At 33.7% G+C, this 70,192-nt stretch overlaps 7 protein-coding genes, 2 non-coding genes and 1 pseudogene across 24 annotated transcripts in view; 6 read left to right on the forward strand and 4 right to left on the reverse strand.

The window, feature by feature from the left end:
• The first annotated feature begins 2,914 nt into the window (after positions 1-2,914).
• Positions 2,915-10,134, forward strand: LOC8286027 (auxin response factor 4). 3 transcript variants are annotated; one of them, XR_001535734.3, is made up of 12 exons: positions 2,916-3,874; positions 4,003-4,059; positions 4,306-4,491; positions 4,597-4,681; positions 4,760-4,850; positions 5,175-5,339; positions 7,247-7,366; positions 7,456-7,531; positions 8,019-8,181; positions 8,262-8,987; positions 9,092-9,282; positions 9,737-9,875. XR_001535734.3 is itself a non-coding variant. In XM_015723667.3 (12 exons), the coding sequence occupies exons 1-12, from the start codon at positions 3,554-3,556 to the stop codon at positions 9,906-9,908; spliced, it is 2,373 nt and encodes a 790-aa protein (XP_015579153.2). In that variant the 5' UTR covers positions 2,921-3,553; the 3' UTR covers positions 9,909-10,134. The 3 variants fall into 3 exon arrangements, 2 of the variants coding, with proteins under 2 accessions (XP_015579154.2, XP_015579153.2); XM_015723667.3 differs by having other exon boundaries at positions 2,921-3,874; positions 8,262-9,007; positions 9,737-10,134; XM_015723668.3 differs by lacking the exon at positions 9,737-9,875 and having other exon boundaries at positions 2,915-3,874; positions 9,073-9,214.
• Positions 10,135-10,749: 615 nt separating this feature from the next.
• Positions 10,750-15,808, reverse strand: LOC8286026 (isovaleryl-CoA dehydrogenase, mitochondrial). The gene is made up of 15 exons (XM_002526322.4): positions 15,572-15,808; positions 15,403-15,486; positions 15,270-15,327; positions 14,987-15,111; positions 14,835-14,879; positions 14,452-14,500; positions 14,231-14,340; positions 13,149-13,225; positions 12,753-12,803; positions 12,595-12,659; positions 12,089-12,243; positions 11,962-12,002; positions 11,833-11,887; positions 11,618-11,674; positions 10,750-11,196 (listed from the first exon to the last, which is right to left on the reverse strand). Exons 1-15 carry the CDS (start codon positions 15,677-15,679, stop codon positions 11,056-11,058), a joined length of 1,221 nt encoding a protein of 406 aa, XP_002526368.2. The 5' UTR covers positions 15,680-15,808; the 3' UTR covers positions 10,750-11,055.
• Positions 15,809-19,681: 3,873 nt separating this feature from the next.
• LOC8286037 (transmembrane protein 209) lies at positions 19,682-23,754 on the forward strand. Of its 2 annotated transcripts, XM_002526321.4 has the most exons (7): positions 19,682-20,020; positions 20,787-20,842; positions 20,949-21,856; positions 22,007-22,202; positions 22,302-22,487; positions 22,611-22,981; positions 23,260-23,754. In XM_002526321.4, the coding sequence occupies exons 1-7, from the start codon at positions 19,818-19,820 to the stop codon at positions 23,395-23,397; spliced, it is 2,058 nt and encodes a 685-aa protein (XP_002526367.1). In that variant the 5' UTR covers positions 19,682-19,817; the 3' UTR covers positions 23,398-23,754. The 2 variants fall into 2 exon arrangements, with proteins under 2 accessions (XP_002526367.1, XP_048234250.1); XM_048378293.1 differs by lacking the exon at positions 19,682-20,020 and having other exon boundaries at positions 20,814-20,862.
• A 528-nt stretch (positions 23,755-24,282) lies between these two features.
• TRNAK-CUU lies at positions 24,283-24,355 on the forward strand. Its single transcript has one exon. It is a non-coding gene; the product is annotated as a tRNA-Lys (tRNA).
• Positions 24,356-25,229: 874 nt separating this feature from the next.
• Positions 25,230-25,302, reverse strand: TRNAK-CUU. Its single transcript has one exon. It is a non-coding gene; the product is annotated as a tRNA-Lys (tRNA).
• A 78-nt stretch (positions 25,303-25,380) lies between these two features.
• On the forward strand, positions 25,381-28,598 carry LOC8286024 (general transcription factor IIH subunit 2). Its single transcript, XM_015723677.3, has 5 exons — positions 25,381-25,547; positions 25,845-26,162; positions 26,637-27,098; positions 27,488-27,860; positions 28,150-28,598. The coding sequence occupies exons 2-5, from the start codon at positions 25,881-25,883 to the stop codon at positions 28,272-28,274; spliced, it is 1,242 nt and encodes a 413-aa protein (XP_015579163.1). The 5' UTR covers positions 25,381-25,547; positions 25,845-25,880; the 3' UTR covers positions 28,275-28,598.
• A 2,253-nt stretch (positions 28,599-30,851) lies between these two features.
• Positions 30,852-40,236, reverse strand: LOC8286023 (E3 SUMO-protein ligase SIZ1). 6 transcript variants are annotated; one of them, XR_007217104.1, is made up of 18 exons: positions 39,917-40,233; positions 39,626-39,770; positions 39,288-39,368; positions 38,922-38,964; positions 37,722-37,794; positions 37,433-37,595; positions 36,759-36,889; positions 35,792-35,857; positions 35,355-35,442; positions 35,201-35,276; positions 34,876-34,949; positions 34,613-34,720; positions 34,287-34,445; positions 33,667-33,771; positions 33,504-33,584; positions 32,199-33,423; positions 31,650-32,003; positions 30,852-31,570 (listed from the first exon to the last, which is right to left on the reverse strand). XR_007217104.1 is itself a non-coding variant. In XM_048378484.1 (17 exons), exons 2-17 carry the CDS (start codon positions 39,647-39,649, stop codon positions 31,864-31,866), a joined length of 2,637 nt encoding a protein of 878 aa, XP_048234441.1. In that variant the 5' UTR covers positions 39,650-39,690; positions 39,917-40,234; the 3' UTR covers positions 30,852-31,863. The 6 variants fall into 6 exon arrangements, 4 of the variants coding, with proteins under 4 accessions (XP_048234441.1, XP_048234440.1, XP_002526365.1 ...); XR_007217105.1 differs by having other exon boundaries at positions 30,852-31,011; positions 31,093-32,003; XM_048378484.1 differs by having other exon boundaries at positions 30,852-32,003; positions 39,626-39,690; positions 39,917-40,234.
• Positions 40,237-50,891: 10,655 nt separating this feature from the next.
• Positions 50,892-54,335, forward strand: LOC8286022 (proteasome subunit beta type-4). Its single transcript, XM_048377750.1, is given in 5 exon segments — positions 50,892-51,195; positions 51,384-51,460; positions 52,476-52,609; positions 52,788-52,946; positions 53,051-54,335. Coding segments are annotated over 5 exon segments (714 nt in total). The 5' UTR covers positions 50,892-51,124; the 3' UTR covers positions 53,324-54,335.
• A 4,785-nt stretch (positions 54,336-59,120) lies between these two features.
• LOC8286020 lies at positions 59,121-60,125 on the forward strand (annotated as a pseudogene).
• A 401-nt stretch (positions 60,126-60,526) lies between these two features.
• LOC8286019 (tRNA ligase 1-like) overlaps positions 60,527-70,192 on the reverse strand; it is a 22,861-nt gene continuing 13,195 nt past the window's right edge. For 6 of the 8 annotated variants that reach the window (XM_048377745.1, XM_048377747.1, XM_048377743.1 and 3 more), the window contains 18 exons: positions 69,723-69,787; positions 69,420-69,584; positions 69,047-69,207; positions 68,884-68,915; positions 68,408-68,583; positions 67,137-67,216; positions 66,175-66,240; positions 65,784-66,073; positions 65,287-65,394; positions 64,438-64,535; positions 63,916-63,976; positions 63,000-63,076; positions 62,829-62,900; positions 62,676-62,752; positions 62,414-62,494; positions 61,731-61,833; positions 61,341-61,499; positions 60,527-61,042 (listed from right to left, as the gene is read on the reverse strand). In XM_048377745.1, coding sequence (XP_048233702.1) covers positions 60,650-61,042; positions 61,341-61,499; positions 61,731-61,833; positions 62,414-62,494; positions 62,676-62,752; positions 62,829-62,900; positions 63,000-63,076; positions 63,916-63,976; positions 64,438-64,535; positions 65,287-65,394; positions 65,784-66,073; positions 66,175-66,240; positions 67,137-67,216; positions 68,408-68,583; positions 68,884-68,915; positions 69,047-69,207; positions 69,420-69,584; positions 69,723-69,787 — 2,264 coding nt within the window. In that variant the 3' untranslated portion in view covers positions 60,527-60,649. Of the gene's footprint in view, positions 61,043-61,340; positions 61,500-61,670; positions 61,834-62,413; positions 62,495-62,675; positions 62,753-62,828; positions 62,901-62,999; positions 63,077-63,915; positions 63,977-64,437; positions 64,536-65,286; positions 65,395-65,783; positions 66,074-66,174; positions 66,241-67,136; positions 67,217-68,407; positions 68,584-68,883; positions 68,916-69,046; positions 69,208-69,419; positions 69,585-69,722; positions 69,788-70,192 lie in introns of those variants that run through there. The other 2 variants (XR_007216944.1, XM_048377749.1) reach the window with 2 other exon arrangements.

Genomic DNA, 70,192 nt, shown 5'->3' on the forward strand with positions numbered 1-70,192 from the left:
GCTAGCCATTTACACACTAATAACTATCGTTATCGTTGTTATACCTGTATACCCATTAGATTATTATACAACCATCACTGAGATTATAACAAATTTAAAATTTTTATCTTTAATAAATTAAACTAGCTTCTTATGTTTATTTCTTCTCTTTCTTCCTCTAATACAACCAAATTCAACTCTAATTTTCTTTTTATAAATGCATGAACATCAAAAAGAAAAGAATAAAAATAAGAATTAGGAGACATTGTATAGGAAAATGCGAAAGAAAAGAATGAGAAAAGAGAGATGACTTGGATATGATTTTGAAAACAAATTAGACTTCAATTAATTAATACCATATTCCTGATTTCTAAATGCCAAAAGTCTTAAATATTTAATATTTAAATGAAAATGGGGCATGCTAGTATGGTATTGATAGTGGATATTGAGTGTGGTAGTAATTGGTATAGAAAAATATAAGACGATTTTTTTATAAATGTGGTTGAACTTTTTAAATTAATTTAAACATAAAATAAATATATAATTCATTATAATAAAATTATGATCTTTTTTTCATCTATTTAGAAAAAAAGTATTTACTTTAGCGCAAATAATAAATTGAGAAAAGAAAAAAAGAAATTTATTCCATTCATACACTAAAATCTATAATCGCCACATTGTATTCCAATTATGTTGTTCTATTTTAATAAAATCAACTAGATGTTTCTTATTTCTTTTTCTTTCTCTCTTCAATAAAATAAAATCGAACTTTGAATTTCTACAACTATATTCAAAAGAGGAAAAAATATATAAATACAAATCCAATCATGATATTAGATAATTTTTTTTTGTAAATTCTAGTTATATTTTGACAAATATTATTTATATATTTATCGCTTCTTGAATTGAAATTGTCTGATCGTTATTTATAAAAATATAAAAAATATATAGATTAAAATTTTAAAATTGACGGGAGAAATATGAGAGATCTATAAAAAAAGAGAAAAAAGCTAAACAAATGAAATAAAAAGGAATTAAAAAAGAGAACGGATTTGAATGTAAACTTGTTGAAAAAGAATTTCAGATGTTAATAATTAGTAGCATATTCTTGATTGTTGGATGTCAAATATTCTAGGTATATAATTTTTGAATGAAAAAGTGGTGCATGTGTTGTTGGTTTTGGTGGTGGGACTAAGCATGATGATGATTAATATAGAAAATATGAGACAATTTTTTTTTATTTTTTTTAAAATATAAAAAGATAATATTTATTCATTACAACAAAAAAAAAGTTAATTTGTTATTCATTCAATTGAGAAAGAGTATTTAATTAAGCTCAAATTACAAGTTGCAGGCTCATTTTGTTGAAGAAAACATCATTTTTTTACCTTTTTTTGATATTGCAACAAATTTAAGGATCAAAATGACCCTTCTTTTCATTTTTCAATTTCTCATGGAAAATCATGGATATAATCTAATACTTTATTAAGTGGGGTTTAGCCAAAAAAGTTGGACAGTTTTTCTGTTAGTTTGTTTGGTGATGGTAGTTTTCTTAATCATATTTTAGAATTTTATTTGTTTGGCTGAAATATCTAAGTTTGTAATAATTGAATATTGGGTTATTTTTGAGGTCTAAATAATTTATATTTTATTTTTTAATTTCTTAAAATTGACATATCAAAAAGTCTTTTCTTCTCTACTGAATCATTAATTTGTACTTTTATGCATCATAATAAACACAACTTAAGAAAAAGAATTAATCTTTTTTAGATCTAACATCAATAATTTATCCTTTTTTTCTTTCCCTGAATTGGGTATTATTTTTGTAGCAAATATAATAAAACTGTTATCTTTTTTGTTCTATAATTTATTAACTTCTAAAGAATATATAAAAATTAGTACTGAGAGAACATGGGAAAACAATATTAACAATAGTAAAATTCTTCTATTGGTGTCCACTTATAAAGTTATTTCATAATAATATTTGGTTAAGCTCACTGATTTCACATATTTATTATTATTATTAATTATTATTTTTGTGTTAGGTGAAATGCTATTTTCTCCAATATCAAACGAGAAAGACATGGTTGAAGTGCACGCGCCATGGGAAAGGAGTGGAGGGGGGGAACATGGTTCTGTGGGAAAAATGAAAAAAGAACAAAGGGTTGATGAGACTTGAGAGTATAAAGGAGTGGACTGCTGGGTCTCTGAGTCACTGAGTCCTAACAACTAACAACACGCCCATGATAGTTGCTGCCAAAGTTCTCAGGCCCCAACTTTTTACATTGACAGCTCCTTTCTCTCTCTAATTTCTTGGGTTTTAATCTTTATTAATGATCCTGTCTTTTGCTTTCGGATATCTCTAAAATTCAACTGAACAAACAAATTCAGAAAAGGAACTAAAATATTACCCTATAAAAATTGGTCCAGTCTTTTGGACCATTTTAGACCATATAATAATAATAAGAATAATTATATTTTAGATAAAGTTAATGGGTTTTTAGATATTTTCTAGAGGCTATGATAGATATGCTTTAATGGGTTGTTTTTATCTTATTGTTTTTGTTGATACCCAAGCTCACAAAAAAAGGTTTTTAAAGATAAAAATAGATGAATTTTTGTGTTGTTTGTTTGCATTGAATGAAAACTCCCCTTTTGTCTTGGTTGGATTAGGACCAAAGTGTACATTGGTTAACTTTTGTTGGTAATTCTTTAATTAACCGGTGGATCATTAGTATGTTTTCATATTTAGTATGTAATATAATTTATCTAATAATTAAATTATAGTGTCTGAATTAGTACTCCAATGTCACATATTTCAGAATTTAAGTTCATAAACAAAGTTAATTACCTTTAATAGGTTTAATTAAGAAAAAAGAGGGAAAAAGAGATAAAGCTAAGGCAAATGAAAGAGAGCTATTGAGAAGAGAGAGTGAAGAGGGTGGGGGAGAGTGTGGGTTATGTACTGTCTTAGCTTGTCCCCTCCACCCAACACACACTATCTCTCTCTCTTCTTAACAGCCCAAGTCCAAAAGCCACCACCACATTGGCTTTTTTTTTTTTTTTTCCTTCCTTTTTTATAGGTTGCCTTTTGTTTTTCTGTGCTTCCTATGCAATTGTCTATGTCTGCTACTTCTGCTCCCTCTTCTCAGTACCTGCAAATGGGGGAAGAATCATACTTTGAATTTCTTGTTATTATTTGATACCCTTTTCTTTTCTTTTTTATTTTTAAGCTTTGAGTTGGGTATCCTTTCTAAAAACATGACCTTCTTGTTGTTTTCTATTCATATTCTTGCACTACTCTCTTGTATTAAGCTTTATTATAGGTACCCTCCAAACTAAAATATGAGTTTCTTGCCATGATTTGACCTCGTTCTCAAATTTTCTATGGTTTTCCCTTAGCTCTTTTGGTACCCTTTTCTTTTCCCACTTGATTACTCTCCTACTACTGCTGCCCCTACTTTTCTTTTTCAATTTTCTTGATCTTTTTGGAGGGGTTGGTTAGTGGTTATGTTGCTGTACTTGTAATCTTAAGCCTATAGTACTAAGGATAACAACATTTTGTTAGGTGTTCATGGAAATTGATCTGAACCATGCAGTGACTGAGGTGGAGAAGAATAACAATGCATTTTATACTAACAATGGGGATTCTAGTTCCTCTTCATGTTCTTCTAATTCATCTCAGTCTCCTGTTACTTCTTCAATTTACTTGGAGCTTTGGCATGCTTGTGCTGGTCCTCTCACCTCACTTCCCAAGAAAGGGAATGTGGTTGTTTACTTCCCTCAAGGCCACCTGGAACAAGTTGCTCCTTCTTCTCCTTTCTCTCCTATGGAAATGCCTACCTTCGATCTCCAACCACAAATCTTTTGCAAAGTTGTAAATGTACAACTCCTTGTAAGTAGTAAAGATGGGTTTTTTCCGCTATAATTCTCCTTGCAAGATCATAACTTCCATCTCGTTTTCTAACTTATTCTAATTTGCTTCTTCTTTTTGACTTTTCTAACTTTACTCTTTTTAAACAGGCTAATAAGGAGAATGATGAGGTCTACACTCAACTTGCTTTGCTTCCTCAACCAGAGGTATCATCTTAATTGATATCATTTCTCATTTCCTTCTTCATCTTGGTCTATTTTGCAATTATAATTTGTATTGCACAAGGAAATTCGCATTCTTTTTTAGGAGTTAGCACTTTGTACTCGTAGTTCTCAATGAGTTTATTTCTTTTATTAATTCATTTCCTCTTTAAACTATAGTCGTTCTCTTAACAGGTAGCTCAAAGTTCCAATTTTGAAATTTATGATGTCATTTTTTTGAGAATTCTGTAGTTGGTAGGCCCAAATTTAGAGGTAAAGGAGCTCGAAGAGTTAGGTGTCGATGAAGAGGGTGGAGGTGGATTACCAGCAAAATCAACCCCTCATATGTTTTGCAAAACACTCACAGCTTCTGATACTAGTACCCATGGAGGGTTCTCTGTTCCCCGTAGAGCTGCTGAAGACTGTTTCCCTCCTCTGGTATGATTTTTAATGACTTCAGTTGCTTTACTGTTACTTATATACTAATTTGGTAATTCTTGTTAAGAGTTTGTTGTGAATGTGGTGATATTTCTTTGTTTGTAGGATTACAAACAGCAGAGGCCCTCTCAAGAGCTTGTGGCCAAAGACCTGCATGGAGTAGAGTGGAGGTTTCGGCATATTTATAGAGGTGTCAATCTTAACTGAATGGAGGATTGGATTTTAATTGAAAGAAATAGTGATGGTGTTAATACTTACTGCTTTTTAGGTCAACCAAGAAGGCATCTGCTTACTACTGGGTGGAGTATTTTTGTGAGTCAAAAGAATCTTGTTTCAGGGGACGCAGTGCTATTTCTGAGGTATGCTTAGAGCATATGCTTCTAAAGAACATGCTCTTCCACTTGTTTGAAGTTAAGGCAAAATCCATCTTTTAATTTAGTAATTAACCTATTAGGAAAAGAATCATTATAAGGAAATGGATTATTCGCTCAGGAAAGCTAGAAACTTGATAAATGCAAGCACTGCTGGTAGGAAGCAAAGAGATTTGAGTTGGTATGAAAATGAAAAATAGGAAATATTCCCAGTGTTATGCAAGCAGATCATTTGATGTACAAATGTCAATCAACTGTTCGCACCCTGTGGTTGGTTAAAACTCATAATCTGTTTTCTACTGGTCTTTGTAGGGGTGAAGATGGAGAGCTGAGATTGGGAATTAGAAGAGCTGTTCGGCCCAGAAATGGTCTTCCTGATTCAGTTATTGGCAAGCAAAATTCGTATCCCAGTGTTCTTTCTGTGGTGGCTAATGCAATATCCACCAAGAGCATGTTTAATGTTTTGTACAGTCCAAGGTATATAACTACTGTCAGAAATCGGATCTGATATTATGATTAATTTCTAGTCTTATGTTACTGTTAATGCTATTAAATCAGATAATATAAGTAGTTCAGTGGGATTTAACAACTAAGCAAAATGTGTTGTAGATAGGAAGCTGGTAATGGTATCGGTATAGCTAATTGAAGCTAGTTCCAAATTGGTGGGGTAAAAAGGCTTGTGCCATGAAAATGACTATGGTACCATCCCCGCCTGAAACTTCTATGTTAGAAATGGCTCCTTGCTATGGACACTATTTCTTGATTTGGGCTTCTTGAGATGCCTTCAGTTTTCTTTTAGCGTAGTTTAGCAAATAATATTTTTATTATATCTTATTGTTATAGACTACAATATGTTGGTTCAGGCTTACTAAATACCAATTTTTATCTCATACCTAGATGAATATGTGGTCCTATTTTAAACTGAGTTTTCTAGTCTAGGCAATAAGGGCCTCTGTGTATATGTTCTGAAATAAACTTATTGCTTGATAAAATCTTAGGAGAATGACCTGATTTACATACTATTGTTTCTTATTGGAGAGTTATCATGCTCTGTTGAACTACTAATGAAGTTTTGGTTACTTATTTCATGGTTTTTGACTGCTAAGTAAAGTATCAATCTTCGGTTACTCATTTCATGGTTTTTGGAGCTTGTTAGCAGGCCAAGATGGTCTGTGAAATGAGAGATCCTAAAATTGGCCCTAAATATAAAGTAGTTGAGAGATGAAAGAAACTAGGGAACCATGCTGGATTTGTTAAGTGCAGTAGAGTTGAATATATGTTGAAAGTCGTATTAAAAAATGTAAGGTGGGCTTTGAAGATTATACTGGGCCTAACAAAATGATTTAAATGAGGGTAGAGGTTATTTCACTCTAAGTGGTGAAATAGTGACTTTAAGCCACAACTGCCTATGAGACTGGAATCAGAAAAATTGTTCCTGTAAATATCACTTCTGCTGTAAATAGTGTCCCTGAACAGACATGTGAAGTTTCTGCTTTAAGAATTATGTTATTGTACAATAACATTTCTAGCTGGTTCAAATATCAGCCAGTAATAACAGTATAACCCTAAATTAAGTGAATAGAAATTACCTGAATGGTCACTATTGAGCATGAAAAACTTACGTCAAATGCAATATTTTGGGATAAAAAATAGATTCATTATAAAACAAGCATAGGTGTTGGACAGATAGGACACAGCTGATCTAAGCATGGCCTCTCTGAGACCATTAAGAATGTAACGATAGTAAATTCTATTAGAAGAATGTTGGGATCTACTACCTAATTAACAATTAGCAGTAGTATAGCTGTTCTTCAGTCTCATAAACACTAAGCTGCATAGTAGTTATGTGTTCTGATATTTGTTAAGCTTCCTTCTATTGTTCTCATATCGCTTGTGCCCATTAGAGTGCTATCGCTTATACAAGCAGCCAAAACTTGGCTAATTGTTGACACAACTTCTGCTGGGTCATTGAATACACTAGTTTTAGAAACAGTTGCAAAGGAAATGCCGATGGAAGTCTAATGTATGAATACTGACAAAAATGTAACACATGGATTCGAGTGCAGAATCGCTCATATATGTATATATAGTATGTATTACAATTTTGAAGTAGACAAAATAATTATGTCTTACTCTTTTTAACAATTTTAGGTTCTTGGCTAGTCGGTAGGATCTATAGTGCATTTCAGACTCAAACTGAGAATTTCTGAAAAAGTTCAAATAATATTTTTGTATGCGGCATAATCTAACAGCTGTAACGTTCATGGATCTTCCAAATGAATATATTTTCTTTCTGTTTGGTTATTGTAAATCTAATGCCTTTTTAAAAAAATCTGGCATTTACCTGGTGGAATTTAACATTTTCTGGAACTGCTGAAATGCAGGGCTAGTCATGCAGACTTTGTTGTACCTTACAAAAAGTACATGAAGAGCATCATGAATCCAGTGTGCATTGGGACAAGATTCAAGATGAGATTTGAAATGGATGACTCACCAGAGAGAAGGTCTTTTATGATCTAACATGGCAAAACACATTCATGTTCTTGGAAAGATTATATTCTGAGAAAACAATGGTGTTTGTACCTTGTTGCAGGTGCAGTGGTGTTGTCACGGGAATAAGTGACTTGAATCCTTATAGATGGCCTAACTCCAAGTGGAGATGCTTAATGGTACATTTCTTAATCTTGCTTTTACCTATCATGGAAGGTTACTCTTTTTGGATGATTATGTTTGTGCATACCTTGAACATGACTCCTTGCGAGTTTCTTGTAAATTAATTTATAACAACCTCTTGCAAACTGTAAGATGATCACACCACTTTGAACTCTAGTAATTACTAGTTCTTTTTATAGAGCGACATGGGACTTAATTTGACAGAACATTCTGCAAACATAGCATTGTTTTCATGGAATCAACTGTTAGATAATCATCAATGACAAACTTCTGCATTGTTTACTATAAAAGTTGTGAAACTGTGCAAGGTGCTAATATCTTAGCTCATCAAATGACATCTTTGATATGGGGATAGAACTATTACAAAACTTCACATATTTCTGCGCTTTTGCAGTGTAATCAGAGAGGGTGTCAAACTTGTACTTTTTTAGTGATCTTCATGCGACTTAGTTAATGTAGACATTCTTGACATGACATTAACAGGTGAGGTGGGATGAAGATATTGGCAATGATCATCAAGAACGAGTTTCTCCGTGGGAGATTGATCCTTCTGTTTCACTACCACCTTTGAGCATTCAGTCTTCACCAAGGCTGAAGAAACTGCGGACTAGTCTGCAGGCAACCCTACCTGATAACCCCATAACTGGTGCAAATCTTTCATTGAGAGCTACTTTTGTCTGTCTTAAAAAAATGACGAGGTCTAAATCCTCATTATTCTTTTTGCAGGAGGGGGTGGGTTTTTAGACTTTGAGGAGTCAGGAAGATCCTCTAAGGTCTTGCAAGGTCAAGAAAATGTAGGTTTTGTGTCACCCTTGTATGGTTGTGACACAATGAACCGCCCACCGGATTTTGAGATGCGATCCCCAGTGCATCAAAATCTTGTGTCAACTGGAAGAGAAAAGGCTAATATTGGCGAGATAACGAGGACTCGCCCCACTACATATACAGGCTTTGCGGAAACTGATAGGTTTCCGAAGGTCTTGCAAGGTCAAGAAATATGTCCACTGAGATCACTGACTAGTAAAGGTGATTTTAACCTGGGTGCTTGGGTTAAACGCAATGTTGGATGTGGTTCTTTCAACATGTATCAAGCACCCAGACGCAACTTCTACCCACTAGGGCCAGAAAGCCTTCAAAACGTGTATTTTCCTTATGGTGATGTATACAAAACTGGCCAAGATGCTAGAATGCGCTCTTATGCGACTAACTTCCCAAGAGAAAATTTCCAATTTGGTGCACCTTCTATCCAGGCTGGTGTTAGTAGAGATGAAGTTGGAAAGCCAAATCAACTGAGTGATCTTAAGACTCAGGAACCTGGTTCTGCTTCACCTGCTTTAGGGGTAAATCTAAGAAGCCAAAAGGACAACTCTTTTGGTGGGACTTCTAGTGGATGTAAGCTGTTTGGATTCTCTCTGACTGCAGAATCACCAAATCCAAACTCGCAAAACTCTGGTAAGCGGAGTTGTACAAAGGTAAGCTACATAAGAAGCATAGCTAGAGGTTGATTTGCTTTTTTGACTTTGTACCTTATTTGTAGTTGCATGAATCTATTGAAGGTTCACAAGCAAGGCAGCTTGGTTGGAAGAGCTATTGATCTATCAAGACTGAATGGCTACAGTGACCTGTTAAGTGAACTTGAGAGATTATTTAGCATGGAAGGTCTTCTGCAAGATCCTAACAAAGGATGGCGCATCTTGTATACTGACAGTGAGAATGATGTAATGGTTGTTGGTGATGACCCGTGGCAGTAAGTGTCCCTATAATGAAACCAACCTTCTTATATCTGCTATCCAGTTCTTTCATAATGATGCATGTGTAATATGCCTCATTTATTTTATATCAAAAGAAAATGTGCATCTGGCAAAAAAAGTGTGCATGTGGCATCTTTCTTGGATGCTCACACATTGGACCCCTAATTTTGTCACAACCTACTCTAGAGAAGTTTTGTTAGAAAAAAATACTTAGATACACAAAACTAAATGGCCAGTGCAGGGTTCACCATCTGAACAAATAGTGAAGCTTTTAGATCATCAGCAACTGTATTTTGCATGTATTTTATAAAATTGCATTTGTCGAAAAGTCAATAAAGAATGCATGATTCTTAGATACACAATAGCTCAATTAGTGATCTTTAAGAATAATCAATAGACCCTGTGAATTTTTTGCTAAATGACCCTCACTGTGATTCTTTCTAATGACAGTGAGTTCTGTAACGTGGTATCCAAGATCCACATATATACCCAAGAAGAAGTGGAGAAGATGACCATTGGAGTGATTGGTGATGATACTCAAAGCTGCTTGGATCAAGCACATGTTGTAATGGAAGCATCAAAGTCTTCATCAGTGGGCCAGCCAGACTCTTCTCCACAGTAATAATAGTTTGAATTTACGTATTTGGTTTCAATATTGTGCTTGCTGTATGCAACTACTTGTCAAAACATAAACCTAGTTGTGTATCTTTTTCAGTTGAGTTCTAAGTTTAATGATTGTCTTGTCTTTATCAGTAGAACATACTACGCACAGGTGCGTATTGTGGCCTTGAGAGAATGGTAACTGAAGTTTGTTGAACTGTTTAAAGTCAGTGCTTTCATGTTGTCAACTGTATGTATCAATATAACTGGTAGTGTTATTATAATAGATTAGACTCAAACCATGATAGACGGGTTTAGGAGCATTGCATTGGATCAGAAGAATGTATTTTGTTTTCCGAAAACCAGAAACATAGTCGAATGATGCTAAATATTATTTGACAATTGTGCCATTTTCGCTCTGTCAAAACCAAGATATGAATGTGTACATATTTGTGAAGTCCATTAGAAGTAAAACTCAGGGCTGAGTTTATGCAGCTGCCGGTAGCTTCCCTCACTTTTTTTTCTCAACAGCAAGTAGCCATTCCGATCCCACAATTCCACCCATATTCAACCAAGCGACTTGCATTTGAGCTCTTTATTTGCAGTTCCAGGTTTTAGCCAGGCTATAGTATCTCAATGTGCTTTTTCTGTTCCTAATCTCTATAATAAAGTTGGTTATGCAAGATTTGGTGCTACGTAGACAACTGCAGTTAGGTGCTGCGATCTATCTATTATTGTGTGGATTTAACCACGTTGGATGACAGAAGGCATTGATAAAAATTCAACAACCAAATTCTGCAAGTTTTACATGTAATAGCATAATTATAGAATCAATAGTACTGATACTTGCAAAGCGCAACAGATTTGATAGAAAAGAAAAGGTCTCTTCTAATGCATAAAGGACTGTCATCCTATAAAACGTTCAATGAGTTCAAGCTATTCTACTTCTACATCTTTATGAGGCTTGGAGTTTGAAAAACTTCATGGTACATGAAACATAAAACAAGAACTTTCTTCCTTTAATAATAAAATGGTGAAGGATTGTGTATATCTGTATGATCTTTCCTTGAGCTGCAACAGAATTTTACATTTCAGAATGAATAAAAAGAGTTATTTACTTGACTGCTGTGGCATGCCCCGGACAGCAGATGAGCATAACCTCTTTCTCACTACTTAAAAAGTTCGCGACCGATTATCATCCTTCTGATCTCACTAGTCCCTGCCCCAATTTCATATAGTTTGGCATCTCGAAGAAGACGACCAGTTGGGTACTCATTTACATACCCATTGCCGCCTAAACATTGTATAGCCTGCAAAGTTGAGTATGGATATATTAATAATCTGACAACATACAGCTTGTAAATTATTAACACATTGCTGAATCTATCATCTAGTGCTTTTGCTGCTACATCCAGGTTAAGATATGAAGCAAAGAAGCAGGATTAGTCAATTCACAGAAAAAACATTTCAGGAATATACCACAAGGACAATAATAAAGCAGCTTTGGTTATATAACAAGATCCTGGACAGAAGAGGATATGAAGAGAACTTGAATAGCTATGCATGAAAATATCAGTTGTTTGATACGGCTAGAAAATTTATTTCCATATTTCCCTAGTCATTTCTTGACAGCAAAAAGAAGGAGCGAGAGGGAAGAGAAGAGTAAGAATGAAAACAAATTCCTGTGATATATAAACAGAACAAGAAAGAAGCAGTTTGATGCTCTTTCACCTGCAAAGCAACTTGGGTTGCCCTTTCAGCTGCACAGAGTATGACTCCAGCACAATCCTGAACAAATATATACACCCAAAATAATTATATATGGTTAATACTAGCGTTTTATACAGATAAACAGAAAGGCAATAAACAATCCGGCATCAATGCAATCAGGTCGGCAGAAAAGAAGACAAAATCTGGCTGTACAAGTGATTAAGGAGCACCATCACCTTTGGGTCAACTTTCCCTCTGTCACAGTCTCTTGCAACAGAATATACATATGACCTGGAAAAAGAAGAATAAACAGCTTCCTTAACAAAACACAAAGAATAGAGCATTTTGTTAATAGAGCCTTATACCTTGAAGATTGTATAGAAGTGTACATGTCAGCTACCTTCCCCTGTAATTTCAGAAATATTAGTGTTGTAAGGTCTAGAATGCCAGACAAACATCAACTAGTACCTTGTGTCAATGATGGTATAGAACCTGTATAAACTGAAATTCCCCAATTGGACGGCCAAACTGTTCTCTTTGACGAATATAAGGAAGAACAACATCAAGACATGCCTGCATGATACCCAGAGGTCCAGCAGACAAAACAAGCCTCTCCAAATCAAGCCCTGACATCATGACATAGACTCCTGCAAAGACAATTTCTAATACTTAGCAACAAAATAGAGGAGGTACAACCGACAAATACAGTATTATGCAAGCACAATAGGTAGAGATTCCTGAATAGTAATAGCAGCTTTTCCAAGCATATAAATGAACTCAAAAAATCCTCTTCATTGGGAGCGTTATGGGACTACCACGAAAGGTTGGAAGTGCTTAAAAAAAAAAATTAATCATTTTAAAATTACTCAAGAGAGTGAATACTATAAACGGCTGCAACTTCAGTAGTTGCATAGGATATAAATGAGATATTTAGATGAAGCATCTTACATACATCTACTGAAAGAATATAAGCTTAAAGAAAGAAAAAAAAAAAAAACCTTTTCTTTCCTGCCCAAGGACATTTTCGTCTGGAACAAAGCAATTCTCAAAGACAAGCTCGCATCTGTTCAGACCATCGTTCGTGTTAGAAAGAGGCAAAAGGATGGGTTAATGGACTACATATATGGAACTTTGCTCAAGAGGGTTGTCAGCATACGTATCACTTCCCCGCATACCAAGTTTGTCTAGTTTCTGGGCAGTACTAAATCTGCATTCACCAGAAAGAAAGAACGTTCAGGCCAAGACAAATTCTACTTTGTATTTCTTCAACAAGCAAAGTATTTCTGCCTTCATACACAAAATCAAAATTCCCAACATGTTCCACATAATCACAGTTCAGGTACACTAATGCTTAAAGAAAAAATTGAAATCAAATTTTAAAGGTAGCCTTGAAGTTGGGAAATCCACTGTCAAGGCCCAAAAAGATCACCAACTTTGTCTGGACAGCTATAACCTAATGATGAAAAATTCCATCACTAGAACTATTTTTTATCTTTTAAAAATAGATCTATGGCCTGCCTCATTCATCAGAAAATGAAAATTGATAAAGTACCCAGGCATTCCTTTCTCAATGATAAATGCTGTGATTCCTTTTGAGCCAGCCTTGACATCAGTTTTTGCATAAATTACCTGTAAGCAACACTACATGTCACTTTCACCCAGAAAAGAAAAAAAGAGACGAGAAATAACTACATAATATGAAACATGATACAGATAAGCACAGCCAAATTAATAGCGGCATGAGCTAGTACCATTATGTCCGAGAATATAACTCAGAACAGGCATAGCAATACTATCTAGGAAAGATAGTGATGCAAAACGTGTTAAACTACAAGTACAAAATTCTTCAATCTAATTTGACAGGATTAGCATTAAGAAAATTCACAAGCTCCTTACTAGAGTTGTATTTGTCCCACATCACTAAGTTTCTGGGCTGCTATGGTGTATATATGTGGATTGGGCACCCTCTTCCTTTGAGTTAGCTTTTAGAAATGAGTTCTACCCAAGCCCATTTAACACAGTGTCAGAGCAAGACTTTCGTCTGTGACGATTGGTTTGGGCCTAGCCCATTTGCAAGTCGTGTTAGAAGTTATTGGGCTATTATGGTGTATATATGTAGATTGGGCACCTATGGTGTATATATATGGATTGGGCACCCTCTTCCTTTGAGCTAGCTTTTAGGAATGAGTTATATTCAAGCCCATTTAACATTCATATTGCAATTTAAAAAAGGCCTCAGACAACGTATCCACTTCCACACTGTTATCTTATTCGTTTAACTGCCTAGTTGCATAATAAGATTTGTGAACCCCTTTCCATATTTGTAGGACCGGCTATTAACATCATTAAAAATAGTAAGAAACTTTCCTAGCTTGCATCCAATATGGGATTAACTTTGACAGGTCTTACATGCACCTCATAAATTTTTTCGCTTTTTAGAATACTGCTTATCAATATAAATAACAATATTAGTTAATGTAATCATTATTCAATGAACTAATTCTTGAAATAGAGCTAGAATGACAAACAAATTGAAACATAGTTCATATTACAATGAAAGGGAAGTTCATTAAGCAGTTCCAAGCATGAAATAAAAGAGTATTATAGTAAAAAAATGCATTTTAGATAAATTACCAATGTTTGAGCAACTGGACCATTTGTGCACCACATTTTATTCCCATTTAGAATATACCCTCCATCCACACAGTCAGCTTTGCATTTCATGCTAACAACATCAGAGCCAGCTGAAGGAAGAAAATAACATATCAGCTAGTTAAAAGAAGAAAATCTACATGGGATCTCATAACTCCACCATCAGTATAATATATAGATGCACAAAAAGATCATCAGGGTACCATTGGGTTCACTCATTGCCAAGGCTCCCACATGCTCTCCACTGATAAGCTTTGCAACAACAGATAACTGGTTAGTTAAAATGAAGTCTTGGAACACAGATTTACAGAAAGTATAATTATCACCAGCAAACAGACAGGAAGAAAAATATAGATCATTTGCCCATCTTCTTGGACTGAGTATAGCAGGACATGGGAAGAGAGAATGGCAATTTGATATCATTGATTAACTTGATTTTGACAATAAATAGCTATAATAGCTTATTTTCAATGTACTCACACTGAAAAGCTGAAATTTTCCAAAATAGTGTCATTGGTTACAAGGGCATAGTAGAAATAGTAGTACAAATGATTAGGAAAATCTGAAAAAGGAAAGGAAATAAAACCTTTGGCAAGTACTTCTGTTTCTGAGCAGGACTTCCATTCCTCACCTAAAACAATAAAAAAATAAAAACACTATTACAACCACATTTGGAACTCATACAAGACAAGACTCAACACAAACAGAACAAAATTTTAAAAATTGAGCCTTGTATACCAACTGATTGATGCACAGATTAGAATGTGCACCATAAGAAAGTGCAACAGAGCCTGAAGCACGACTAATTTCTTCCATGGCTATGCAATGATACAAGTAACCAAGACCTAGTCCTCCATATTCCTCTGCATAAAAATATCCCCAACTATTTAATCAAATTGCATAGTTCCATTTAACAGTACTTTCAAAGCCTTCGTTGACAAGATTATTAATAAACCAAAAACACCCTACAAGCTATAAAAAAAGATAAATATATATATAAAAAATAAACGTAAGCACAAACCTGGTGCAGTAATTCCATGAAGATTAAAATCTCCCATAAGCTTCCATAAGTTAACTTCCTATAGCAAAATCCAAAACAATTCATAATTCATAATTAAAAAATTTAATTAATTAATTAATTAACCAGTAATTACCTTGGGGAAATTATTAGTTTGGTCAATCTTGGAAGCATGTGGAGCTATATTCTCTTGTGCGAACTGAGAAACACTCTCTTTAAACTACAATCCATTAAAATCCATCAGCTAAGAAATAATTTAAAAAAATTATACTAATTAAATTAATGAAAGCAGGAATTAGAGGGACCTGAAGCTGAGTATCGTCGAAGAGAAGAGATGTAGAGAAAGAAGCACGTCGCGTCTGCTGCTTTAAAGTCGATGAACATAGAGACCTCAGTCCGAATACCTTTTGCATCGTCGTTTTGATATTTTTGCAGAGAAGAAGAAGAAGAAGGGAGTGAAAATGAAGATGGAGCAATGATCTTATAATTGATTTTGGCGTGTAAGCAGAGAAGAGCTCAAAGGAAAGCCTGTCCGTTGGTTGATATGTGTCCAGATTTTTACTCGTGATGGGTGCCAAATTAATGCGACCAAAATTTAAAAAATAATAATAATAAATAAAAAAGAAGTATCCTAATCTGCTGATTCAGGAATACTAATCCGCATGTGGTTGGCCATGATCACTTTTGTCTATGTCGTCATGGATAAGGTTGATCGTTGTTTTATTTTAATTATAAAAACAAAACTAGAGCCTAAGCATTTTAATCGATTCAATTTTAGTTTTAATTATATCTAGTTGAAAATTTATGTGGAATTTGTTTTATCAATAAATAAATTTTGGTGTTGAATAATTAGAAATCAGTATTGTATTTGTAGTATTTATGTGAATTCTATCCAATCAAGCAGGATAATATTTTGATAATAGGTTAATTCTTTTATAATTTAACAAATTAAGGTATCAATTTTTTTCAATAAACTAGTTGTTAAACCCGTAGATTGCGAACATTTTGATGTTTTTAGCATGTGATAAATATAAAAAATACAATTTGATTTTAATATTTAACAATTTAGTTTTATAATTTTTTTCCAGATAAATTAATATATGTGATTGAGAATTATAATAAAAAAAATTATTTTACATTAAAAAATATCAAGTGGCAAGGATTTAGTTATATTTACTCCAATCAGCTATCATTATTATATTTTTTATGTTCGTTTGATAATATAGGTTTAGAGTTCAATAACTCAAAATGTTATTGTTTGATTGTTAAATTGATTTTATCAAATCAAATTTTTTAAATTATGATTTATCAATCAAATAATAAAATTATAAGTTGTTAAGTTCTAAACTCATATTATCAAATACAAATTACATGATAATAATGACTGGTCGAAGTAAAAATAGTTGAATCCTTATAAATTAATATTTATTATCGCTGAAATATATATATTTTTAGTAATATATATTTTTTTTATCGAAAAAATCATTATATTAAAAATTGTAAAATAGTAAAATTAGGTGTTATCTTTTTATACTTATCTCTATCCTATTTTATATGCCTTTAAATAACCCAATTTTAAAACCTCATACATTAATATAAATAAATTCTACATATATTTTCATGCTCGAAAATGTAACAGTATCAATTTACTTTCTTGAGTTTATTTCTACAATTAAATTGTACTTTTTATACTTCTTAGATAGACACAATATTTTTCTCATATTTTATATTGTAAGTTAATAAAATTATTAATTTTTTATGAATAAATACTTTTAAATATTTTAATATTTATCTAAATATTTTATTATCACACAAATATTATTTTTACTTCTTACCTTATACAGTGACGCTCTTCGGGTTAAAAAAAATGCAATCTAGCGACTTTAACACCTTTAAGAAGGTACAAACTAAGATGGCAGATGTGGACGAATTTGCACCCAGCCATCTTGTTGACACTGGGGATTGGGAACGAGCTTCATGCTCCGATAATCACACTTTGATTTACCTACCGTATCGTTGAACTTTTCCGAGTTCACCGTCTTTGAGTGTGGGTTCAATTGGATGAATCCGTCAAGTCAAGGTCAAGGTCAAGGTCAAGGTAAGTAGTAAAAATCAATTTCCACCCCCTTCCCTTGAACAGGCTTTCCGCGGTACCAAGCTCACTTCATTTAGTTTTTTTTTATAATTTAAAAGATTATTATTGTTACAGTTATAGATTAAGGAAAAAAAATTACTTTTTATTAATTAGTATTTATAAAAAGTAACACATGTTATTCTTTAGCAGTCTTATGTGACAAGTTATAGTTAAACCATTATTTTTATTTCAGTTTTATATTTATTCTTTTATTTATTTATTTATTTTATCTTCATATAATGTTTCATGATATATATATATATATAAGAATCCACAGCCGATTGTGTCCTTAAACCTCAGTTCCAAAAAATCATATCTTCTACCAAAACATTCACTGAAGAGGCGGAGACCCTTTTGAAAGAAGCTATTCAGGAATAGAAGGAACGTTTTCTACTTCAGGAACAAGTCTAAAAAAATAAATCACTACAGGTATAAGTATAAAGAAATTAATCACTTAATATCTGTGAAATATTTTTTGATGATTTTAATTTTAATATTTTAGCATTATAACTTATTTTGTTAGGACTAATATTTATTTCCGAGGTTATAATTTTTTTTCCTTTTCTTTTGAAATTTTTTCTATTTGATTTAAGATTAGGTTCATGGTTAAGGGTAAAGATGTCCGAGTAAAGGTTATTTTAGAATGTACTAGTTGTTTCCCTGGATGCCGACGGCGTCCTTGGGGTGATCTAGTAGTTCCTACTGGGTGGAGACGATGGGGTCGGTCTATGGATTTTCTTTCCTTTTGAAGAACACATTTTTACTATGTTACTAATACTTGTACTTGCTCTGCTATTCTGCTCAAGTCTGACTGAGGAAGAGCAATTCAATAAGAGATCTCGGATCTAATGGGTGGAATACCACAAAGAGAAAGTGTTCATAAAAGAAAACTATATATATATATATATATATATTTGATATATTTTTAAATTTAAGTTTTCTTTATTTATGAATTTGAGTTATATTAATGAATTTTGTGTCTTTTATAGTTTAATATTTTTTCATTTCAAGCTTTACTCATTTATTCTATTTATATTTTTTATTTTATTTTTTAATGATTTTTTTTTAATTTCATTACAAAAAGTTTTTTGAATATTATATACTTTTATAATATTTTATGATTCTATCACAAATAGTTTTAAAGAATAAAATAAAATTTTTATTTTAATCATAAGGTATTGAAACCTTAAGTGCATTAACCTTTTTTCTCTATACTTTAATATTTTATTTTTAGTTAGTAATTAATTTAGAATTTAAATATAATTTTCTTGTTTATTTTTAAATTTTATAGATTCTAATATTATTTATATTAAATTTCAATATTGAGGTCAAGAATTTTTAAGTTAGATAAATAAAATCAAACTAGTAAAATTAACTAGAATCAGCTTAGAACTAGAAAACTGGTCCAAAATCGATTTCTCTTCAGCTCGAATCGAAACTATCGATTTCAATTCTAATTTATAAAAAATAACTTATTTTTATTTTTTAAAAATTAATTGAAATCGGTTGGAACAAAAATTGTAAATTGGAACCGAGCGACTCCATTTTCATAATATATAATTTTGTATATAATTATTATATTTATATTCGACATACAAATTAACATCAATAGAAATTATCTAACATATATGCTCTATCAATTATTTAGGTTATGTTAGAAATTATAATAATTTAACAAAAAAATGACTAATATAATCATTATATAATATATAATAAATCTAGCCATAAAATATAAATATAAAATTAATTTATAAATATTATATAATATAATTTATTAATAAAATATCTATTTAAGTACTGCAAAAAACACTGGTTAAATCAATTCTAACACATCTGAAAGACGGTTTTCTAAAATTTTTAAATCTCAAAAACCTATTTAAGAAAAAGAATCAATTAAAAGGCAAGATTTTTAAAATTTTTAAAACCCTCAAACTTCTTAAAATCTCAACCTATTAAATTGATGGATTAATAAAAAAATTTATATTACTATTTAAAAATTTTATTTAACTTGTTTCAAAATAAAATAAAATATTTTATTTTACCTCTTAAAATCTCTGTTTACTTTATATATCATTATGTTAGCTCACATTTCATTTTGCCAAACTGAGCACAAGAGATGACATATTTTTTTTCCTTAATACGTCATATGTGGAAAAATCCAGAAAATATTTTTGTCAATAGCACATCCCATGGACGAAACGGATTTCATGTATGATTTGGATTAATCCAATGGTTCTAAGTTGATTATAAAAAGGAGAAAGAAAAAACAAGTTTAAAATTTAGGTAAAAACAGAAGAGTAATAAAATTTCAGCTCCTGTAAAAAGTTAACGTTTGACAGCAGCAGCTGTTAGCGTTTAAAATTTGAGCTCCAAAACACCCCACCGCCTGGACAAATCCAACAAAACAAGTACTGAGAATGGAAGATGGTGGTGGTGGAGTCGGCGTTAGAGACAAGGGTTCAACTCCGGTGACTAAACCATCAAAGTTCGAAGTGTATAAAAACCCAGCTTTATCAGCTGCCCTAACCGCTAACAGTATCCAGCCCTCAAAATCTACTTTTCTTTTTATATTTTCGCTCTCTTCCGCCTCTGCTTTCGTTCTGCTCTCTGTCTTCTCGAGGTAAATTATAGCCTATTTTACAATGCTGGTCTTTTGTTTGTTTTGTGAGTATTATTAGGGTTTTAAAGGGGTTTTAACATTGGTTATGTTTTACTTTTCTTTTTTGAAAAAAAAAAGTTTTCTTAACCTTTAATTGATATGTTTCCTTAAGGAGATAATTAGGATTTCAGGTAAAGCTCGAAACTTCATTATGAATCTTTTTTAAAAAAGAATTTACGAGTGTTCGGAAAGTCTAAAAATGCAAGAATTTAATCCATTATATTCTAGTTTTAGAGTTTAAAAGGCTTGCTAATAAGGATTTGAAATAACCCCCAATCAATGTTAATTTAAATTTTTGTATTCAGAATTTAATATTTCAAATCCAAAATTTCAAGTTTAAATGCATGAATCCGGATGCAAGGTTAGTGAGCTCTAGTGTCCGGAAAGCCTATAGTTGCTAGAACTGAGTTCTTTCAGCTTAAAAAAGAGAAGGTATTTTGACAGAACTGAAGTGATCTTTTTGCACGAGTTCAACTCGACTAAAATCTTGCATATGACTTATTCCAGAGAAGGCATATCAGAAAATTGGGTACAATTTTGAAGGTAAAGGGAAAGGAAATGAGTTAGCTTCTTAGTCAAACTTAGTTCCGCAATATCTCCAACTCCTTTATCTTGAAATATTCTCAAAAGGGTTTAAGTTTATGCTTTGCGTGTTAAGGTCTGTTTTAGACTTTTAGCTAGAATCTAATTTGATCTGACTGACATCCATTTGGTTCGAATGATGAAGGGAAAATGGACTAATTGAAGCAATGGGATTCACGAATTTGCCTCAGGAAGCAGCATGTAAGTTCTCTTGTGCAATGGTACTTCTCTAATGACCTGACTATTTTGTTCACCGTTGTGGTCTGTCTATAATGATAGTTAGCTAACTTTTACTGTGGTGTATCAGATATATTTTCCAAGGCTGTACAAACTTTGGTGGGTTTAGTTTTTGTTGGATCTTTAATTGCCCTCTTCAAAGCTATTTCTATGCACAGGGGAAAAGATGCATTTGGTGTTTCAACAAAATCTCTCTCTAAAGAAACAATGGATAAATCACTCTTAACAAGCCGCCAACTGGGGCTTTTGGGAATAAAACCAAAAGTTGAATCGGTTGTAACTGAATCTCCAAAGAAGCCTCCCAAGTCCAAACCTATAGTGTCTTCTTCAGATGTCCTTGTTCCAGTCCATCAATCAATTAGCAGCTCCACAAGAAAGTCCCGAGTTGGCTCTGATAAAGCAATTGCTGGCAGTGGAAATAAGATGACCTCTTTTAGCAACCCATCCAAATCACAATGCTCTCCATCTTCTTTGTACCTTGTACCTGGGGCTAGTTCGCCTTTAACTTCCACTCATTCTTCTCCTGGAATTGATTCAGCAGTCTCAACTCCTTGGTCAAGTAAGCGAGCCTCCTCTAAAGAGATACAAACAGAAGAACAGCTTGAGCGCTTCTTAGCAGAAGTAGATGAGAAAATTACCGAATCAGCAGGGAGGCTTGCAACACCACCACCCAGCCTTAGGGGTTTCAGCGGAGCTAGTCCTAATACTGTGGCAAGTCCAGCTAATGCATCTGGAACTAAAAGGAGCACACCTTTGAGGCCTGTGAGGATGTCTCCTGGTTCCCAGAAATTTACCACTCCCCCTAAGAAAGGAGAGGGCGATCTTCCTCCCCCAATGTCCATGGAAGAGTCTATTGAAGCTTTTAAGTATTTGGGCATCTATCCTCAAATTGAGCAATGGCGTGACCATCTCAGGCAATGGTTTTCATCAGTTCTACTCAATCCTCTGCTTAACAAGATTGGAACCAGCCACATTCAGGTGTGCTATCATTGTCATACCTCTACCTTTTGGTTATTTTAGTTATTCTTTGATTCATTAAACTTCAGTATTTGCATTATGGCTGAAATATTTATATGCAGCTGTCAGTACCTATCCGTGTTTAGTTTTCTTAATTGTTGTCATATCTAGGTAATGCAAACAGCTGCTAAACTTGGTATTTCAATTACAATCAGTCAAGTGGGGAGTGATTCATCAGCTAGTGGAACTCCTACTACTGTTTCTTCAGTTGATAGGAAAGAATGGCAACCAGCTTTTGCACTTGATGAAGATGGAATTCTCCATCAAATACGCGCTACTCTTATCCAGGCTCTTGATGCTTCCAAGCGTAAATTGCTCCACCATTACCCCCTTATTTTCGTCTTTTTTTCTGCTTCGAGTTAATTGTATAGATCATTGACAAATTCACCAATCTTATCACATGTAGCCAAGTTGCCTTTGGCCAATCTGCAACAATTTCCACAACAAAATCCTATGATCCCTGTCATGCAGGAGTGTTTGGATGCTATCACTGAACACCAAAGGCTTCATGCACTGATGAAAGGAGAATGGGCCAGAGGTTTGCTACCACATAGCAATGTTCCAGAGGATTATATGGTACAGAGGATTCAAGGTATTTTGAATCTTAAACTTTACACTTCATGTGTATTACCTATTTTATCTCCATAATGTCAACTATTTGTTCCATTCAACTTGTACTTGCATCTTATCCTATCTGCTTGTGGAATCTTCATAGAGCTTGCTGAAGGAACCTGCTTGAAGAATTATGAGTATGTAGGAGGTGGAGAGGTCTATGACAAGAAGAAGTGGAGTCTCGAGCTCCCTACAGATTCGCACTTGCTGTTATATTTATTCTGTGCTTTCCTCGAGCACCCAAAATGGATGCTTCATGTGGATCCTGCATCTTATGCCGGAGAGCAGTCTAGTAAGAACCCTTTATTCTTGGGGGTTCTGCCTCCAAAAGAAAGGTTTCCTGAAAAGTACATTTCTGTCATATCCGGTGTTCCTGCCACTCTTCATCCAGGAGCTTGTATACTGGTTGTAGGAAAGCAAAGCCCTCCTCACTTTGCCTTGTACTGGGATAAGAAACTGCAATTCTCTCTTCAGGTCAGTGGAGTTAAATATAGTGATTAACCAAATTTTAGAATTTTCTTTTTTATAATTTATCTATCAATTTTATGTCAGATTCCATTCAAAATTTAATAACTGAATCGCTGCGTTATCACATCCATTTGTAATGTAGTTTTCTGCATTTCTTATGTTTATGGTTTCGTCATCTTGACGATATCAGTGAGTGACGATCCTGAATATCTCAGTGATATTGACTGGGACTCCTATTTGTGGTGCTTCAAAGGTTAATATGAGATATTTCTCTTTGTTTTCAGGGAAGAACACCACTATGGGATTCCATCTTGCTTTTGTGCCATAGGATCAAGGTAGGATATGGAGGCATAGTTCGGAATTTGCATCTGGGTTCATCAGCCTTAAACATCCTCCCAGTTCTCGAGTTAGAAAATGAGTGACTATTCATTACACACGCTGCAGACCTGCTTATGATGGAAAATGGCACTCATCTCAATGTAAGGAACAACTTGCGGAAATGGTTGAAACTTTGCTCAAGTTGAAAGGGCTAAGTATAATTTTTGGCGGTGAACGTTTCTTTTCATCCATTGGTAATTGACCTGGATCACTGAGGGCTTCTGGTGATGATGCATGTCATGATGGTTGTGTTAAAGTTTTCTAGAGATGAATTGAGAAGTGACCAAAAGAAATTTAGGCAAAATTCTTCCATCATTGTACTAATGCACAACTCTTTAATTTAGATTCGAACTATATCAGTTCTGTAGATTATTAAGCTCAATTGTTGTGTTCTGAAGCAATGGTGTTGCAACACTGGTTTTGAAATATTGGCATCTCATGCATGGGAGGAACTGAGAAGATGAATAAATGGTTACGGAGTGTTTATTCTGTTTTAAAAGTACCCAGTAGGCTGCTAGTGCTAAACCCACAGAGACTTGAACAAAGCCACAAAGAAGAGACTGATATAACAGCCTATTAGTATTATTAGTCTGAAAATACCCTGTGTTGTGAAGAAACTAGTTGAAATTTTAGGCTCTTTTTAATACACGTTCTTTTTTAAAATAAAAAGTAATAATTCATTAATAACTCAAATCATTAGCAAGAGAAGGCTCTAGAAAACGGGAAGCCACTTGCCAAACGGTACAGCTAGCATTATCAACTGAAGCTTTAGCAATAGAGTGAGCAATGGCATTGGCTTGCCGGTAATAAAAAAGAACAGAAAAATCATGTCCTCTAAGAAAATCCTTGCAGAGTAAATTATTAACTCTTATCAAATGGTGATTGATCTCATCTATAGATATATAATATCTATTTCCAATTGGACAACAGCCCGTCTAGCTCAGTTGGTAGAGCGCAAGGCTCTTAACCTTGTGGTCGTGGGTTCGAGCCCCACGGTGGGCGCTTGTTATTTTTATATTTCTTTTCATAGACCTATTTTTTTGAACATTATTCTCTTATTAAAATCTGAACTCAAGAGTAATTTATTGCTATTTTCTTTTTCAATGTTAATCTTTTATTAAAATCCGAACTGAGATTCCTTTTTTTCAATAATTTGAAAGTTTTAGTAGATTGAATGGTTTGAAGGTCCTTATTTAATAGAGATGATAAGATTTAATACCAATACATTTCAATTGAATTTTTTTATTTCATCTATATTAATAGAAAAAAAACATAATTAAAACCTTTTAATTTTGTTCAGTTGTGATTTCTATTTTATATATATATATATATATATATATATATTTATATATGTATTTTTATTATAATTTTATATCACATACATATATACAAAATTTATATATAACTCGGCTATTAGTTTTAGTAAACTTAGTCATTTAAATACTGCAATTGATAGACTTGGATTTGATTGAAACTTTTATTTTATGTTGATAGAGTAAAAATGTAATTTAGATGTTTACTCTAACATGTTGTGATTAATATATATATATATATATATATATATATATATATATATATATATATATATATTTATATATGTATTTTTATTATAATTTTATATCACATACATATATACAAAATTTATATATAACTCGGCTATTAGTTTTAGTAAACTTAGTCATTTAAATCGCAATTGATAGACTTGGATTTGATTGAAACTTTTATTTTATGTTGATAGAGTAAAAATGTAATTTAGACGTTTACTCTAACATGTTGTGATTAATATATATATATATATATATGCACATTAAATTTTACATAAAAGTAAAAAAAGTGATAAAATGTAAAGAGAGTATGATAAAAGATAAATAGAAAACGCCCACCGTGGGGCTCGAACCCACGACCACAAGGTTAAGAGCCTTGCGCTCTACCAACTGAGCTAGACGGGCTTCTTGCCTTGTCCATTCGTTTTATATACTCCTAGGCGTCATTCCTCCACTACAAAAACCTAAACGAACTAGCTAAAACCTCCACATCTCCTCCACCGGAGAGTCCTGTCACCACTTGGAAGTCACCTAAACTTGCTCCCTCTCGGTGGCGAGTCTCTTCTCACCAACTTTCTAGGAAATCTTCTCTCATTCTTCATGAGCTTCACCAATTAGTCCATATTAATCCAATTGCATTGCTCATACAGGTAACTTTTCTCATATAGATAAAAAATATATATAACAGAAAAAGATTGGGTTTCGCGTAGGTGTTTGATGATCTTTTCGAAGTTTCTATCCCCAATGGCTAGTATATTTCAAATTCATTCTTCATTCTACGACTGAAATCTTATGGTAATTTGTATTTAAGTCTGATTAAATCAGATATTACTTTAATCGAGTGAAGAACAAATAAAATAAAATTTCGGCAATGTGTTGCTGGCAGCTTGAATATCTTCTTATTAAATATAGATATCTTAAATTTAGGGTATTTATTTGGTTATCAGGCAGTAGCAATTCTGTGGCAAGTAAAGGGAAAAAGAATGAGCCACAGTGAAAGAAGAAGAATGAATGGAGAAGGTGAAGAAGAAGACGGTGATGAGGATGATATAGATGGCGATGGACTTGATGCTTGGGAAAGAACTTACACTGATGAAAGATCTTGGGAAGCTTTACAAGAAGATGAATCTGGGCTTCTTCGCCCTATCGATAATAAAGCTATTTATCATGCTCAGTATCGCCGTCGAATTCGTTCCCTTTCAACTTCTGCTCGTATCCAAAAGGGCCTCATTCGCTTTCTTTACATTGTTGTTGATCTCTCTAGGGTATTGTTTTTATTTCTATTTCTCAATACAATAATTTTTCATTTCAATTATTGCATGTATTGGCGGCATTGTTTTATGTTATTGAGATATTACTTCAACAGAAAGAGCAAGTATAGGTGTAACAGGTTTAGTAAACTATACCTTTCATGTCTATGTTGTTGAAATTCTGGATTTTACCTGTTTTTTCTGTAAGCTCATTCAGCAAAATGTATGTAATTGGTACTCTCAAACAAATATTTATAATGTATAAGTACTTCTGCTTATTTGTAACTTGAATAATGCTGAAGCCTAAAATTCATGTCCAACATATAAGATTAGAAGCTTGGTTTTGAGCTATGAGACTGGAACTACCCTACGATTTTGTGGAACTGATTAGATCAGAAATCTAGACTTTAAAGGTTTCTCGCAAGTCGCAACTTTTGTGTTTTTCCATATGCTCCATCTCTTCATTTTCTCATTGTTATTATTTTGTAGGCAGCTGGAGAGATGGATATCAAACCAAGCCGAATGGTTGTGATTGCAAGACATGTCGAGGCTTTTATAAGGGAGTTTTTCGACCAGAATCCACTTAGTCAGATTGGTTTGGTGACTATAAAAGATGGGGTTGCCCATCCTTTAACAGAGCTTGGTGGGAGTCCAGAATCCCATATTAAGGCTTTGACGGGCAAGTTAGAATGCGCAGGTGATTCCTCATTACAGAATGCTCTTGATCTTGTTCGTGGGTATCTTGATCAAATCCCAGCATATGGTCATCGTGAAGTTCTGATTTTGTATTCGGCTCTCAGTACCTGTGATCCAGGAGATATAATGGAGACTATCCAGAACTGTAAGAAATCTAAAATAAGGTGCTCAGTGATCGGCCTTTCTGCAGAAATGTTTATATGCAAACATCTCTGTCAAGAAACTGGAGGGTTGTACTCTGTTGCAATGGATGAGGTGAGTTCTAGTGGATCTTTGGATCACATGGAATCGAACAAACTTTTGCATTTTTCTAGGAATTTGAGGTGAAATCCATCGTTTGGATGTTTCTAGCACTGGTTAAAGGGAAGATGCAGCGTACATGCTGTATAAATGTCCAAAATGAATTGAGTTGCAGATGCTTAAGAAAAGTGAATGGCATGAAAACACAAATGCATCTAAACGTATCTTGTAATTTTTATATGTATTTTACCATCATACACAAGTTTCTTTCTATAGTTCTAATTATTAATTTTACTTAGCTTTCTTCTGTACTATTTTCCATCTGAATTTTACCTTCACTAGTATAGCTTATACTCATATGAATTGAAACGGTATGGCATAATTGATGTAATTCTCTGACGCAGACTCACCTTAAAGAGTTACTGCTGGAGCATGCACCACCACCTCCTGCAATAGCAGAATTTGCAATTGCTAACTTGATCAAGATGGGCTTCCCACAAAGGTCTGCGGAGGGTTCTATCTCAATTTGTTCTTGTCATAAAGAAGCTAAAGTCGGTGAGGGATATATTTGCCCCAGATGCAAAGCACGCGTATGCGACCTCCCTACTGAATGCCGTATTTGTGGGTTGACACTTGTTTCGTCTCCCCATTTGGCGAGGTCATATCATCATCTCTTTCCCATTGCCCCATTTGATGAGGTGTCTCAGCGCCAAAGTGAATTGCAGCACAGACCTCAGAAAACTTGTTTTGGCTGCCAACAGAGCCTCCTAAATCCTGGTAAGATTGATACGTGTATGCATACATGTACATACCAAGCTAATGTTGCTCTGCTGTTGTAAAAATGTAAACAGTTGTTATGGATATGACAACTGTATGCCTTTATATATGAATGCTAAAATAAAAAGAATTAGGTGAGCCACATAATTTTATCATGTGAGATACTCCCATCACTTGTAAGTTCAGACTGGAAGAACATTACATGTGAACTCGATTCAAACCATGTTACTCATCCTCTGTTACTTGGAGGCATGCTCTTTTTGCTGAGTTTTTGCTGGTTTTGTCACAGGCAATAAACCTGCCTTTTCTGTTGCTTGCCCTAAATGCAAGCAGCACTTCTGTCTTGACTGCGACATTTATATTCATGAGAGCTTGCATAACTGCCCAGGCTGTGAGAGTTTCAGGCACTCATAGGCAGACACCTGTGATGAAAAGAGACGACTATTGCAACAGGTTATATTATTCTCCCTGTTGCTATGTGGCTGCCGTGGGCTCCCGGTACTGTAACTCGAAGCACAAGTCCGATCAAGTTCACGGTACTGCAACTTGAAGCACAAGTCCGATCAAGTCCACACATTCATATTTGCATTGCACCCCATTTTAAGATTACCAACTGATTGCTGTTATGGTTCCTTTGATTATAAGATCATGAGCTGATTGCTGTTATTGTTCCTGTAATTTGGATTCAGACAAGTAAATAGATTCCCCATAGAAGAAACAGGGTCATCTTCAATTTCATATTTATGGCCTTTTTTGCCCTTTGCGTTCAGTTTCCCTAAATTGCTAGTTACAGGATATATGAGAACTGAAAGCATCCAAATGTGACTTCTTTGTTTGTGCTGGTATTTGGATGTTACTTTTCCTTTGATGGAACTGTAGCTCTCCCAAAAGCAAGGATCAAACGTGGAAATTGCAATGATATGGAAGGAAGTTAGACCTATCATCCAACATGGGCTACATGACATGTTTTTTCAGTCCAACGCCATGACAGTGGAGATGTGAAAGTTATGTTCTAAGGCAATGATTGTTTGGAGGGACTCTGATAAGAGATTTTATGGAATCTATGTTCTCTGTTAGAATGCATCAATTCGTTGGAAAAGAAAAGGATAATTTTATGAATTTTATAAAATCTCTTATTCGTCAGAAAATCTCTACAATAAGGATTCTGAAAAATCTAGATAAGTAGATTTTTCCAGAGTCCTTTATTTGAATAAATGAGGGATCCTTTTATTTTTTTTACTTTATAAACAATATTAATACTAATTGATATTGAGGTTTATTCAGAAATCAAGTCTGTTTATGGTTGACACTAATAATATTAAATTATTATAAATAATAATATTTAAACTATTATAATAATGCAATAAATGTAAATAATAAAATATAATCTCATTTATTTAATTTTTTATAATTAATTTAACTTAATTGAGTGGGAACGAATTGATTCCTATAGATGGAAGAATTTCATTCCTACTTCACAGATTTTTGACTAACCAAACACAAATGCTCATTTGGATTTTCATTCCTACAATATTTTTTCATCAACCAAACCATTCTCAAATTATTTGCATTTGTTTTCAATTTTTTATGGGTGTGCTTCAATCAATTGATGTACTGTTATTATTGTTGAGATTAATTCATGTCCTTGTGAAGAAAACAGGAGAAGTGCTTATTTCAGAGGAAGAGAAGTGAAATAGCATTTCTTGAAGATGATGTATCCTTTGGTAGGTATAAAATGTACAAAGATTACATGTGATTGCCATTACATATTAGCAATAAAAGGCCACATCATATCATCCCATTTAAAACATGTTAAGCTCCATAAAAGCGATTTCTAAGAATAGCATATTGGCTCTCGTAAATTTAATATATTTAATAATTCTTAATAAATTTTTACAAAATCAATTTCGTTTATTATTATTTAATAATTTTTAATCTACCAAGTTCATTAATTATAAATGAATGGACTGTAATGTTAAATAAAATATCCTAAATGGCTAAGGGCAAGAATCATACACCTTTATTTGTCCTAAGAAAACACCACGAAATAAAAACTGTTAATAACGCCAAAAGTCACATATCTCTATTTCCGTTAATTTCTCAAAACGAAACACCACGTACCAAAAACTGTTAAAAACTCCAAAACTAGGGTTCAAAAAGAAAAAGCTTACCTTCGTACCATCGAGGGAATTGGCGTACTGTTTACAATCTCTATCACAGTTATCCTGACGATATTCAGAAGTATATTGAGCTTGGATGGAACTGAACAAGATTTGGCGAACGAATACAAAGGTAAAAAAGGCTTTATTTGACTGAAACACTAAGACACCTTTTTCTTTGGTAAATTTCCCTGGGATCTAGTCTGAGTCGCTCAACTATACGAGGGAGAAATTAACACAATCACTCTTTAGATTAAAGAGTAATTTTAGGTTGAAATCAATTCCAATGGAAAAACCATATTTCCAATTAAATCATGAGCCCAAAGTATGTTTTCCCTTCCACCTCAAAAAGGGGAGATTTTGTCATTGCATGTGGCCAAAGACAAGGGTGCTTTACTGCTTGCATAATGTAAAATACGCTGATCTTTAAATTAAGGTTCAAAAACCTCAGAAAAGATCTCTATGCCAATAGAAATCTGTAAGGCACAGTTCACAGGTGGAAGGCATTTCTCAGACACAAACCAATTACCAAAACTACATATATATGGCTTTTCCCTCGATAGCATCTTAATGGCAGTTGCCAACAGGAACATGAAAACTGCCGCCTCAGTCTTGGGCCCCAATACTGATACCTGAAGAGTTGTATTAACATTCCAGGTCCAATAAACTGCAAACAAAATCATACTTGCGCACTGAGCAATTTGTAAAAATTGCAAAGAGTGGTTATGGATATGGAAAATTAATCCCAGAAGATATTGAGTTCATATATGATTTTTCTTTGCCCTCTAGAAGCATGCGGTAAGAAAGCAAGCCATACAAAACACCAGGACAATTTACAATCCAAAACTATAAATAATTCACCTAAATCCTGTAAAATATCAACATCGTAATAAGTAGAGTGGTTAAACATCTTAAGATTCCATCCAGAATATGTGTATACATGACTATCCACCCAGTTCATGCCTGATTCAATCAAGCACTGGTTTGCTAAACTGCAATTACGCCCACAAGAGTTAAGACCGAGAAGGAAACAAAGGGGAAACACGGGAGGAACGAGGAGTTGAGGGTCATACCGATCATCCCGGACAGCAAGCAATAGAAGCAAATTTAGAGCTCGTCAAAGTGCTGTATGTCATCTTTCTAACTGGATTTCATGGTGACACAGGATCACCTAGCAGCAAGTGCCCTGCCACCTGCATGCCAATGGCTTCTAGAACAAACATTATATATACAACATTTGAGCCCTGGTAATTGAACAGGACCAAAGTACACTACTAAGTTGCAGAGTCGCACAATTAAGATTTTCTTATTCTTTCTATAAATATAACTGAATCTGAGGGACATTTACAAGCTATTTGCTCTCATCATTAAACAGAGACCAAAAAGATGGATACTTGTGTTACTAACTCGGGGCTTCCCCACTACATCCGACGATTTGAGCCAAATCTATGGATTAATCCAATTTTCAGATTCAAATGCCTATCTACTATACAATTTACCAGCACTGGACATCATGATCTTTGCTGAAAATTGAGAGTGCTTGTAATAACCCTGATAGAACAAAGAACATCAGAAACAAAGGTTATTCCGCACAAAATTGAGAAGGGAGATTACGAGGCCTACAGCTCACCAATGGCGGAATCTTCATGTGCCAACACTACTTCAAGATGATTATTTCCTGATGGCATTTTCCCACTGTAAATGCCTTGTGCCTCATCAGAGACTTCATTGTCCTAGAGACAAAATGATGATTTTCTTCATCATACCCTCATTGGGGAAATGTCTCCCAAAAAGAATTTCATAAGAAAAGCAACAGTTATCTTTGAAAACAAGGCTCCACTTCTCTACTCCGAGTCCGAGTCAATCGAGAGATACAACCGTGGTCTTATAGAACGTTTTTGACGAGGAAATTGGAAAGGGCTATCAGATCTTTGCCGACTTGCCTTCTCAGATCTACCATCATTCATACCAAGAAGCAGAGAAGCTGCAGACGTAGGAATGTCAGGGATAATGATAGGTATATGATAAGATAGTATAAGGAAGTATCGTGCATAATCAATGTGATAAAATAATAGTATCTACTAAAATATTAATTACATACTACTATCTGAATATCCATAACTGACAACAGTGACATACTATTGAAGTACTATAAAGTTTCATGACAAAGGTAACAAACCGGTGTCAGCCAGAGAGTCCATGGCACCATCTCTCGGAGGCATCTGCTGTCTTGAATTCACTCCATTTGCAGAAACAGAATCACCATGACTGCCAGTGGCACCACCACCACCAAGTCTAAGAGATATCCAATCCTCTGTACGGACACCATTCGACACATCAGCCTGATCCCTAAGATCAGACTGCCCAGATGCATCTGAAGGTCTAGTTGGAAGAAAGATTTGAAGAGAGGGATCTTCACCACCAAACGCTAAGGGGTTATTGACCAAGCCATCATTTGTATCAGTATCAGACCTACCAACAGAAGAATCTGCAACTAAACTAGAAGGTCCCATGACAGTCTCTGGAGCTAATGTATAACCATTAATTGTCATGGGACAGCTGATAGGACCATGCTGTATATCTACTAAGGCATCTGGAACATCTGAGTTAAATAACTGGAACCCAGGGCCAGCTTGGCTTCCAGGTGGCAACGGCCACAGGGGTATCCCGAATTCATCGTCATTAGGATTGAGAAAGCCCAAACCATTTCCAACTGTAGGATCTTCAGGATAGGGATTTGAAATTCCATTAGGGGGCATTGAAAAACCAGCCCCTCCATCATCAGTTTGACTATTCTTGTAAACAGTTCCAGTTGTCATCAATATATCATTATCATCATCTGAATCGCTAAGAACAATAACTTCTGGATCCTCTACTGGTGCAGAAAAGTTCCGATCAGGAAATCCATATGTTGAATCTACATTCAGAGGCAAAGAATCAAGTTCTATCCCATTGTTTGTGAAGTCAAAATTCCCACCACCATCCTGGTTTACACTAGGATCTTCACCATCGCGACCACTGCCAGTGGCACTACTGCTCATAGGGATAACTTTCTGCTCGATGATTTCAAATCTTTCCGGCAATCTATTACCAGAAGAGGAGGTGTTCACATCCTCAGGTTTGCTAACTTCCCAAAAGCCATTGCGGTTCTTCCTGATTCCAAGTTTTAAACCAGTACCATTATAACCTTCTGAATTACCTTCCTGTTTGATCTGCTTTTCCATTTCCACTTTAGATTTATGTTCACCACTGATAGGTACACACAGAGAACCATCAGGGTTGTGCCACTGTGCAAGTTCACCAACATCCCTACGTTCAGCTTCACTTTTAGTTTTTGCACGCCAAGAACCATCAGGCTTCACCTCTATTTCAGTTATATCTTCACCACAATGCTGCATCTGCACCTCCAGAAAAAATAAACAATATTATGACATACAGCACCACATCAAATAATAATGAGATAACAAAGATCCAGACACAATACCTTAGATGTAACACGATTAAAATATGGATCAATTATTACATTTTCCAACGAGTAGTTCTTGAGACAAACAGGGCACTGCCACTGCATAAGATCAAAATATGATTCAGAAACAAAAACAGCTATAAACCAAACCCAAAGATGTACGATAGCATCAGTAGCTTGCCTTCCTAGAACGCTGGTTCATCTCCAGAAAAACTTCAAGATCGAAACACCCCATATGAGCACAAGGTTTGAATCTTCCAGCAACCTTCATTCTCGAACCACTCATCTGTGCATGCATCAATAGTGGAAATCAATAACTTCAAAAGAAAAATGTTTTGATATCAATTGATTGAAGAACAAAGGCTAACAGCCAATCCTCCCAAACAGAAATAAGGGAAATTATAAGAGGACAATTTCCATGTTTAACAGAATTCTCGCCCTTGTGGAACAGTCAAAATTAAGAAAAAACGGACATTGCTCTGGGAAGAAATACTCAATCGCTGCCACCACATAAAGATTAGTGTAAATCAAAATCCAGAAGCCTCAAATGAATGAAACCTCATGCCTTGGGATAATTCGGAAAGCATACCCAATGAATCTCAACCATTAAAATCAATCATCTAGTCACATTGAATATTGTAAGGGGCATTCTTATGATTCAATGCAAACAAACACATTGCAGCAATATGAATGGACTTGAGTTGTAATGATTGTATGATATAAGCTCTGCAAGAGAACATAGACCAAAGCTGGGTGCAGAGACATGCATCATAGATTCAACATAGGGATAGAATAACTTACAGGACAACGAAGATTAACAGCAAAAGAATCTGCAACTACTTCCAAGTCACTGTCACTGTCAGCATTGTCTGCTGCTCCACCACCAACACAACGACATACCCGAGCCAGTGCATCTTCAAAGCGTTCACCATCAGACTCCTTGGGTATCATGTTGAGTATCTATAAAATATAACAGAATATAAAGAGCACTTAAGAATGAACCCTAGCCCAGAAAAAGCAAATACAACTATTGTAGTTCATTTTATTCAATAGGAAAGATCAGACCAAATACAACTACAGAAATGTTTGTGTGTGTTGGTAGGGAAGAAGGGCCGAATTATAATTACCTGTTGAACAGTTCGTCGCTTTACAATTCGAACTCCTAAACAGAAGATACGGGCATCACATCCATTTAATGATATCTTATTAATCCCATCTTTTGTACATGGTGTAATCTGATAAACAAAAGCAAGTAAACAAACAGAAGTTCCATAATTAAATGAATACATTTATTTTAATTTCAGAAATTAATACAATGATGGAAGCGTGTAAAGAAAATCAAAATCAACAGATAAGTCATAATGATGCATCTAAAGGGGCAAACACTTACAATTGGACCGTCGTCACGGCCATTAATCCCCAATAATTGTGAACCAGGCCTATTGATGGCACGAACAGGAACACCTGCATGTCACACATAAAGCATAATATTTAAAATTTATATGCCGCATTTGCATAAAGAATTCAAACGGCATCACATGCATAATAATAAAGCTGCCATGCAACTACAACATGGACATTCTGACAACTCTCTCTCTCTCTAGAGAGGGAGAGAGAGAGTACATAATGCTTTTCAACTCTCAGCAGCTATAAGTTTAAGTAGAAGAGAAAAATAGAAATTAATATCAGTGGAACAAAAGATCTGCCAACCATACCATTGACCTGTAAATCTGCATATTGTGGCCATTGCATCCTAAATGGAACCTTATCATTCAGAAGCATACACCAAGCCTGCAAATGAACAACATCAAAAGCAAACAGTCATTAAACAGAATGTCATATAATCTAAAAATATCTAAACTAACTGACCTGAACATCATATTCTTGTTTGGCCAATAAGTCCTTGTCTGCCCTAGTAAGATGAAATGTTTTCTCCGCGCTTTGCACTGGGGTTGAGCTGAAAATCCAGAAAAAAAAAAAAAAGGAAAAATCAAATTGAAGTGACAACAATAAAATCCTCCAAATGCAGCACACATGCACGACTACTCGTTTCCCTACATAACTAAGAAAATTTTATCATACCATAACTAGATATTAAATGAGCATCTATGCATGGACACAAGCATATATTAACTGAAAAAAAAAAAAAAAAAACAGCCCAAACTTTAAAGAAATGAATTTTACATGGCAAGTAAATCAACTTCAATTCATTTATTTAATATTTATTTAAGATAAGGAGGAGATATAAAACACATAGGTTTCACAGCTTCAAAGATTCTTAAGAAAACACATTATGATGCACTCACCCATCAGCTTGAATATTAGTAGTCAACTTCACAGGATAAAGAGGATGTGCAACAGAAACCCAGAAACTGTACATGAATACACGCATTAGAACACTTATTTTAAGCTTAATGACAAAGCTCAATATGCATATGTTTGCTTAGAAAAAAAACATTTCTTGCAAGAGAAGATTTACAAAAGGTGCAAATTCGCGTCAATAGAGAAGTTGAAATAAAAGCCACATAACATGTCAGTTGGCAAATTATTATATGAATAATAAATCAAAAGCTAATAAAATGACTATCTTGTGTACTGTACAAAGAATAATATCAGACAGAATAATCCTCTTCGAATTCAAAACCTTGAGCAATTTAGCTTTCACCCCCATACAGAGAGAGAGAGAGAGAGAGAGAGAGAGTGAGAGTGAGAGTGAGAGTGAGATAATGTCTCTTGCTGTCATTCAATGCCAACTAACTTAATTTATAGCACCATCTTCATTTATCCCACCAATACATATTCATATCAATGCAACCAGTCAACACATCTATCATCCACGTACACTAAACTTAACAAGCAACATAGGACTTCCTTCTCATGTCATAATGACAACATAATAGTTTTCCCTTCACCTAAACACAACAGCCACGAAATTATAGTTGTCTCCTAATTATCAAATGTTGCACCCTTCTGAAATAGCAATTTTCTCTAGCAATTAAACCTAAAAAGCAATAGGATGCCTACAACAACATTCCCTAAGCGGAAATAAAAACATTAATCAAGTAGATTTAGAAAACCACATGAAGAACATAATAGTGTCAAGAGAGAGACTCATGTCATCAAAGGAATGTGTGGGTGAAAAATTACTGTGATAGGCTACTCAAGAAGAAACTATAGTTGTACAAAAAAGAGAGAGGGAGAGATAGAGGAAGGACAAGGAGCTAATCAATCCATAGAGACAATAAAGATTAGAGAAAGATAGATGATACTTACGGGTCAGCCCGGCAGAGCCGACAGATCTCACAATAAAACAAGTCAGGAACTTGTGGAATAGCCTCCATGGGTTTTTCAGGAATTATAACACAACCTATATGCTGCCACACCCGACATCTAGGATCCTCACACTGCCAATTGAAAAAAGTATGACCACAAAGCATGAGCAATAGGACAATAAACTGAAGTTGAATAATTTTTGAGAAAAAAAATCATGTAGACAAGCTGAATATGACTTCCAGATTAACATAAATTGGTACATTGAGTGTAGCATTTCATGTCATGGTCTATGCACCTGATGGACACTATGCTGGCTTAGGGATGCAAGTACATCCACATTCTATGGAAACTGTACACATGTATAATAAAATTGTGTATTCGTATGTGCAATGAGCCAATTATTCAAGACATGCACAAACATAAACAACCTGACCATTGTACCAAATTCCTATTTGTGTAAAACTACTGTAAGGGCCATGTTGTTTTAAGGTAAACTATGAAGCCCAGCATAACAAAGAACGTTTCATTGCATTCAATCTTAAACAACCTAAACCCATGTTCCCGATGCTTCATAAAGGTCAGATCATCAATTCAAATCAATCAAATTCTTATGGAATCTGCAATTCAAAAAGAAAAAAGAAAAATCATTTTACAGAATAAATATGTATAGCAACCTTAATCATCGATTCTGTCTCCAATGAGCTTCCACATGGGCAGCGAACTTTTGTATCGAAGTGAAAGGAATCATCAATTTCTCCTTTAATGACCGGCTTACTGCTCTCCAAAACACCTTCCCCCTTAGATGCCAGATCAGTGGCCCCAGAAACCTGCATTTTCCTGGAAAGCAGAAATATTAGACACTAAGCACAAAGGTTATAGCAAAATAGTTCCAATAGCATTTTAGCATAATTCACCCAAGACCAAAATCAATATCTATAAGAGCCTCCAGAAATAACGTTGCACCTGTAAATGTCATCAACTAGTTTTGCCACCTCTTCCTTTCCAACAACACTCTTCTTTGCTGATGTCTTTGGTACTGAATATGAAACAGCAAATAAATTTGATGTTTGATAACACAAAATTAATGGTAACAAAACTAGAAAAAACAAATTTATCAACAAATCTACATTCCTCACCCAATTATAAAAGAAAATGAAAATTACCAGACTACCAAAAAAAGCTGACTTAAACCCTTAGACAAACAGCATAAACAGTCAAAGCTCGGACTTGGGTTTTTAAGTTTTCCCCGGAAGGCTCAATAGGGGTTAACTGGAAAGCTAAGCCTGAAGAGCACGTTCAAATAAAAAGTGACATGATATAGTTCTATCATGCTGTATCTGAAATAACGATGGCTTCATAAATATCTACAGATTCTTGAAAATAAATCAATTAATCAAAGTTTACATCTAGAAAAAGTGAGAAGCTATGGTACTATAATCACAAACGTGCCAGGTCTTTTTGCCCAGAGCGTATTATCCTTATCAGGAACTGGATCTGGAATAGCCATGATGCGAAAAGCATCTAAAGCCCCAGTGGTGCATCAGGTTTTCTTAATTGATAGCCAAACTAACTAATAAGCGCATGTCATTATTTGGTGTCACATGACACCGGTGTCATAAAGATTTTACCTTTAATAAAAATTAAATTGTTAATTTTTTTCCTAAAACTTGTATAATTGGTAGAATAAAATATAAATATTACTGAATTTTGCACTTATATTGCATGTAATCGTTAAAAAAGCAATCTATTATCCTATTAGTAAGTTTTTCATCCAACGGTTGTGATTAAATCTAATGGCTTAAAATATACAAAACACCGGTGTCATGTGACACCGATCAATTGCCCATGGACACATGTGAATAGCATGCATCTTAAACAAAACCATTAACTTCACAAGTCTTTAAACTTGATGCACAAAACTTATTGCAGCTAACCTCCTTAGTATCACTAATGTATAGAACAAACACTTGCCAATAAACATTATACTCAACATAGTCCAAAACAAGATTTAAAAAAATAAAAAGTGGCCTTGAATTGTCCATAGAGATTCATTTTCTATTTATATCTAAAAACATGTACAGTAGACAACAAATAAATTACTGCACTCGCAACATAACATCCGCCTATTTCATTAAGAAAAAAGTTACAGATAGGAATATTTACCTTGTTCATCTGTGAGAACAGCTAATATTCTGTCAACAAGGTCCTACATTTTAAAAGTGCAGTAAAATTATACAAAGAATCAAACTGCAGTAAAATCATCATACAAAAAATAAGTTCATGTAGCTCAAAAGAGTTTATCTTTTCATGAAAAATAAAGCAACAAAAGCAATGAATTTGTAAGATGCAAGCAGGTAAATGAATGAATTTCGGAATCAGGAGAAAAACATGAAACGCATTATGCAGTAGTAAACGAAAGGGTCGTGAAATACTAAACAGCAAATGGCATGATGTGTTCCACCAAGATCAAATAAGTCCAATAGCATTTTATCTATATATGACATCCTTTTGAATGTTTCAGGCATCTACCTGCTTCTTCCCCTGCTTTGAAAGACCCAGCTGTGTAAGTACATCTTTGAGCTCCTTGATACGGAAATAGGCCAATTTGTCCTATAAGACAGTTATATTTCACAATATCAATAACTGCTCTGAAGAAAATAATTGCCAACATCAATAGCAACTCTAAACTATGCCACTTAAGCTGTAGCAAACTAAATAAAAAACACATAAACACCAAAACCTAATAATTTTGTCACGTTAAGCAAATTAAACAGTTTTATGCTGCAGCATGAAGACAAAGCAGCTAAATAATTTGGAAAGAAAAAAAAGAAATTTATATATACAGCAAAGTGAAAACGATATAATACCTTGCAACTAGTCACCAAATCCATAATTTGACTCTCCAAGAACTTGAAGCTTTTAAATTCAGTGCCTAAATCAATACTTTAAATCATCGATTACTCAATTAACCAAACAAACCAGTCCACGCACTGTCTCGAGACAGCGATCGATCTATTCAAACAATTCATAAAACATAAACGAACAAACAAATAAATAATCAAACTAATTCCAAAAACAAAATAAATAAAAAATCAAAATAGAGACTACCCGAAAAATAATTAACCAAAAAAAAATAACATAACGAATAGAATACTTACAACGGCAAAATGAAAGAATCGAAGAGAGGAATCGTTTTAGGGTTTGCAGAGTTTCTTTCTAAAACGCCGACTTTCTCTTCTTTTCTCTCTTCTTTTTTTGTTTGGTGTGGTGGTGGTTTCGTTGCTAAAACGTTTTTTTTTTTATTTTGTTAATTTTGACCGAAGGAAAAGAAAGAAAGACGAACCCCATCTCCAATTACACAAAAAAAAAAAAAAAAAAGTCCCGGACGTATCGGCGATTATGAAATCCGGTTTATGAAACTGGAACACGTCCGGGTTCCATTTCGGTACATTTGCGTGTCTGTGTGCATCGTGATGCACGCCATTACGTTACTCGGCTATAGTCTGTATACATATTTGTGGGACCGGTGAGTGCTTTACAGTTTAGTCTTGTGTTGTAATTTTTGAGCGGCTGTAATTCTGCCACGTCGGTAATCGTAGAGAGTCCTAAACTTGGTTGGAGATAGACCGCTTGATAGGGAAAGAGGTTATTATAATTGAAAGACCTGGAGCCGTCAGATTCCATTACTGTGTTTTTTAATCCGGATGAAAGACAATGTACGTGAATTTATGTTAATTAATCCGTATTAGTTAAATAATTGTTGGGTTGGGTCCCATCAAAATTTTATTTGTAGTTACAGGGAAATCTGCTCTGATTTGATTTGATTGGATTTGATAAAAGGTTATAATTGAAATAATTAAATTAGTTTATGTTTATGTAATAAATAAATGAATAAATAAAGACTCTTTTATAGTTATATTAGTGAATTTTTTATAATTAATATTAACATTGTTTATCATGAGTATTACGTGAAATTATAATATAAAAATATTTAATAATTATATAATATTTATTAAAAATATTTAATTATTTTATAAATATTTTTCTTTATCATATATTAAAAACTCATAAAAACATATTAACTACATGAAACAATTATCTTGCAATAATCCTACTAATATAAGTTTAATAACAATTAAGGCATAAATTATATTATATCTTTTCATTTTTTTTATTTTTAACTTTTAATTTTCACAAAAGGTTGTATGAAATTATTTGAATTAATTTTTTATAGGATTAAGTATATAATATGAAATTATAATAGGATTATAATTAGATTAGATTAATCACTAATTAATTTTATTATAATTAAAAAAATTAATTACTAATTAATTCTATTAGAATTAAAATATTAAACTAGTCGTTGCACGGCCGTTATTATTATTTGATTATAAAATCAAGTTGACAAAAAAAATTTAATAAAATTTTTAATATTTAATATTAATTTATAATATTTTAAAAATAATTGCAAACTAACTATTTTTGAATATTTCTTTTAATGCTTTAAAAAAAATTATTAATACAAAAATATAAAAATTATTCTAAAAATATTTATTAGTTAATATGATCAATATAATCGGTATTATTATTTTCTAAGATTAAAAATTAATTATAATATTAGAAATATAATTGAAGATGTTATTCTAAAGAATTATAATTATTATTTAATTATAAAATTAATTTATCAGTTAGTATAATATTAAAATATAATTAATATGTTATTTTTTATGATAGAATTAGTACTAATATCATTATTTAATTAAAAAAAATATTTGTTAGTTAATAGAAAATTAAAATATAATTAATATATGATATTTCTTAAAATTAGAGTCATGTTTAATTAGGAACATGGCTAATTAATAAAAAAATTATAAAATTATATATAAGTTTGAGTTTTATATATTAAATAATTATATATGTTAAAATAAAGATTTAATATGTCAAAAATTAAATACACATATCAAAAAAGTTTAAATCTTAAATATATATATATATGTAAGGAAAGAAAAAGAAAAGGAAAGAAAAAGATTTTTTCAAAATATGGCCGACAACTTTCTCAAAAGTCGGATAGCATTATCACAAAGCTCCAAAGCAAGTGAAATCATTTTTACTCTACTAAGTAAGGTATCCAAAGCTCGAAAGGCAGCATCCAAAGCTTGAAGACCTCTATATAAAGAGGAGTCCTCCTTGGTAGAAGGCAGACTTGAAGAATACAAATATATATATATATATATATATATATATATATATATATATATATATATATATATCATAAATAAATATATTTTAAATTATTGATAAATTAAAAAAGAAAAAGAAGATCAGTATATGAAAATACGTTCTTTATGCCAATATATTAAACATCTAAAAAAGTTAGAACTCCTATTTATATATATATATATATATAAAAGGACTCCTAGCTAAAGAAATTTGTGCTTTTTTTACTATATTACACTATATAATATAAAAGGATTATTAAAAATGTATATTGAATTATAATTGTATTAAAACTGAAATAAATTAACTTTTTAATTAATTCTATTAGAATTAGGTAAGTAATTACTAATTAATTCCATTAGAATTATAAAATTAAATTAATTATATATCAAATTAGAGTAGGATAAAATTAGTATGTATTTATTAATTATAAACTAAAAATTATTTGCAAAAGAAGGAAAGACTGTCATTAACATTACCTTTGATGAGATGAAAATACTTTTTGCTCAAAAAGGAATTATTTTTGGACAAAAGCCTTCTACTACTTGCAGACAAGAGATTTACTCTGATTTGTTGGCAGTCCAAACACTCCAGACAATCCAAAACCGTTTCATGTTTCAGCCTGAAGATTTCCCTCCTCCAGGGAAGTCATAAAATAAAAGATCAGAGATCATCCCCTCAAGAGTTACTCCATCAGGAACTATAGAGCCTCTCACTCCACCAGAAGGAGTACTGAATTAGCAGACTTCTAATTCAATAGTTCAGAACTATTATTTAAAGAAGATTGATGGAAAATTAGATCAGACTCTCCATTTGGCTCACAAGTTGGACCGGAAGTTGGATACCTTCTCTCAAGAAGTACTCCAACTGTATTCCTCTTTAACCGCCAAATATCAAACCTTGGATAGAGAGCTTCGAGTACCCCAACCGATTACACCAGCTTTCATCCAGAAGGAAAATGAAATTACGAGGCTCAAAAGGCAAATTGATCAAATTAAACATGACCTTAGAAAAGATCAGTCTTCTATAGTCCCTTCCTTCACATCAGCAGCCTCTACATCTTCTGTGATTGCTCCCTCATACTACTCTGCATTTCCTTTCCTTCCACAACCAGAGCAAGAAGAAACTCCTTACCAACCATTTGGTACTTTCTCACACCTCTATCCAAAAGGCTCCACAATCCAACAAAAGAAAACTTCACATCCTCCAGTCTCGAAAGGAAATAAATTACCAGATCAATCACTAATCAGCCCTTATGATTCTGATTCTTCTTCAAATACCTCTGAAATGGCTGATATAACAGAAATACTCATGAACACTCCACTACTGAACCCTTTCCAGAAGTAGTAGAGCCTGAAGATGGCATAGAGGATGCACAATCATATTTTATTCCTATTGGAGCTTCACACCCAAGGTCAAAATCTACAATTGGAACGGGACCTTGGTTCACTTTTGATGATTTTCCTCCATCAAAATGGAGAGATAAACTTTCTGAATTTTTGGCATGTATTGATCTTCAAATGACTTTTGATGGTGCCACACTCAAAAAGGTTCTTGCTGAATTTGTAACAAGATTCACAGGCAGTTTAAGGGATTGGTTCCAATCACAGCCTGAATACACCAGGCTCCAATTTGTGACCTTGCCAACTCCATTAGCTGCGGTCACAGTCCTCCATAATCAGTTCCTTGGAAGCTATGATCTCATTATACGATAACAGAAACAGGAATACTTTGATCGAAAATGTTGTTCGTTGAAGATCAAGGATCTGGAAAGACATTATTCTGCAATGTCCAAATTGTATTATGTCATTGGAGGGTATGACGGTGATGATACGTTAAAGTATACTTTCATCACCTCATTACCAGATGAGATACAACTAGAAGTCAATAACATGATCGCCGCAACAAAAAAGCCAGTTACCTCAATTACTCTTGAAGAAATCTGGCAATTTACCCTCTCCTCTATCAAGAGATTATGTGACCAGCAAGAATTATTCAGGAGACTGTCTCAACGAGATTTGATTGTCCAAAAAAGGCCTATAATAAAAGCCATCTCAAGATTAAACGTAAGTCCTCCAGTTGTGTCTGTTCCAGTCATAAGAAGAAAATCAGACACCATTTCTAAAAATATCCTCGTAATAAAAGCAAAGAATTCAGAGGGAAAAGGCCACATACAAAGAAATTCAGGTACTTCCGAAAAGGAGGAATCAAGGCAACAAATCAGACAGATGTTATATCTGCCGAAAGAAGGGACATTATGCTAAGGATTGCCCTCAAAATTCGGAAAATGCAACAAGAATGATCCAGCAAGTTAGCATGTCCATGTCTCTATCAGATTCATTTGAAAAAGATATAGAGTCTCTCTTATCAAAACAAGACGATCTCACTCCAGAAAGTCTCTTTGGAATAGAAGAAGAACATTCAAACTCTACTGATTCCTCAGAAGAGTCCTCCTCAGATTATGATGCTGATGAAATTCCAATCTTGATGATTAGTCTTTTCTCAAAAGAAGAGAAGGACATACTAGTAAATGTGATGCAGTACCCTATCCCTCCATCTTTAATTTCTCAGTTGTCTCAACTTGCTAATAAGGTTCCTCCCGTACCTTATATTTCTATACAAGTCTTACCTTCAAGATATTCAAAACCTATCTCAGTCATAGCTTTCTTTGACACTGGAGCTCAAAGAAGCATGACGAATCCTGAAGTTCTCCCATCTGAACACTGGAAATCTCATATTCAGTTTTTCAAAGCGGCAAATGGCCAGACTTTCAAGACTACCTTGATCACAAAACAAAAAATCGGGATACAGTTCTTTCCTGATTGTGTAGTATAGATGAACATCATTAGCTCATATCTCCCAAATAAAGACCTCTTAATAGGTTTTGATGTTTATCATCAAGCTCAAAGACTTCAAATTCTTTCCAATGGAATAAAGTTCAAGAGGCAATTCCGTCCATAACAAACACAGAACCACCATTCCTGCAATACAAGGAAAAATTCCTTCCTTTCTGTCCAGAATCCCATTCACATTTTCAACATCCACTACCCTTGTGGAAAAATTTCCAGTTCTATATCAACCTTTCTTTCAAGCTTAACGAAGATGTCAATCCAACTAAAGCCACCCATCTAGGAATGTCTCCTATAGATCTATCTCTTGCGAGATCCGAGTGCTTGACTTTTCTACAACAAGGCCTCATTGAGCCCTCAACCTCACAATAGGCATGTCAAGCCTTTTACGTGGAAAAAAGATCTGAAAAGCTAAGAGGAAAAAAGAGACTTGTTATTGATTACAAGCCTCTGAATCATTTTTTGCAAGATAACAAGTTTCCTCTTTCTCGCATCTCGAACCTAAAAGTCCATATTCAGAAGGCCCAATTCTATTCAAAATTTGATCTCAAAGCTGGATTTTGGCAATTGGGTATCCATCCCTCAGAAAGATACAAAACAACATTTTGTATCCCAAACGCCCAATACCAATGAACAATCATGCCCTTTGGGCTCAAAACATCCCATTCTCAGTTCCAAAAAACAATGATATAAATCTTTGGGCCTATCCTCTATTCTTCCCTAATCTACATTGATGATATTCTCTTATTCTCAGAAATGGCTGAGGAACATCATCAACTCCTAAAACAATTCCTTGTTATCATCCAAAAGTATGAAATAATGCTTTTAGAGAAGAAGGGTGTTATTGGCCAGCAAGAGATAAAGTTCCTTGGAATGCATTTTAAAGACGACCAATATACGTATAGTCCACACTTGACAAAAAAGCTTGATAACTTCCCAGATGAGAATCTCTCTGTAAAGCAAATCCAGCAATTTCTTGGGATACTCAACTATGTTAAGGAAGCCATACCACATCTATCCAGTTACACATGTCATCTTTCCAAAATGCTCAAAAGGAACCCCCCACCTTGGGGAATAAAACAGACAACAATTGTCAAGAGACTGAAAGAATTGGCTCACAATCCTCCACCGCTTACCATCCCGTCTACAGGACATCTTATCCTACAGACAGATGCATCTGACCACGCATAGGGGGCAATTCTTCTTGAAAATCTCAATGACAAGGAACAACTGTGTGGGCATGCATCAGGACAATTTTCTCCAGCAGAAAAACATTACCATTCAACATATAAAGAGATTTTGGCAGTCAAATATGGGATAAAAAAGTTTGAGTTTTTTCTAATCGGTCAATACTTCTTGGTACGAATAGATAACTCCTCATTTCCAAAGATTCTTGAATCCAATCAGAAGATCTTATCAGAACCACAATTATTGAGCCTAAAGTCATGGTTTAGCAGGTATGATTTTGAAGTCCAGCATATAAAAAGAACAAAGAATCTCATCCCAGATTTCTTATACAGATTATCAAAGCCGCAACCAAAACTCCAACCTATTGTCCTTCTTACCTCAACAATTAATCTTCTGATAATCTTCATGGCCTCTACGTCTTCAAAAAAGTCTCTGCAACCTCCCTCACCACCAGACCTTCCTACAAATCTCACAACCAAACATGTCAACAATTTTGCCAAAAATATGATGTTTCATTATTTGGCGATCATTCAACAGACTTTCTCACTACCTATCCAACCCAATTTCTTTTATCCAGATTACCCTTGGTGCTTAATCTATCACCTTTCTCCTACCCATCCACAAATTGAAAGTGAATTATGATTTCTATGGTGTCTTTCCACAGTTTGTTATCATGCTATAGAAGTGCCAGTCATAGGCCTCCTATACTTCTTCAACATTGATACAAATGCAGGGACATATCCATGGAAATATTTCACTTGGTTCAAAACCCCATATCAATGGAAAAAAGGATCTCCTCAAAATCATTCGTGAAAATAAATTATTCACAGACAATGACTTTAAGGCTTCAGGATATCATGCAATCTATATTCTTCACAGGCCTTACTTTAAGCTCTCAGAATATACCTATGCCAACCCAAAACATCTGTCAATATTGAAGAACAATTGAAATGCCCTTATATCTTGCTCCTCCGCCAATAACAAGAGAATTAAAGCTCACTCTACAATTAAGAAATGATTTAGGAAGGACCAATGTCTCTACACCACTTGTCTGCACTTACAATGGACTTGATAATCAATGGATTTAACACTCTATCACTGTACGATCCACTTTACCTGTGCTGCCATCCCCAGTAAATGATCCAAGTCTGACCACAGAACAACAAGATACCATTATGCAGGATTCTCAGCCCCTAGACGATGATAGTGGTCCATGGTATCTGACCTTTTTTGCTGGCAATGAAGACAACACAACACCTAATCTCTTTCCTCCATAATTCATGAAATAATTGAGGAAAGAATAGGACTCCTAATATATGTGTTATTTTTTCTGTCCTTTTGTGCATGTGATAAAATTCCCCATCTTATCTATCTAAGACGTGTAATCTTATCTTTTCTTCCTATGTGTACACATGTAAAAGATAAGATTCCCATCTTATCTTTACTGTCTTATTGTAATAAGGCTCCTCTATATAAAGAGAAGTCTTGAGCAGTGTAAGCAAGAAGCCTCCTTTTCTTCTATCAATAAATAAAATTTCTCTTATGGCTTTCTAAACATTTCATCTCTTTCTCTCGATCCTTTGGCTATGAGCTTTTAGCTTGCACGATCTGTTCTTTTATAATTCAAAAGGACTAGCTCGGCTACAAGAATCCAAAAGAGCACAAAGACCTTTCATAGCAAAGCTGCCTCCACTTGGTCTTAGCTTGAGGATTTATCTTGCTTTGAGTTTACAGTATAAGAATTATTAGAATGAACAACTTTCGGCTTCTTTTAAAAAAGATAATAAATAAATGGAAACTAATTGCAAGAATAAGAAAGAAGAATAGCCACATTTGAGGCCTAACTCAAGTGGCAAGTGCGTTTGCTCTTCAGAGTGAGAAATTTCAAGTTCGAAGCTTCTTTTCCGTACCAGGTGAGTTTTCGCATTTATAGCAAGTGCAAGGAAATGATTATCATCCATAGGCTGAGCAGCTTATGATTTGGGTCGAGGAACAAATATGCCACTATACTAAAATTTAGGACAGTAATTAAATTCTTTAAATTTTTCTGCAATATAAATCTTTTAGCTAACAAAAATAAAATAATAGAAATTTCTCCATTTGCTTAAAGTGATTCATTTCTTTTCTCTCTTTCCTTCCTTCATTTTGCATTGCTTAAATCAGTCATTCTTTACAACACAAAAATAATACCATTAAAGAAAAGGAAGAAAAATGGTTGCTTTTGTAGCCAAATTCAATCACTCTACAAAATGAGAAAGAAAAATAATTAAAAACTCGTACCATTCGTGAAAAGAGCCCAACACTCTATTACTCGTTTTCTTTGCAACATAACTAGATAATATATTATTTCAATTCATCAAACTTCTACTGGGTATATCATCAAATACCTTAACTACACTGTCCAAATCACTCGTTGCAAAATAAAATTCAATAAGCTTATCACACAAAACACTTTCTTTATCAAAACCTTCCTTCAAAATCTTGACATGAAGCTCTTTGCAATCTAATAAAGATACAAAATTCAAACTATGTACGCTCAAATCCCTTTCAAATGTTGTACATTCAAACTATATAATCCATTAATGGTAGCTCTACTTCGGTATCTACATAAAAATAGTCTACCCTCAACAAGTTGCTATAAATTAATTTGATATTCATATAGAAACAAAAAATTCATTACCTCTTTTTTCTTCCCCAATTTACATGAAGCCACCAAACCAAAACTTAATTCATTCATCTTCTTTAATAACCGAAGCTGTTGTTGCTTCTACTTATTCTTCTTCTTTGCTATCTTGACATAAAAATTCAAGAACAGCAACAAGATAGCTCCATTAAGCACATAATTAGAGATCCAAGCCCAAATTCCACTACACCCACCTTTCATCAAATGGAGCAACAACACAGCAACACGGTAAGCGAGATGACAACCCAACAATACAATCTGACAATTCCCACAAACTAACAAACAAGTATTGGGCACTCTAGTTCTCCATCTACTAATGTTATTTTAAGTGTTTTTGTTCTTCTTTTTTATATTAAGAAGAAGAAGAAAAATGAGGAGAAGGAAAAAGTTTTATTCAAGTTCTATTGCCGTCAGTCAATGGGCTTAAATTACAAAAAGATAACATAATTTTCATAGTTAATTGTCCCAAATTTTTTTATTACAGATAGCTCTAAATCATCAGTGAACGAACAATAAGGATGGCTAGTTAATGTAAAGGTTATTGTTATTGGTTGCTGGCGATGGTCAATAGTGGTATTTAATAGTGCCAATGATTGAAAAATATGGTTTATTTATTATGTTTCTTTTTTTCTTCTTCTAAGAATATGTGATGGGATAGGGAAAAGTTTGAATTTTAACATTAACTATTTAATGCATTTTATTTTTTCATGAAAATTGCATAATATGTTCGTAAATTTGTCAATATTTATAAATGAGCTAAAATAGAAGTTTTAAGTTTATTTACTAAAAAAGGTTAAAATTTAGTCTAGATGACCCTATGACACAAATTTAGAGGGATATTGATCCTTTTATTCTTAAATTCTCTAAGGTTCCAGTTTTTTTGATAAGAAAATAAAATTGAAATCGTGAGGCATGAAAATTTAATAAAACTTATTGTTCTTCAAACAATTTAAGATAAAGAATTTTAAATTATTAGGAAATTAAATAAAAAATAAAATTTTAATTAACCTCCTATTAGAATTAAAATTATTAAATTATAAGTGATTTATAAATAAAATTATAATCCTTTGTATTTTAATAAAAAGTATATGTCACGTTGTAAAATTTCAACATTTTAATTTAAAATGAATTACTAAAATCCTTAACCAGTATATAAGCATCTAGTTTTTAAATCAATTAAATAGTTAATATAATTTAAACATTAACGTATCTTAATTTAAAAATTATTAAATGATCTTATTTAAAACTATAGATAAATAAAATTAAAAATTAACATAATTAGTATTATATTCTTTTATTTTTAATTAGTCAAACTTTAAATAATTAAAAATCAATTTATTTTATGCAAATGATAAAATAAATTATCTATAAAGGCTAATATAATATAATTTTTAAAAATTCTTTATATACTAAAATTTTATATTATTGGTGAATGAAACTAATTTTTACATATTTCACAATTCAAATATTTCATCAATATATTATTGGTAATTTCATAATAAAAGATTTTACATTTTTATAATGGACATTAATATTCATCATTTATAAGATAATATTTATTATTTACTATAACTATGTTTGTTTTACATTCGATCAATTTTTTAATGTTCATTATTTTAGTGAACAATACTCATTATTGATGATCTACATGTTCATTAATTTGTTATTGAAAATTCAATAATTATAAATTTATATATATTTCTCAAATTACTGTGAAATATTTATTTTCAGATGAAAATAGTGTTATTTTTCATAAAAGTCAGATTCATTATTCTTGTGATACATATTGAAATAATTTTGTGATAAATAATAAGTATTAATTATTTATAAGCATAATATTCATTAGTTTGTTAATAGATATTTATTAATTTATTTAAACATATATATATATATATATATAATATAAATTATTTTTACAGTTAATAAATAAAAAATCAAAGTAAAATTATTTTATAAAAATTTATATTATAGCATAAATTTTATTTTAGTAAAATAAAATTAATAAATCAATAAATATTTAGTATCAATTTAATAAAATATAAATTAAAAAAAAGACATCCGTCAAAATTCTAATCTATACGTCAGAATTCTAACAACCACGTGACAATGCGGTCCGGGGTAGAGGGGATAAGCCTCAACACAGACTGACATGCTATGCTTGGTTATGTTGACGGGGCAATCGCTGCTAATATTGTTGTACCGAAGGCCCAGAAAGAAATCCAATCTCATTCGAAAGCCAGGCCCATATTTACCATCGTTCTGCACCCTGTCTTAGCCAACAAGTCTGATCAAGATCCCCTTATAATAATAAACTTTCTATACAACCAAAACAAAAATTAAATCAAATCAAGACTTTCACACAATTGATTCGACTCTGTTTTGCTCTCTTTCTTCACTCATAGCTCTAATTTCTGATCCAATAATCAACGATGGCTCCGACAATGGAGACGTCCGAACCCGCGCAGCTTTCAGGACCCGAATCAGCTTCTGAGAGAACCCTGTAAGCCAATTTCGCCTCTTTTAATCTTTCGATTTTAAGGATGATTAATCTTCATGAATCTGAAACTTTTAGTTATTGCATGTTGAGGAGGTTTTATTTAAAGAGTGTGATTTTGGAACCCTAGCGAGTGTTGCATCTATTTATGTTATATAATCTCTTGCTCTTTAAAAAAAAAAAATGTGGTGTAGTTATCCTTACGTGACTGGGACATCTGTTGTTGCTTTGAAATATAAAGATGGCATTTTGATGGCTGCTGATATGGGAGGTTAGTTTCTATGTTTATTTTATTTTATTTTATTTTTTTAATTTTTATAGGTTTTGATTCTTGACTGATTATCTGCTGCTTGGGTTACATTGACACTTAGAAAATAAAAATAAAAAGCTCTTTTGTTGCTTTCATTCCATGTATTTTTTCTTGTTATTGACATCATTATGTGGAAGGATTAAAAGATTAAGATCATAGTTTGAGTTTGTGTTCAAAGTAATTAATGCTATTTCTTTTTAAGCATAAATATGCTGCTGTTCATTTAGCTATGAGTCACTTACTTTACTTGATTTTGTGTCTTCTTTCCATGCAATGCAACCAAAATCTCTGCATCCATGGTCATGTTTATTTCGCAAAGTTCCTCCATTAGGTTGTAATCCTAGCATATCAGAATGGAGTTAGCAACTTGCTAGCTTTATAGCTTGTTGAAGATTTAGAACTTATGTGGTTTTTCATTTTGTTTAGCTCAAAAATTACTTAAGATGTTATACTTGAGCAATCAGAGCTGAGGTTTTGTGGCTGGTTTCTTTTTGGTGCATGTCTTTAAAGTTTTCACTCATCGCACGAAATGTATGAAAATTATATTTGGCCTAGGTGTCACATCTGGAAACTAGATAGTGCACGATAGTGTTGATCACTGTGGAATGTCCTATATTTATTCTTTTTATTCATATTAAATAAGAAGATTGTGCTCAGCAAACATACTGGAGAGATATTAACCTTTTTTTCTGCTGCACTCTTGCGCTTAATTTCATCCTTAACCATGTTGCTTCTGCACAGTATAGGGCTGTACTGTTAAGACTCTTTGTATTTTATGGCTTGCATGTTCCTTTTTGTTTCTTACATTCCCTATCTCCTTGCCATCCGATGGAATGAATTGTATTCTTTCTTCTCCGGAACCGAGCTGCTTTTAACTTTTTTTTTTGATGATCTGTATTTGGTGCATTTCTGCCATTTATAATGTATCTAGGCTGAATGGTGATCAAAAGTTTCTATTGTATCATGAAATTGCCAGCATCTTACGGATCCACCTTGCGGTACAAGAGTGTGGAGCGAATTAAGCCTATCGGGAAGCATTCTCTTCTTGGTGCCAGTGGAGAAATTAGTGATTTTCAGGAGATTCTTCGCTATCTTGATGAGCTTATGTAAGTATAGGTTGCTGTAGAATTGAAAAACAAAAGGGAAAAAGAGTAAACATATATGTAAACTTATGCTGTATTTTCTTAACTAAATGTTGTGGTGGACAACAAAAAGCTGGGAGGTTGTTCTAATTTGTATTGCTTGTAGTCCCAAGGTACTGTTAATTAATATGTTTGAAAATCTGCAGCCTGATGACAATATGTGGGATGATGGAAACTCTTTGGGTCCCAAAGAGGTGCACAACTATCTGAAAAGGGTGATGTACAATAGGCGCAACAAATTTAATCCGTTGTGGAACTCAGTTGTTCTTGGTGGAGTGAAAAACGGACAAAAGTATCTTGGCACGGTAAGCTTCAGATGTGTTTTTTGCCTTTATGCTTAGCCATAGAGTGAACAAGCTGCTTGCTGGTTAAGAATAAGTTCATTATGTTGCCGAACTGCATTTTTCAGGTCTCTATGATTGGAGTAAATTATGAGGACAATCACGTAGCCACTGGATTTGGAAATCACTTTGCATGGCCATTACTTCGTGATGAGTGGCATGAGAACCTTAGTTTTGAAGACGGTGTCAAGTTACTGGAGAATTGCATGCGTGTCCTGCTTTATCGTGATAGGTCTGCTGTGAACAAGCTTCAGGTTAGTTTTTCTTTTATCTATGTGAATGTAACTATGAAATCATCTCCGATTATGTGCAGGAAAGTAGTAAATTTTGGCATAGTTTGATTGCTCTTCGCTATGTATTTGATTCATAGCTTAGTTGAGATATCAGTTTTCCTTATTGCCCAATACAGCATTGTTGGGCCTGTACCTCCTTGATGCTATGTTCTAGGAACAGTTAGTTAATGATCAATAGGGAATCAAACTGCTAGTACTAATTCATGTAGATGTTGAGTGGGATGCTTAATTGTTGGTACAGTAGATGCATCTAGTGTCATGAATGAAGCATAGGGGACACAGAGACCTTTGATCAAATATTGGAAGTAGAAATCCCCTGCCTTTTGTAATCTCCCTAGATTATGGGCTGTGTCTGTATCGTGCCTGTGAAAGTTCAGAGAAATAAAAAGAAGAATGGTACTTCCTTTGATCAAATAGTAGGGGCATGCTTTTGTACCATGCCAATAGTTTCCTTGTAGAGCAGAATGTCTAATTCCATAGGCATTCTGTCTTGGTAAATCTCTCTCTTCTTATTGGCTTATTCAAGAAATGGGATTATAGATGGAAGCAAGCGAGAAAATACTGTTGAATGCTTAAAATACCATGATACCGCTGCGCACTGTGGAAGCCATGAGATGAAAGGAAAAACAAAAAAAGAATTTCTTATTCAAAGGTCAGGAGAGACAATTTTATTATGTCATACGGTTGTCACAATTCTTTTCTAACACACTGTTGTTTGATCAATTCCTATTCAGTAAACTGAGCTGACTTTCTTTGTTAAAATGCCTGTAGACTGTAGTTCACTATTGATGCTTGTTTATTTCTTGATGGTACTGTGGATATTCTATAAGCAAATAGAGGTATTAAAGAGTTGAATTTCAGATCTCTTGCACTGCTAGACAGACTAATGGAAAAGTGGTAATCTGCTCTGCAGTTGCTAGAGTTTGCTAGATAGACTAATAGAGAAGTGGTAATCTGCTCTGCAGTTGCTAGAGTTTGTTGAAGTTGGGCTACTCCATATTAAAAGCATACCTACATTAATCTTTTATCTATATACCCGATGAGTCAAGTTTCATTCACAGCTCCAAGGGTAAATCTCATCTACAGCCTCTGATGACTTTAAGCATGTTTCTTATTGAAGTCCTTAAATTTCAATTTGTATTACAAACTTCCTATATTTATTTTTAAGCAACACTAAAATCCATTTAGTTTAATTATGAGAAAAATCCTGCTAATATAATATGATATCATACTACATGATTTTTTAAAACTCAAACATATATTAAATCTATGTCAAAGTGAATAGGATTTTTATTATTACCAAACTAAAATTGAAAGAGTTTTATGATACAAATTGAAGTTTATGAACTATAACGAAATCTACCCCAATTGCAACTATATTACTTTGTTCTGCTAGTTAAGTGTGGAAGACACTGCAACTTTTGATATGTCAATTCTGGCAGTGATTTCATTAGATATCTTACAACTACAATCCTTTTTTTTTTTTTAATTCTTTCTTCGATCCAGTTTTTCCATTGGATCATACTTTTTAGTTATCAGAAGCACCCAACTACTCTATTTAATTTTAATAAAGATATTCAATCGGTAAAAGAAGCATCTAATTTGGCAATTTACAACTGTTTTATACAAATCAAAAGATATTATCAAAATTGAGAGAATTTGTAAATGTCCTGCTTAATTTTACCATTAAGCTTTTATATAATCAAAATATTTTTCTTTGCAACTAATTGAGTTTCTTGATCAAGGATGGGTTGAAGTTAAAGTTGGAAAATCCTGTGAAGACTAAGAAAGATTTGTCTTGGCCACAATTGATTGAAAACTTCCAAACTGAGAAAGACTTCTTCAAGATGCTATATCCTCATGGAGGATGGCATTGTAGACTCTCTCAGTAGCCTTCCTTGCCTAAAGTAAATATTGATATTTTAGTAGGAAAAAATTAATCTCTGAAGTAGCAATTAGTAAACAAAGAAAATAAAAGCAAAACATATGAATCTAAGAAGAAGTTAAAGGGTTTATTGAAGAGTATTTTTTAATGTGCATAGAAAGTTTATTTAGCCCTTCTTCATTCACTTCTAACCCTCGGATATTATATCTTCAAGGAAGTGTCCAACTATGTAGTTTTGGAAAATAGATTAAGGACTTGTTTGGTTTGAGGTCGGTTGTAGGAATATGACTGAGAATAAAAATGACGAGGAATGAAAATGGAAATGAAAATGACTATCCGTTATATGTTGTTTGGTTGAGTATGGAAGAAAATTCAATTCTTTTTATTGTTGACATCAGTAACAATATTTAATTTTAGACTAATAGTTTTCTAGTCAAAAGAATATTTAAATTAATATTATTGCTTGCATTAAATATATAAAAATAATATATATCTTAAAGTAATTAGTATTTTATTTATTTTGCCATTTATAATAATTTGGTTTAGCTTGATTTTTATGAGAATGAAAAATTTATCTCCTAAAAGAAAGGGAGAAATTGATAATCTCCATTAATGGAGTAATCCCATTCTGATTCCAAAATAATATTAACAAACTAAACATTAGCAAGGAGAATCACTTATTCCAATTCTCATTCTTACCTTTTTTCTTAGCAACTAAAGGACTCCTATCACTTGCACAATGAGAGAGCAATAAAGAAGAATGTTTCACCTCTTGTTCCCAGTTGGTGCGCATGGTAATGGTTAGAAGAGATAACACTTGCACAATCAGAGCACATATGATCCCTAGCCAAAGACCCTATTGCACAATTTTGAGAAAGAATTAATATTACATACAAATAAGTTGCTTTCAATTAACTGAACATAATTAACCATTGAATGTAAGTTTAAAAAAGAAGAAGTGCTAATCTTTCCACCAATGTGGAGGACAAAAGCTAATGAAACAGCAGATGGAATTCCAACTAAATAATAAGATCCAAGATTGATAAATGCACCAATCTTTTGCCAACCGCAGCCTCTAGCAGTGCCTGATTATTCGTAAAACAAAGGAATTAATCAACTAGCTCTAATCTTGAAGATCCAAGCTGGGTTCTTATAGATCAAGAGAGATCACTAGTTGTGCTGTGAAGAATTAGTTCTAACTTAAGATAGTACAAATGGGCATAATTAATTATTTATTTATTTAGATTTTATTTAAGTTGACTTGTAAGTATATAAATTATGATTATCATTTCATATCATTTAAAGTTATGATATATTTAATATTTTTGAAGTATTTTGTATTATATCCAAATATTCATGCACTAATTTTCTTAATAAAAATTTGTATTCTTATATCGGATCGTGTTTTTTTTTTAAAAAGTTTATTTCTATGCAATCTAATCTACACGTAAAAGTAATCTATCTTTAAAACAAAAATTTAATAAATGTTGATCAAGTTCAAACTCTAGATTTAAATGTGGATGAATTATATGACATTTGTAATGATTCAATCAGAATCCTACATGGGTTTATCAAGAAATTTCTACCATAGAAAAGGTAATTTGTAAAAAGTAGAAAACAAAGATAAAAAGTAAAATTGAGGGAGGAAGGATGGTGAACCTGAAAGGACACATTGGAAACCATCTAAGAAGATGGATACGGCAGCAATAGGCATAATGGCTGCTACATATTTGATCACTTGCATTCCTAATTGTTCATTTCAAGTAAAACAAAATAGAAAAAGAGTTCAAAGGTTACTGAATATCAGCCTGGTTGCCATTAGTGTCCGAGGTGTCGAATTTGAGATCTCTCCTTCTACTTCTCTTCAAAGGTGATGGTCTATTCTTTACTTTAAGACGCTAATATACTAACATGGTAACAACAGATGAGGGAGATAAAGATACCATAGGAGAGAGAGAACTTACAAGCAAGCTAAAACCGGTGACGGTAGCGCAAAATAGGTGGCCATGGAAGCACCAGCAAGGCTTAACTCACCAAGATGACCCACAAACATAACTGATATCATTTGCAGAAAGAACTGCAACACACTTACTAATACTAGAGGCCCTGCTAACCCCATCTATTTCTTCACTTCCTTTACTATCTCCTTCCACCTCCTTATCTTATTATCATCTTCTTCTTCTTGATCTTCTTCTCTTGCTGATATTTGAATCAAGGGTGAACTTATAAAGGGCCTTACCTCCTGTTCTCTATCCATTTTCTCCCCTTCTTTTCTTCTGTTAATTAATTTTCCTGGCTTCACACTCATATACTACCAAAAGAATTCTAATTCTTTGTGTAAATGAGCATCTTTAGAGAAGTAGAAGAGCTGCCAATTATCTGAGTTTTCATCATATTGGATTGTGATTGATGTGCTATGTTCATTTATTTTCTAATTCAATGTTTGAAGATAGTTTTAAAATTTATAAAAAAGATAAATAAATAAGAAAATAAATATGCAATTTGAATGATTAATGAAAACTATATGATAAAATATCATTTATTCCAATTTATATTTAGTAGTCACCTTATCTAACTTTAAGTCCAAATATAATGAATGAGATACTGATTTGCATTTTTTCTCAATCACTCAAGGTAATGATGCAACCTAGATTTTTTATACTAACATAGGTTAAAGTTAAGATGGTGTTCCTAATATTTTTAACCTAAAACTTTTTATAACAAATATTACTATTAAATTGATATGATGGCCAATCAATAATAATAGATTAAACTAATACATGTATGAAGATAAAGAAATCATTTATTAAACTCATAATATGTAAGGTTCGTATATAAGTAAAAAGCCAAATTAAACTATGGAATTTAGCCTAACATACTTAATCCAATATAAAACAGAAAATTAAAGTTCTTTCATAATTCAGAAGTTCTTTAAGGGATGAAGAAGATTGATCATCTTCTTTGATCATTGAAAGAATAATGCAAAACTAACTAAGTGTTGTAGAAAAAGAATTAAGTGTTGTAGAAAAAGAATTGCAGAAAATTTGCAAAAAGAAGAATAGTAGGTCGATTCTCTTCTTTTGTTTAAAGAATCTCTACTTTTTTTATAAAAATTTCTTTTTCAGAGTTTTTCTCTCAGTATAACACCGCTATAGTTATTCTCTTAACTACATTGAACAAAATAAACAACTTAAAAAATAATTATTCTTAATTATATTATAACTAATTATTTTTCTCTTTGTGGGCTTTGATAAATTCGATTGGGCTTGCAATTTTGGTAGTCCACGTGTCTTTATTCTCAGCTTTTTACAGCCGCAGTCCAATTAAAACTCATTTATACATTTTTTTACTCATATTCTCTCTCTAGCTATTGTCACCTAAAATTAAATAATAAAAATAAAATGAGATAATATATATATATATATATATATATATATATATATATATATAAAACATACAAATAAATTACTAAAATGTCTTAATTATATATATAGAATGTGATTGGCCATAGCTCTTATTCATACCAACGGTATCATGACAACGAAAGCTATTTGGCACTACATAAATCAAGACCCAATTAACAAACAAATTAAGTATACTTAACCTTAATCAATTAATTAATACGAACTATAATAATAATAGTGATAAAACCAATAATTGAGTAAGTCTAATGCAGGAGGAAGATAAAACATGTAGTATAATAGTTTTTCTAGTAAGATTATATTTATTTATGAAATTTTAACATCAAATTAATTAGAAAATATCTATATTTTTTTTTATTTTTCATTAAAAATATGGTGTAGATATTTTTTTTATTTTTACTATATAAAAATATAAAAAAGATAATTTTTTATTTTTAAAAGAATATGGTATTAGTAGTTTTTTATTTTCTTTTATTAAAAAATAACGATATCATATTTTCAAAAAAACAGTTAAAAGATATTTTTTTTTAAAAAAAAATTATACAATAAAAATAATAGTTTTTATTAGTTTTAAAATATTTATGAAAAGCTCCTAATAAATTATTACATTTTGTTTACACCAAAACTGAATTTTGACCCAACCCATTTACATTACATAGCCCGATCTCAGAAGTCCATGAGCTTGACCCAAGTTGATTAACCCATGACGCTAACATAATTTACTGGGTCGGGTCATAAACTTCTCGGTTCGGCCCTAACTTTAATTTGTCTTTCATAAGCACTCTCGCCCTTCCTCAACCTATCTTATATTTCCAGCAATGAACGCTACAACGAACTTCATTGAAGGTTATTTATGTTTATTTTATCATTTTGGTTTCATTTTTTCTGTATAATTTTTATTTTCACGAATATTTCTTTGTTCGATCCATAAATACTACACCGATGTGTATTGCAGACAACAATGATACTGAAAGCGATTGCGACACGAATACCGATGTAGCACCTGAATACTACCAGCCGATCTCACCACTTGCTGACGATGACTCCGATCCCGAACAAGCCAACTCCGATGAAGATTCTAGGGCGGAGAACGGAATCCGCTGTCTTCATCTAAACGGCGACGTAGAGCAGCAGAGCAGCAGCAGCAGCAGCGAGGAAGAAGAGGATGAGGAAGAGGAGAGAGTGAGAGAAGCGTCTGAATCGGCTATTTTGCGAGCATTTAGAGGATGAGAATCGAAGGAATGCTCCGTTGTCTCAAGAGAATGCTACTCGTGTTATCGAGGCCATGCGTGGGATTTCCTTCTCCGATTACACTCCTGATTGGGCGGGTCGGGTTCCTCAGGATCAGTGGATCCATCGCCTTCGAGCTTTGAGGAGCCAACAACAAATACTATCACCCAACACTTCTCTTCACAATTAGATTCTTACTCTTTATTGTTCTCTGCTTTTATTGCTGATCTATTACGAAAATATGTTGTCTTTTATTTAAGCCGAAATGTAAATCTCAACTTAAAAGTAATTTCACCTGATCAATTTGATAAAACTTAGAAAAACCATGCTGCTTGTTTAAGGATGTAGCTTACTGGGCTTCAAAAGTTTATCATGATAGGGATATTCGAAGGATGGGATTAAAGGCTTCAGTGCGTCGATTTCTGCAGCAAGTAATCCCCAAACCAAGGGAGAGTGAATGGAATGTTACATATGAACAAATGGAGTATGCTCGCCTTGATGCTTGTGTCTTTGAACTTGTGGCAAACTTGAGACGGACGACCACGGTCCCGACACTTGTCAGAATGAGTAAATCTGCAAGAGCCGCAGAAAAAGAATCGAGACAGACAAGAAGGAAGACAAGCAGGTCAACGAAAATCAAACTGGAGAGAAATTCAGGCTGTTTTTTCAGGGGCAGTGGAAAATTATATTTGCTTCACTTCCGCCTATACACAATTTCTCAACAACTAAAGAAACTCTTATCTACCTGCAAAATTTTGTAACAGATTGTACTCTAAAAACATACAGGTTTCCAATCAATTCCTGATCAACCAATTTTGGGACAAGTAACAAATGAACTCAATAAAATTCCAGCGTGCCGAATATGGTTATAGGTGATTCAATTTCAACACGAGTAGCTTTCCCCTCAGCGAGCAATTGCGGCAGCATGTTGGCCTCCTTGGCTGCTAATCCCTCTCCAGTCCATATGGTAACATGGGGCCACTCATTTTTTGAAACTATATTTTCACCGTCTACAGACCCAAGTTCTGCGTCCAGTGCAGCCATTTTGTCTGTGAAGAGAAGTGCAGTCAATTGCACTGGAACCTTTTGGTGGAGGAACAATCCATAACTTGCTACTGATGTAACACCGTGGCTTCTTTTGTGGGCAAGGGTCACGTGAGCCTTCTTAAGGTTGTGTTCAATGTCCTTGTCCTGGAGAAAGGCTTGAACCTTAGAGTTCTCCTGAGCCAGCTGCACAAGGAATGCGATCATTAGTATTGTGCAAGAATATATCTTTTGATCCATTAAATCAAGACATAAAATCTGTACATAAAAGTAGAGTCTTGACTAGAAACAACACAAAGGTAAAAAGGAGAACTCCTCACATGAGGATATTACATATTGACTACCTTTGATTTACCAGATAGGTCAGCCAAGAAGATTCTTGCCTTAGGGAAAACATTATAATGCCAAATCTACATATAACTTGAGGAAAACTTCATTGCAGATCCAATTTGAAGAAAATAAGAAAGGAAAAGCTATTGCTTACATTGTTGAGGAAACTGGAGATTTCCCTAACAGGCAAACTGACAGCAGCAAAAACAATTGTTCCGAGTTTCCTCTTTTCGGTAATTGGTGTTATGTATTCACCTTTAGCAATATTCTTTAGCTGATCCAAAACTTGCTTAACTGCAGAGTCAAATGGAACCTGTGTGCATACATGTCAGGAACGAATTCATCATCACTAAGAAAATAGGGAAGAAGGGGAGATGGGGCAGGGAGGGAGGGGAGAAAAGTTTGGGGTCAGGGGCTTGAGCATTCAAGCATTTTGAAATTAGTCTGTACAGATATTTCACTAGGCATCAAAAGTAGAAATGACCTAGCACTCTCCCTCCACCCACAGGTGCACTTCTGAGCAGACAAGATATAAGATGTAAACCTGAATGGAACTCAGATGCTCAGTATTGCCAAGTAAAACCTCTCGCAATCGTTTCTCCCAACTTGCCCACTCCTTTGCATATGACCCCTTGGTGGACTCCAATCTAAGCACATAGTAAAGATAACCAGTAAAACATGCCCATTAGATGGGGTGCAAGTCACAACGATACAAGTGGCACCACAAGAATAGCTTGAATCGCATCCCATAACAGACATGATTGAATGGGATGTTGGTCAATGGTGGAAACATAGATACTCTGGAGCAAATATAGACTTTATATGACGAGAAAGTGTTCTATGTTATTCAAAAAATTTAAAATGCCAAAATGTTAGCTTTCCATGGTATCTTTATATTGGAGTCTTGAGTATGTTAAATGTAAAAATCAAATTTGTTAATACTTTTTATCTTTTTCCAGAAACAAAAGGAACTTGGAAAAAGAATGAACAACTGTGAACACCCATGAAGGTAGCAAATCAGCCAACTTTAATACTTAAATCTAAACCCTTTAGCTTTCTTAAGAATTTCTACCAGCATAAAGACCTTCATAATCAGCAGTATTATACATTCTACATGAAAAGCAACATGCCTAATGCCGATATGATTCTATTCTGACTAAATCATATCAGAAAAATGCAAAGCCAAAAAAGAGAAATCAGAGTAGATATCATATTAACAACACACACCTGCCATGTCTGTTGGTGTGCAGCCTGTAAAGATTTATTCCCTCTTCCAAAATTGATCTCACAGGATCAGGCAGAGGGCTCCTGCACAAGCAAACAGGGTGCAAGAAATTAATTGAATGAATGGAAATAAAAAAGAAACAAAGCAGCATGCAAAAATCTCCATCAACAAGGCACCAGCTGAGCTCCTTGAGAACAAGGATCATAAAAACATTAGCCGCTAGTAAAAGAATTTGAGAATGTCTTAGGTTCACTTTATTTTTACCTATCGGATTTCAGCAATGGCATCTTCACTAGAGATCCAAAGCGCTCAATTAATTCACTCTCAAACTCTTTTCGACTCTGGAAAACACGAGGAGCAGGTCAAAAATTTCTAGAAGATAGGCAGAGAGACATGATTCAGCAGTAAATAAGATACCTTGCCATCATAAAGATGATAAAACATTAGCAGGACATATCCAGCGTTTGGAGATGCTTTATCCAGATTGCCCTAAAAAGTTTGAAATGAAGAAGGGCATTGGAGAAATAACCAGAATTTATTTTGCAATTATTTAGAAAGCTTTGATAAGGAAGAAGCAAAGATGAGTACCGGGTGATTTACTCGTTGAAGAACACGGAAAATGAAAACAGATAATGCGTCAAGAGAAAATGGATTTATATCCGTTCCTGAATTTAACATCCAACATGAATGTTAAATAAGAAACTAGAAAAAGATAACCATGAAAATCAAAAGACTAATCAGCAAAAAACACTAAAAAGTGAAGGCTGGCATAAACTGAATTGAGTAAAACTGAAACAAAACACCCAGCCCTGTATGGAAAAGCAAGCAGAACTCAAGTTTGTTTCAGGTTACTAGGAGCACCAAGGTGGAAATTAATGCGGTGTTTATGTCCTTTATCATCCAAAATTAAGGAGTGATCATAAACGACCAAAAGAACACGTACAAATACATTTATGTCCTTACGAAGCATCCACATATTTATCAAAGGAGCACCAATAATTGCAGTTACCAGAAAATAGAAACATATGGCATACTGAAGAAGCAGAAGTAATTAGAAACAATTAGTGTGGATTTTATTCATTTATTATTCTGATAAAGACTGTAGGTCAACCTGATGAAGCAACCGATCAGGGAAAACAAATAAGAAAAGGAAAAATAGTCAATAGGCATTTATAGCAGTCAGTTGCATTTTTCTATCCTATCATGTAGTCAGTATGATGTCCCAAAATCATAAAAGTTATAATCTGTCTGCAAAGCAAAAGATGCCTTTAGAAGGTGGAAAGTTAAGAATGACTTCTAAAAGGAAGTAAAACTAATTTCCAGTGCGCATTGGAATCTCACAATACGAGACAAGAAGGAATTTGAAAACAAGTTCCAAGTGACAAAAATGCACATACAGCATCACTAAAACAGCCACATGACTATGTCCAAAATTGGCACTGCAAGTTCTTAATTATATATCATAACATTACAAGTTAGCAACTTGATAGCAGGAGATGATAACCTTCAGAATCAGGTACAACAGGAACAGCTGAGGCTTGAGTTCTGCGGCACATATCTTCAATCTGCATCCAACAGGAAAAGCTATCATAAAATACGGGTCTTGAAGTTCATTTTTAATAAGATGAGACGCACAATGTTTCTCAACTAACCACCTATCAACATCAACACAGATGGAAATAAAGAGCAAATCCAGAAGACTAGAATCAACTATATCCTTTATTCCAGATGTCTTGCATTTGAACCAAGCAGACCAACTTTAAAAGAAAACCACATGCTGAAGAAAAAATAAATTCAAAGTAATCTGCATCCATCTAGGTTTCAAGCCTCTAGTTAAAATGACTATCTTGGATTATACAAAAAGCTGCTTTTAAAGAAAATCTGCAGTTATGACTCGCAGCCAGAGAAGTAGTATGCTGGTAAAGCAGGGGTCAGCAACAATCAGACCCCTTTCATTTATCCATGTCTTCCTTGGGTGCTCAGAGCATTGTGGTTTATTTAACTAGTTCAATGACAGCCAAGTTACCTGTCTCCAAACTTCTTCATTTGGTGCATTTTTGTCAGCAAGCATAATAGAATATGGTTTTCTCCTGCGCTCATCAGCAACCTTCTGCCAGTACCGTCCTGCCAAATAAAAAAATAAAAGAATCAAGACTCTGTTAGATGTGTTGCATATCCTATTATCAATCAAGAGTATATTATTGATAAACAGAACAAGTAACTTTTAGCCATGCGCAAAAGCAGACTTCAGAGAAACTGGTTATAGAAATCCTGTGATATGAAATCCAGACCAGAGTCAAAGACACTTCCATCCAATTGGAACATGAAAATCTATATGCATGACAAGTAAGCAATACATGTTTTGAATGTTCACTTCCCCAGTTGCCATATCTCAAATCAACAATGAATGAATGAAATTCTGAATCATGGTTTCTGTTTCTCTATGGAAAAAAGGATAACGGTAAGCTACTCATCCAGCAATAGTTTAATATGATGAAGATTATTCATCAAGAACGAACATTGCTAACACCACAAAAATTTTGTGCAAGTCATATGAGTTGTTGCATAAGTTTCTGAGAAGACGTACCGTTTGTGCTTCCTAATGGGCAAACTTATATAATGAACTAATTATTTGGCAGTACCTAGTACTTAATGCACAATAAACTAGCCATAAACCAATGGTGATGATTATCAACAACTTCAATATAACTACACACAACTGCGTACGAGATACAAAAACATAAATCGAGTTATTTGTCAAAGCAAAAATTCTATAGCCTCTCAATATGCAAAATTCAAGTTGTCTTTCAACAGCCATAACCCAGAACCACACTGATCAGAGTGGCTAGCATTCTTGCTCCATAATATCTCATACCTTTGACAAGGTCCCCCATCAAACTATGGATTGGCCGATCATCTCCAAGTCCTCCAGGAGCATTTAGTAACTCCTTGCACAGCGCAGACTTAGCACAACCAGGTATTCCTGAATAATGCAATTTGGAGGTAAGTATCATGACGAACCTGTAGTATGAAGGGACTATAAGATATATTTTATGAAATATCTAAAATATTCACTCCAAAGTTTGCCCAATAATTGGATTCTTTTCAGTAAGAATGTGTTCTTACATGGTGAAACGCATTGCTTAGTTGCCAAAATAATGAGAGAAAAAAGCTAAGCATGGATATACCAAGAGAAAAAAGAGCAACATAAAGCCTTATCCATTCCTTGAATATCTATAAATTAAAATGATAAATCAACAAATGTTCAGATAATACAAAATAATAAATGCAATTAATCTCCTCTTGAGTAAACAAGCAGCTCATAAGTTTAAACAAAAACTTCTCTAATAACCAATTAGCTGGTAGTTTTACCTGGAAAGAATACTATCAAACCCTCATTCTTTTGAACAGTGTCCTTCACCAAGGAAATAGGGCTTGGAGGTCCCACCTCCCGCTCTGTCTCAAGATCACCCTCTTCATCCCTGCCTCCTTCTATAATGGCCAAGAAATCTTCAGCCCTGACTAAACTTCCAGCAGATCCTATCAGAGCCTGATTCTCTGGATTTCTACTTGCAAACTGTTCAAGGAAAGGCTCAGCTTCACTCAGGTATGTCGAGGATGACAGTTGTTTCTTTCCATATTTTCTTCTGATGTATGCGGCCCTGATTATTAATGTGAAAATAAAAGTTCCCTTTCTAACCAACCGCACTGAAATAAAAAATTAAAGGAACTCAAGCTCAAATAAAGAAGCACAATACACTACCACTCATCAAGCATCTTGCTGAGTTCTCTCTGCTTTCCTGCTGAGGTACCCCATATTTTCATTTGCCTGTAATTGGAAAAATAAAAATAAAAATAAAGATTTCAGCAGAAGAGATTTGGCCGCAATCTAAAACATAAAAATTTCAGAGAAGTCTTAAAATATATAAGAGCACTAAGCAGACTAAAGTCATAATTCTCTCACAGTAGCAAAAGTACAGCACAATTGACAATCTAGAAAGCATAAAATTTGCAGTTCACATATTATGATAGAATTTGAATCACTGGTCAAGCTACTGCATCCATAATCCATGATACAAATAGAGGCCTAAGGCTTTGTTTGTATTGAGAGAAAAAAGAGAAAGGTGAAGAAAAGAAAAGAAAATTCATTTATTTTCTCTGTTTGTATACTAAAATGTGAATGATAAAGGAGAGAAAAAGCAGAAATGGTACTTTCCAACATACCTCTGATGCCATGAGAGGAAATCACAAAAACAACACATGCAAAGATTTAAATTACAAGTATATCATTTATGTTTAATAAGTATGGTGACATGACAATAAGTGCACAACAGCAAGAAATACACCTTAATAAATCTTTTTATTTTCCCTTTGCCTCTCATGCTTTGACAAGATAGCCAAACAAAAAAAGGAAAATGAAACTCTTTTCTTTTCTTTCCCTCTGCTTAATTTCCATTCTTTTCCTATGCCCAATTTGTGAACCAATCAAACAAAATTTAACCATGTATTTTCAATCAAGAATTGGGGTGCTACAGTAATTCCTAGTCAGCATGGGCAAATCAATGAAAATAAAACATCCTATATCTCTACGGGAAGTATTTAAGAAAAATTCACCACGAATCATGCGCATATGAAACACCAAGAAAATTGCCTGATATCACTAACAAAGTGGCATGCTTTTTTGTTTTTTATGCAAATTACTAAAGACAAGAAATAAAAACTTACCTTAGGTAGTAGGCTTTGTAAGCAGATGGACCATCCTTGCTTAGAATTGACAGACCATTGCGGATCAAAAAGGTCCTTAACTATATAAAAAATTTAGTCACATGTCTCGTTCAATCCATTTAGAATAGAATAAACAGTCCCAATGTAGAACTAATGATCTCTACGGTGGAAAAGAAGATTTAATATGCCGATCACAGATGAAGTTTAGATGTAAAACAAAATACAAAAACCAAAAGTCAATTTTGGACCCTCCTCCTCAAGTGACAAAATCTCTCCTAAGATTTTTTTCTAAGAAGAAGGAGAATAAGACATAGGAAAATGCATAACCCAAAATAACAGATAGAAAAAGAGGAAAAGGAAAAACAAAAAGAAAGAAGCACCCATAAGCTATGCTGAATAAAAGTCAAAGGCACTTCTCTAAAATCCTCAAAGCAGCCAAGCAAACCACTATCTCCCTCTCTAGACTATTTATTAGGTGTTGCTTGTATAAATTTAAAATTCAAACCCGCAATTGTTATCGCCAAACATATAGAATTACTGGATGTTCCGGAATAATGGTTGATAATTCAATTCTAGTCAGCCAGTCTTGGACTAACAGAACTCCACCACATGGCTCAAATTTGAGTAGTGATAAATGGGCTTGGGTAGACCTCATTTCCAAAAACTAGCTTAAAGGAAGAGGGTGCCCAATCCACTTATATACACTATAAGTGCCCAATAACCAAGCGATGTGGGACAAATACAGCTTCTAACACCCTCCCTCATGCTCAGCATAACATTCAAATGGGAAGGGTCCAAACCCATCATCGCAGACAAAAGGCCGGCTTTGATACCAGCATAAATGGGCTTGGATATATACCCATTCCCAAAAGCTAGATCAAAGGAAGAGGATGCTCAATCCACTTATATACACTATAAGTGCCCAATAACCAAGCGATGTGGGACAAATACAATTTCTAACAAGTAGAAAAACAAGTGAACAAAGTCACAATTTTAAGAGCCAAAGTGATCAAGGACAACTGGGAATATATTTTTCTAAACTTGTGTTTAAGCTTCAACTAACTTTTATAGGAAAATGGTAGCAAACATTCCTCAAAGTTCCGCCACTAAAAGGGTTCTATTTAATCCTCCCCAGTGAACCCCATGCATCTGTGTTTCAAAAGAACAATGAATGTGTTATTACATAAAATTTACTGACCTTCGGGCATCAAGTAGACTGATACTTCATTTTATAAATATACATCAAGGGGAAATTGTTGATATGCACATACCTTATACGTAAGAAATTTTAATTTTATCATTAAATTTGCATCCTCATCAGCTAAACCATCCTTTGGAAGTATGGAATCACTGTGATTTACACTTTCCCCTATGTTTTTTTCGTGTTTTGCAATTTCAGCAACTCCCTCCTTATTGGCCTTGAATAAATTAATATCAACAAAAAAACCTGAGTAAATATATAGGTGTCAGAAACAAATTCCAAATAATTCATTATGCTCCATGGTCCCACCTCCTGCTACTTCCCAACCCTCGCCCTAACTTCTTTTCCTCCTATCTCTATCACCAACCAACTTAAGGAAATGATAGAAATAAATAGAAATGAATCATGTACCCCAGTTAACCTAAAAGATTATTAAATATATTGCATGTACATTTTACCCCTTCATGAAAGAAAGGGGAAATAAGCCAAGACACACTTGCTTTTACTTTTGGTATTAAAGCTAAAAGTTGGGACAAACATTTATACCTCGATATAATGGCCATAAACATGGGTTGTGCCTACAAATAGCAAGGCTTTAGTTAGGTTTCCAATAAAAAAAGCATAACATGGATAATGAAGAGAGAACTAGCATTATTTATCATAAAGATCCTCGCAAATTGAGAAATTAGAGTGTATGATCAAACAAAACCTCATCTCCTTTTGGTATCGCCGAAATCCAGAGTCACTATGGACATGAATAACCATCTTGTAGAAAAGGCTGTCACTCGATACAGAATCAATCTTTTGGAAGTTATGGTAGCATTTAAAAGCAACAGGGAAGCGTCTTTCTCTCAGCAAACGTATCATCTCCTGGTTTAGTTCAATGAAGAAGCAAAATCATTTTAAGAGAGACAAAAAGCACCTGTCTTAGCAAAAACGTGGACAATGCACAAACCATAATCAAGCAGCTAGAACAAAACCTAAAAGCAACGGCTATTGCCATTTTCCATTAGGCTACTGTTACAAGAGAAAAAGGGAGAGCAAAACTTTAGGGTGGGGGGAAGCAAGCAAAATGGATGAACCTGAAACTTGGTAGTTGAAAAATCAGCAGGATGAGCTTGTAAAAATTTTGTAACAACAGATCTGTCTGCATTTCTTGAATGGGTATCACCACCATCAATCCCAAACCAGTCAGTATGGTCAGGGCAAAAGGAAGAGCCAACACTCTGAAGTAGTGCTTTTAATTGCTGCAATAATATTTTGACAATGAAAAAAATTATATTTCATCAGATACTTTTGACAAATACTCCAATTTATACCATCACAACCTACATTTCTAAGAAAATCTAATACACTACTTCACATTAAAAAATATTACCAAGTACCTGTTTTTCATCTGTCCTATTTGCAGCACAGATTTCTCTTAGACTTGGTCCCAAATCAAGTTCAGCTGAAGTGTAAAGAAAAATTAGAAGACCAGACAAAAGTAGGCTCATTAAGTTATGAAATATGAAAGACAATTGGGAATCTAGCAGATAATATTCATCTACTTGGATACAATTCCAAACAATCAAAATAATCTTAAGCAAATTCATTTAATGATTACTGGAGGACAAGATGGGAAAGGGTAATGCATACAATGGCTCATGCAAGTTGATGAAAGTGAGCTAAATAAATTGGAACCAGGAAACTAATTACACAGGGTGTTAGATAGGACCAATAATTTTAGCGGAGATTCAGAAAAGAACTATCTGCAGAAGCAATTGTAAGAAACAGAATAATTAATTATTCATAACAGGGCATAGCAGGAGGGTGAAAACAGACAGAACTACATCCAGTCAAACCCTGATTAGCT

Source organism: Ricinus communis, chromosome 8 (genome assembly GCF_019578655.1).
Source record: "Ricinus communis isolate WT05 ecotype wild-type chromosome 8, ASM1957865v1, whole genome shotgun sequence".
NCBI classification, from domain to species: domain Eukaryota; kingdom Viridiplantae; phylum Streptophyta; class Magnoliopsida; order Malpighiales; family Euphorbiaceae; genus Ricinus; species Ricinus communis.

Coding starts and splice junctions, on each gene's coding strand:
- LOC8286027 (XM_015723667.3), top strand. CDS start 3,554: ATGGAAATTGATCTGAACCATGCAGTGACTGAGGTGGAGAAGAATAAC. Junction 4,060..4,305: donor CTTTGCTTCCTCAACCAGAG/GTATCATCTTAA, acceptor AGAATTCTGTAG/TTGGTAGGCCCAAATTTAGA. Junction 9,283..9,736: donor GTTGGTGATGACCCGTGGCA/GTAAGTGTCCCT, acceptor TTCTAATGACAG/TGAGTTCTGTAACGTGGTAT.
- LOC8286026 (XM_002526322.4), bottom strand. CDS start 15,679: ATGCAAAAGGTATTCGGACTGAGGTCTCTATGTTCATCGACTTTAAAG. Junction 15,112..15,269: donor TCATGGAATTACTGCACCAG/GTTTGTGCTTAC, acceptor ATTTTTATGCAG/AGGAATATGGAGGACTAGGT. Junction 12,804..13,148: donor ATTGAGAAAGGAATGCCTGG/GTACTTTATCAA, acceptor TGGTGAATGCAG/ATTTAGTACTGCCCAGAAAC.
- LOC8286037 (XM_002526321.4), top strand. CDS start 19,818: ATGGAAGATGGTGGTGGTGGAGTCGGCGTTAGAGACAAGGGTTCAACT. Junction 22,488..22,610: donor TATGGTACAGAGGATTCAAG/GTATTTTGAATC, acceptor GAATCTTCATAG/AGCTTGCTGAAGGAACCTGC. Junction 22,982..23,259: donor AACTGCAATTCTCTCTTCAG/GTCAGTGGAGTT, acceptor CTTTGTTTTCAG/GGAAGAACACCACTATGGGA.
- LOC8286024 (XM_015723677.3), top strand. CDS start 25,881: ATGAGCCACAGTGAAAGAAGAAGAATGAATGGAGAAGGTGAAGAAGAA. Junction 27,099..27,487: donor ACTCTGTTGCAATGGATGAG/GTGAGTTCTAGT, acceptor TCTCTGACGCAG/ACTCACCTTAAAGAGTTACT. Junction 27,861..28,149: donor ACAGAGCCTCCTAAATCCTG/GTAAGATTGATA, acceptor GTTTTGTCACAG/GCAATAAACCTGCCTTTTCT.
- LOC8286023 (XM_048378484.1), bottom strand. CDS start 39,649: ATGGATTTGGTGACTAGTTGCAAG. Junction 36,890..37,432: donor AGACAGAATCGATGATTAAG/GTTGCTATACAT, acceptor TTCAATTGGCAG/TGTGAGGATCCTAGATGTCG. Junction 33,424..33,503: donor TTAATCGTGTTACATCTAAG/GTATTGTGTCTG, acceptor TTTTTTCTGGAG/GTGCAGATGCAGCATTGTGG.